At 48.6% G+C, this 66,784-nt stretch overlaps 3 protein-coding genes across 5 annotated transcripts; 1 reads left to right on the top strand and 2 right to left on the bottom strand.

Moving 5' to 3' along the window:
* The first annotated feature begins 14,352 nt into the window (after positions 1-14,352).
* Positions 14,353-42,744, top strand: MACROH2A2 (macroH2A.2 histone). 2 transcript variants are annotated; one of them, XM_068416547.1, is made up of 9 exons: positions 14,353-14,436; positions 21,596-21,828; positions 29,766-29,872; positions 31,252-31,449; positions 33,061-33,171; positions 34,932-35,031; positions 35,985-36,074; positions 38,124-38,298; positions 41,455-42,744. In XM_068416547.1, the coding sequence occupies exons 2-9, from the start codon at positions 21,657-21,659 to the stop codon at positions 41,618-41,620; spliced, it is 1,119 nt and encodes a 372-aa protein (XP_068272648.1). In that variant the 5' UTR covers positions 14,353-14,436; positions 21,596-21,656; the 3' UTR covers positions 41,621-42,744. The 2 variants fall into 2 exon arrangements, with proteins under 2 accessions (XP_068272648.1, XP_068272647.1); XM_068416546.1 differs by lacking the exon at positions 14,353-14,436 and adding an exon at positions 15,260-15,618 and having other exon boundaries at positions 41,455-42,743.
* AIFM2 (AIF family member 2) lies at positions 42,561-49,613 on the bottom strand. The gene is made up of 8 exons (XM_068416545.1): positions 48,970-49,613; positions 47,946-48,061; positions 46,433-46,552; positions 45,928-46,020; positions 45,511-45,619; positions 45,146-45,298; positions 43,882-44,082; positions 42,561-43,009 (listed from the first exon to the last, which is right to left on the bottom strand). Exons 1-8 carry the CDS (start codon positions 49,142-49,144, stop codon positions 42,855-42,857), a joined length of 1,122 nt encoding a protein of 373 aa, XP_068272646.1. The 5' UTR covers positions 49,145-49,613; the 3' UTR covers positions 42,561-42,854.
* Positions 49,614-56,260: 6,647 nt separating this feature from the next.
* Positions 56,261-64,023, bottom strand: CHST3 (carbohydrate sulfotransferase 3). 2 transcript variants are annotated; one of them, XM_068416692.1, is made up of 3 exons: positions 63,933-64,023; positions 57,644-57,858; positions 56,261-57,491 (listed from the first exon to the last, which is right to left on the bottom strand). In XM_068416692.1, the coding sequence occupies exons 2-3, from the start codon at positions 57,778-57,780 to the stop codon at positions 56,261-56,263; spliced, it is 1,368 nt and encodes a 455-aa protein (XP_068272793.1). In that variant the 5' UTR covers positions 57,781-57,858; positions 63,933-64,023. The 2 variants fall into 2 exon arrangements, with proteins under 2 accessions (XP_068272793.1, XP_068272794.1); XM_068416693.1 differs by lacking the exon at positions 63,933-64,023 and adding an exon at positions 61,202-61,276.
* Positions 64,024-66,784: the final 2,761 nt, after the last annotated feature.

Genomic DNA, 66,784 nt, shown 5'->3' with positions numbered 1-66,784 from the left:
CCCACCAGCTCCTCTGGAGGCTGCTCCTTGGCTGTGCAGGGACGGTAACGCCTTCCTTGGGAGCTGTGGGGTTAGTGGGTACAAAGAGAAACTCTTAGTCTCTTGCCTCTGGCTAAAGCAGAGCACCTCCCAGGAGCTGGGAATAATTATAAATAAAAATAATAATAAATAACAATAAAATAGAGCACCTCCCATAGGCTGGAATAACCCTCATGACAACGAGCCCTGGCCAGCAAGAAATTCTGACATCGTTCTAAACTGTAGGCCTCCAAGTAGCTTAATTAAAGCCTCATTTAAAATTAAGCATATGGCAGCATACCTCGATGATATCCTAATTAATGTTTATTAGATAAATCAATCCACATGGCTTTTTAAAATGTTAACCAAAGGTCTCATGCAGATTTGCAGAGTGTCATTATAATTTGCATATGTGCATCTTAATTATCCTTCTTGACCTACCTTTGTTAATGTTGCAAGTCTAAACTACCCATCAGGAAAAATTATAGTATCGGACTAAAGTGAACGTCACAATATGCTCTTCTTAGAAAATAAGTGAAGGAGGGGAAGCCTGAATCTGCTCCCTAAAACACCTCCACTGTCCTTCACGTAAGGGGGAAAGACAGTTTGGTACCCAGAGATTTTGGGGACAGAGAGATGCTGTCAGTAGTTATAGATCAGAGTAAAACCTCAGCGTTAAGGGATGCGCTTCTCTTGTACGCAGAGGCAAAGGCCTGCCCGGGACTGCCCGAGGAACAGAGCCCAGCCCCGGGCTGCTGCAATCCATTTGCCACCTCACCCTTTCAGAAATTTATTGAACTTCATCTAAAAAGCAGGGAGGTTTCTACCACCCGGTGTCCCCCGCCTCCCCGTCCCCCAGGCTGCTCCCCGCTCAGATTGCTCTCACAGTTAGGAAACTCCTCGCAACTTTCAGCCTAAACTAATTAATGATATTTACAACCATTTCTTCTCATGCCAACATTGTCCTTTGGATGAAACTTTTCCATGTGTGATGTTTTCATGAGCTGCTTGGGGTACTAGAGTTGAAATGGGACAGAAAGAAAATGAACTGCAGAGCAGTGAGGGATTCTCGGGTGTTTTCTCAGTAACAGACCTCACTCCTGTGGGACCCACCTCCCTGTTATAAGGCTTTGCAGCTGTGAAGCTCAGCTAATTGGAGCAGCACTTATTTAAAGGAATGCCACACCTCTGGTGTTTCAGTTACACACCTGTTAAACACAAAGCAGTTAGTAAAGGCCCACCCAGGTAGCCCGATGACAGCCTTGGGTTTGGAAGGTTATGGTAGTAGCAGCAGTGAATTTCTACTCTGGTTTTGCAGCACTCAGCTCACAAGGTAGGTAGTTTGGATGCTTCAGCCCCTTCTAAAAACGCTGGCTGTGTTTAATCCTCAAAAGCTCACGGATCCCTCGCAGCGCCCGCCGATGCCTCCTGCTCCCTTTGGTGTCTGTGGTGTATTGTTGGTTTGTAAGTGTTGTGGTTGTGCTGCATGGGGTTGTCTGTGTTGTATCTAAAAGCACACAAGGTGTACAGCTGTTGACGTGGCTACTGAGAGGTTCAGGAGTCTGGAGATGATACGGTATCTGCTTTATTTCTTGGGCTGTTTCTCGACTGATGTGTTTGTGAGAGGGAAAGCTTTTGCCTGAGGCACGGGGACCTTGAAATGCAATTGCCAGAGCTCTTGAAGTACCTGCCGTGTGTCAGCAAAGGGGTAGGGGAGGAGGGAAAGTCTGAGCAACAGAGGTTTGACTGTCTTTGCTCTAGCTTTGCCCCAGCATAGTTCCTCTGTTACCAGTGGCGATGCTCCTGACTTACACCATGTGAACTACAGGAGAATTTGGTGCCCCAGCTTCCATAGGACTCAGCTACTTTCTGTCAGCAGAACACAGACACACGTGCACACACGTATGTGGTGTCAGCACATGCTCTCATCCTTACTGCCTTTTTCTTCTTTATCTCAGATCATTCTGTTTGTAGCATTGGTTTGGCTTCAAATTAGCTGCTGGACTCTGAAGGTGCTTATTGTGGGCAGCAGAGCTTATGACCTTCGGAGACTTGTTTAATTCCTTTTGGGTCCCCTTAAAAAGCTGAACTTAATTCAGCATAAAGCATTTTAAAACCCTTTTAAAACTGATATTTTGGAGGAGAGTCTGCTGACTTGAAAGCTTGTTTAATTTCTACTTTCATTTGCAAACCAGCAGCTCCTTTTGCATCCTGGCAAAAGGGGATCAATAGACTTCTGCTGTGGATAAACCAGGGGTTGTGAATCTGTGAAATTCTACTGATTAGCCTCTCTTCCCAAACACGAGTGCCTGCATTTCAAGAAAAACCCACGCGGCAGCAGCTGGGTTTGCGCCGCTCTGAACCTGACAGTTTAGTTCCAGGGTCTGTCCCTACTAAAACTTGTAACTGTCTTGCTGTTGGTGGCTGCTAATTCTGCCCGGCCGTTTTCACGTGAAACCCTTTGTCTGCCACTTCAAGGGTCAAACTCCTTGGCTGATAGCTAAAAAGTGAGATGAGTCGGAGGGTGGAGAAGCTTGGGAAGTGACAGCGGAATGGAAGGAGGAGAAGGACCTTCCTGAAGATTTGCTGGAGATGTTTTGCAACGTTCCCTCCCTGGAGCTTGGGAAGAGTTCTTCAACTGCGCACCAGGAATCTGTGCCCAGATGCTGCCCGCTGGGGCTGCGGGAGCTCGGCGTGCCAACGCTTTCTGCTTTGCTTTCTGCCTTCTCCCGGAGGCCAGCGGCAGGGCTTGAAAATGGCACCGTTTATGTTCTTTTTCTTTGGTCGTTTTCACTTCATTCTATTATTGTGGTCAGACTCTTCAGATGAAGAATTAGGCTCATTTTTCCAGCAGCTGCTGTATAAATGAGTGCAAGACAGAGACGATATTTCTGTGGGGGGATCCTTTGATCCAAGACAGAAATCCTTCTTGGACAATTATCCTTAGGAAAAAAATCAATCAAACCCCACGTGTCCCGTTTAGAGTGCTGCTCAGAGAGGACATGATAAAACTGCTACCGTTTCTGGTTACCAGATGACAAACTTCCACTGATATCGTTGATGATTCCATCTTTAACCTTTTCATCAGAAACTTTCTTCCCCTGTTAAATTATAAAGAAATGACCTTTTCTTTGTTGTTGTTTTTTTGCTAAAAAGGGAAAACCATGCTGGATTTTGAAGGCATGAAATATCTTGTCGGAAAAGGAAAATGTGGAGTGTGGAAAAAAAAATCTGGTTTCACTGAATAATTCCTTTGCTTCCTGTACTTCTGCTTTGGCCTCCGCCACGCGCGCTGGATGTATTTGGTCTGGAGCCCTCCAGAAACGTGATTCTGCTGGCCCAGTAAGGCCCTTCCTGTGGGTACCTCTCAACAGATTTACTTCCAGATAGAAAATAAGGATCACGAGGGTCAAATTCCGCTGTTACACGTTTTAATACGTTTCACTGAAGGGAAATAAAGACTCGGCAAAGCGCGGAGGGGTGCAGAGGATGTTTCCCAGCTGCCTGAAGGGCAGAATGTACAACTCTGGATCCTTTGTACCAACCGCCATGCAAATTCGGCATCCCTTAGCTCCCACTGCTGAAGGTTAAATTCTCTTCACGTGGACTCTATAGTGTCTTTCTGCCACAGCTCTTGCAATTTATTAAAAAAAAACCCCAAAATTATTATGTACATATCTTATGAATGTGACTCATAACATTTCTACTTCATTGCGTGCATTGGGAATCCCATTTGCCCAAGCACTAAACCACATATTTAACTTTGAGCATGTGATTCCTATGGGACTAAATGATGCTATTTGCATATTTAAGTACTCTGGTGGATCAGGGCCGTTATTATTAGAGTTAATGAATGATATTATCTAAATCCTTAGGCAGAACTAGATGATAAGCAATCCACATTACAGTTCAGAGAGAAAGCGCTGATTTCAAGTGCAAAGTGATGTCTTTTAAATCAGAGCGAGTGCCAGAGAGGCAATAACCTTCCTTCAAACGCCCTTTGTCAACCCAGCTGGAATAACCTTGACCTGGACCCACCACCCATCTCCTCTCACCAGCACAGGGAAAGTCTACCCTTAAAATAATTCCAGGATTGCAAAGAGCAGGGGGAAAAGTTCTGCTTTCAGTTTCATCCGAAGAATTGGAGTATTTTTTTTTTCTCTTATGGCTTCGAACAGATTTATTCAGTCAATAGAGCAACAGGGGAAGAAATAGTTTCAGTTAGGAACCAGGCTGATGAAAGGGTTAACTTATTTTATTTGTATTTTTTATTTTTTTTTTGGGGGGGGGGAGGAGGGAGAACCTGACCAGAACTGCAGGCGGTAGGTGTGCTTTTTTTCCTTCTTTTTTAAAAGATAACAGTTATATATATACAGTTTGATAATGTTACTTTTACTTTGCTTTTTATTAATGATTTTTTGGGGGCAATTTGTTTGCTCTTTTCTGTTTTCTTGTGGTTTCTTTTAGGTATATTTTTAATGGGCTTTTGGAATAAGTTTGTAAAAGTTCCTCACCCAAAATGTCCTCGGGACATTCCTATCGTGTTTTTTCTCCCTAAGTTCAGTAGTAAAGCGGTGCTTTGCATAGGCAAACCAGTTTGGAGTGGGGATAAACGTATCCACACAGGCCACGCCAAGGGACCAGGTACCAGTGACCTCTCCCAGACAAAACGGTCTCACCAAAACTCTTCCTTCACATTTACAGAATTCAAAAGGGCTACGTGAGGGACCAGTTGATTGAAAATGGTCTCTTCTGATCTTAGGTGGTCTGTCGTAAACAAATCAGTCTGGCAAGAGTCGCTGTGTCCTCTTCAGTAGCATTCTACGGCCCGAAATCTTGGGCTTAGCTAGAAAGCTCTGAAATAGCAACTAAAAGAAACACGTTTTTTTGAAAACAGCGTGCTGTTGGTAGGTACCTACTAAAGTATTGTTGCCTCTTGCTATTGTCTGCCCTCCTCGAAATCCAGCAGCGCACTCGTGTTTGAGCTTATCTCCAGGCTCTGCTTCACTGGAATGAGTGTTTTGCTGGATGAGGGTCTCCCCTTCTTTTACGCTTTCTTGGGTTTGTCCCCCTTGCCCTGTGTTTGTCCCTGTTGCTTCCAGGTGGCTTTGTCCCAGACAAAATGGTTACCTTTTCTCCTGCGTTTTCAGAAAATCCCCATTGATCACATTTTGATCATTTTTCCACTCGCTTTTGTTAATCCATCCCTCCTGCTATGCTTCCTCCCTTCTTGTACCCCTTCTTTGTCATTTTGATCAGATGAAAACATCATGGCAGAACATGGATTAAGGTTGTAGGTGTTTGCTGATAGTTTTTGGAGTTGACTGTAAAGCTTTTACTGTTTAAAATGCCAGGCAGCCAGACCAGTTTAGCTTTATATCTGTCTTATGATTTTGTTTGCTTGTTGAAGTTATGGAATAAATTTGTTCTTTTTTAAGCAGACTCAGAATTAGTCAGAATATTGCAGACTCTTTTTAAAGAAAAACCTGCTAAACTTTTTTTTTTTCTGCAAAACATGACTTTGAACTGTTGTCACACAGAGTTTAGTAGGTTAGATGTGTTAGTGGTAGGTATGAGAGGACCGGTAGTGGAACTTGTATTCTCGCTTTCCATCGCACGCCGTTTGTCAGTCCATTGTCTCTGGCGGGGGTTTGCTGGAGTGTGAAATTCCATTTTGTGATAATTCCACTGTTTTCTCACAGTAATGTTTCAAAATATTGCTTCAGTAAATCTTCCCTTCTACTCTCCTGCAAAGATTTCCTTTTACCCTGATGTTGCACACCATCAGCAGTGCCCCAGACCAAGCCCCTTCACCCTTTGGCGAGTCTCCCAAAGGAAGTGTGCTATCTCCTTAAATCCTCCAAAGAGGATTACTCTGTTATTCCTTCTTCTCCCTCACCATTTTAAATCTAAAGATAGGGGAAACTGGGGTAGTATCTTTGATACTGGGACACTTTCTGTCAAAGATCTCATCAACCAACGCTAGTCAAACAATAATGACCTAATCCCTGCAGGAGAGTGATTTCTGAAGCAATTTGTTGTTACATATCTGGTTTCCTTGAATTTTACAAGAGAGATTTTACTTTTTTTTTTTTCCTTTGGTGGCATAGAATATACAATATTTAATATACCTGTAGTAAAGCAATGAGTTATGAGTAAGTCTTGACAGGGCATTGTTTTTGCATATCTCTTATAAACACTGATTGATTGAGACATTTAAATCTGAATACACTTTTTACATATTTTTTTTATATTGAGATTTTCAGCCTCTATATTAAATAGCCGATGTTATTTGGCATTCATACATGTAAGTGCTGTAATATACTTTTGTGTTACCAGTAATTATTACTGTCATTGCGCTGATTGTAAGACATTATTTCAATTCCTTTTGACGTAGTTTAGCTACATGGAATTTTTTGGCCTTCAAGAAAATTCCACACTAAATAATTGCTAGAATGAACAAAGGGCTGTGCTTTCCCACAGTCTTTTCAAACTCAGTAGGAGCTTCTTCAGCCAAAATGAGTATTTTCTTTCTCTTTTCCACTTTTTCCTTGGTAATATAAGAACGTTGATTTGTTTTGTCTTTTAATCCTGGAAATTCTGAACTCCGTGTTGACCATTTCCAGCAATATTTTAGAAAAGCAGACGTAGCTGTGCCATAAGGAGTTACTGATCATAACAGAATTGAAATATTGTAATTATTTTCTTTTATAAATATTTTTCCACTATTAAGTTTTTAAACCAATCTTTTCTCAGTGTGATAAAAATTGAAAAGACATTAAAGGATTAATATGTACGAGGAAAGGGATTCACTTAGAAGATTTCCATCCATATGAATGAAAAATAGCTCATGAATTTTTATGTCAGAACAAAAACAGTGCCTCAGTTACCTATTTCCTGCATCCATTCACTAATCCAGTGATTTCAACGAAACCACACCTGCCCTTGGAACTAGGGGTACGCGTAAAGAGCTCGCTGAGTCACTGCTCTGCAGTAAATAAAGTTTGGCTTTGTAAAAGTAAGCTGCTGCTTAATTATAGTGCCTTTAAAGCATTTCTACCTTCTGGCAAAAGATGGAAATTTTATCTATTTGGTCATCAAGTATCCATTTATTAGATAAAGGAAATAGTCCTTATCTTGTTCGGAGGTGCTGTTTTATAGATGATAAGTGCTATGCAAGAGCTGTCTGTTGCTATTTTAAATGCCTTCGCCTGTTCACGACATCATTATGAGTATAATGATGAGAGATTCCAGGAAGAAGTTAGTTTGGGGAATGGACTTCTGGAAAACCAAAAGAGTGCTGAAAAGCCAGGCAGGAGGTAATGAAATATGTCTTGGGCCGGATGGTGGTTGCAATGGTGAACGACACCATATTTAAAGTGTCACCCCATCGTTTTCCAAGAGGAGTCTGATGAATCCCCTGTGCCTTGTGTTGAGTTTTACTCCTTTGTGTCAATGTTTTAGCGAGGTTTCTATTTGAATTTGTGTGCCATACGTATTCCAGTACAATTTGCATTTGTTACGTGCGATGTACATACTTTCTTCTCCCTTTTATAAAAACACCTGTTTACTTACACGTAGTTTCTGTCTTTTGTAAATCACAGCTCACGCAAATAATAAACAGTAAATTCACTTACACATCGTCTTTCCATTTGGGGATGGTTTTTAGGTTAGTATCCTAAGGCAATCATGCCCTCTGCTGTTTGCCAGTCAGCCCCAGTAACTATGGAACTAGGTGGCAAATTTCAACCCGTTTGGCAGAGGGACAGAAGTCTCAAAGCTACTGTTACGACCATCTCTATGAAAATAGGTGGCTGGATAGAGGACAGAGACCTGCTTAGTGCCTGTGCTAAGGGAAAGGCAGCAACCTCAGCTGAGCTGTGTTGCTGGACACCGGGGAATCTGCATGGGAGAAAGACAGCCTGAACCTCCCACTGCCTGACCAGCCTTTCTGGAGCTCTTAAGACATGCAATTAATCAACCATAAAACACAAAGCTACATGGATTGTGGAACTGAGAGAGCGAGTGCAGACAGAGGGGACAGAGCCAAGCCCAGAGGAAAGTAGAGACTGAAATGATCATGGTTATCAGCTTTATGTATTGTCTTACTTTTCTCAGAATTAAGAGAATCAGTAACAAGGTGTAGATCTATCTCAAAATCCAAGAGTTGGCAGCTATTTGCTAAGGGACCCTCTCTAAAGGAAAATGTTTGCTCTGTTTCAAGGAATCCCTGCTAATCTGGAGGTGGCGGGGGGAACCACAACAAATCAGATGACTGAGCCTTTGGAAAGCAGAATCTGTCCTGCTGACTTGGTTTTGGCAAGGCATGGTGATAAGAGGGAAGGTGCCTTTGGCTTTGAATGCCATGACAGCTATTCGATGATTGCACTGTACCCCACAGCGATATGTTCCTCTCGCCTACCTTTAGATATCTGAAAATTAGACATCTACATCTGCAAGGTTTCCCTCGGCTCCTTTTGCAGCCTAAGGGGGGAAACAGGCAGCTCCAGGAACATCCATCTCTCCCTCCCCTCTCTGCTCAGAGACTGCTGTTTACTCCTTCTCTCCCATACACCTGGGTTTGTTTCTGTCTTAGCCCAAAGGGAATGTATGCACTGACACAGCGGTGATTCCTTGACACAAAAGTGATTTGCTGAAAAACCTTCAGCTCTTGAGTTCCCAGGCAGCAAAAGTAAGTGCCTCGCTCCTGACCTCCTCTGGGTAGAGAGATAATGAGCCTTGGATCACGAGGCAAAATCCTCAAGGATCTGCATGTTCAACAGTGACTGATGCATTAAGTTATATAGAAAAATGAACGTGTTTGGATGCTCCAACTTGGAAAGGAGAATGTGTTTGAAATGTACGACTTCTATAATTCCTTCAGGCTTTAAGGTCACTTTTGCTTTATAAAAATGATGGCTCCTGGATTTATATCGTTATACCTCAGGAGAGCAGTAACATTTTGCGCTTGTGCAATGAATAAATGGTTTGGGGGTTTGCTGCGTACTGTCTCAGACAAACATGAGACCCAAAGGCTTATTTCAATCCATCTTCTTTTATCTATAGGTCACAGTTTGAGTTATTTTTTGTCTCCCCCTCTGAGGGCTCTGTAGTTAGCAGGAAAAAACAGTCAGTTATTCTAATTATTTGACTGTTTTAAATCAAACTGAGGAACAATTATGAAAGCAGACAAACAAGCAGTGCTGTCCTGTCCTGTGAAGTTTCTCTGAAAAGAACTTGGAGCTTAATGGTCCCATCCAGGAAGACTTGTAAATGTCACCAGAAGTGAAAGGAAATGTGTATCGTCACAGCTGCAAACTATACCAAAGAGTGTAACTGCAAAGGGACAAACATCTTTACCAGCACAGGGCAAACTGATCAGACATAATGACAAAAAATCCCTTTGCAAAACTGTGAGAACTGGGAAACATGATCTAGTTTTATACACAAGATGCCAGTTTGCTAAGAAAGCATCCTGCAGTAGAGATCTGGAATGATCTGTACCTGAGTGACTTGCAAAATGTTTGCTTCAAGAAATTCACGTGCGTTACAGAGATGGAGGCTTTTCTTCCTCTTGGATTGGCAGTGCTTGTTTATCGTACCGATCTGTGGCCAAATGCAGCACTCACAAATTTCTCACTTTATCCATCCAGCTTTCCTTAAACTCAGAAACCAAAACAGTTTTTTACTGGTTAATATCAAAATTGCATTCCTTTGGAAGCACAGGGCAACAAGCTGAGAGAATCAGCTGTGTCCTTTCTCGTAGTGCCCCTGAGATTTCTTAGCGAGAAGTCCTAACCTGTTCAATTCTTCAGAGAAGCCGTTCCATACGTGTGATCACCACACTGCTTTCCCTATACCATACCTATTTCTGAGCTGTGGAGAGGAATCCTACAGCATATTCCTCAACTGAGCACAATGTTATTTTCTAGTTTTTGTTCCCTTATTCTTTTTTTCCCCTAATTCTGAAAGACATATTCTTAAATATTTGACAAAAAAAAAAAGATGATTGTGAATAACCATGACTATTCAAATATTAAATTAGTATTTTTACTTATATGACTAAGAAATAATTGAGCCAAGACAATGATCTCTGCAGTCTGCATTGACGTGTTTAAGGATAAGTAATAACGATTAAAACACTTCTTTTAAATAACATGGATGAAAACATTCTTAATTTTTTTTAAGCTAATAAGCAGCATTTAACTTTTATAATCAGTTGGTGCCTGGGCAGGAAAGACCTCTCTCCTCCTTGCTTATGTATTAGCTAATCTGTGACTTTTGAAGACATCCTAACCATTAGCCTACCTTAAACACCACGTCAAAATCTGACACAGACAAAAACGTTTAATTCTGAAGTATGTGGGATGATCTAATTTTAAAAATACTACTGTAGGAGACTTCTCCAAAAAGTTAGGATTTAGCTTTTCTCGTTGCTTTAAGAAGAAAAGCTCACAGCACACAACCTACTAGCATAATAACCCTGTAAGAAGGGCAGAGGAGGGGTTAAAAAATGGCTCAAAGAGGGGGAAAAAGTCACTACAGAAATAGCATATTTGCAGAACTTGGTTATCACATCTGTTATCTGCTGCCATAATATATACTCACATCAGCTTTGATCGTATTAGGTTATCCTAATGACATGACAACATTTACACTGATTTGATAAAATTCCTGGATTATGTATGCCCACAAGACAGAGCTTTCGGAGCACTTGACGTTCCTGTACTGCCAGGACGACCCTGGATGCCTGCCAGCCTAAGCGAGAGTAAAGCCATATCTCTTGGTTCTGAAGCTATGAAATATTCATTACAATGTTTGAGATATAACAGCTTCCACCCAAAAGTGAGAGTGCCATAAACAGGCTGTTTTTCCAGTAGCTGGAGAATTAGGCAGTCAGCAGGCTGTGAATGCTCTGTCAATGGATATGTTGTTCATTTTGACAAAGTAACAGATTGTATTTGCACTCGGAAGTCAACTGGCAGATGGTCTTTGCACAACCTAGTGAGGGCAGACTCTGTGCCTGCTGATTGGGGAAGGCTCTCTCTTAATCCAGCACTGCAAATTTTTGTCTTGAAGAATGCTAGTTAGCAACAACTCTTCCCTGAACAACTAGCTCTAAATGGCCAGAACGTACAGCTATTGTGATCAAAAAATCTCGGACTTTCAGTCATCTTCCACACTACAGAATTTGTGAAGATATCCACCCTGCCAATTCCTCACCACGTGGGTTAGGTGACCTACTGCTTATCGCTTTTCCGTTGCAGGCAGTTCCTAAAGTGCAGTTACTGCAGAACAATTCATACGTGGTTACTCTCTGTTCAAATGCTGCCTTGCTCTGATCTGTTTTACTCAAAAATTGTTTATTCTTGTGTTGCAAAGCAACTCAGAATCTTCCAGAAGTTCTTGAAGCAACATAAACCATACATATAATGGTGTTAACATTTAGGTTAAGGATAAGCTGTATCCACTGGAGAAAGAAAGAGGTGAAATTTACTTTATAGTGGGACAATTAAAAGCCACAAAGGCAGGAAAATTGGTATTAAAATTCAGACATCTATGACTGACTTGGGGAAAAAAAAAAATTAAAAACAGTGGCACATTATGAAGGCCTTTGACCTCCTCCTCTCTCACACTTCTCCAGCACTCCTGCTTCCTTCAGCCTCCCCCTGCAGGGAGGCTGTATTACGGTTTGTGGGCTGATGGCAATTCTTTGCCCTTTGCAAGGGTAGCTGAGCATCTGCGTTTTCTCCATGCTGGTGCTGCTTCCCCAAACACAAAAACTCCTCCCAGGCTGCAATACCCACAGGAATAACATAAGCAATAGTAGAAATCAGTGGCAAAATAGGAGATCCCTTCTCTCATACCTGCTCTACTGCCTGTAGCACAGTATGTTGCTCAGGGATGTGACTGCTTCTGGGATGTACTGTTCTTACTGATGATGTGAAACCTGACAGCAAGCTGGTGCGGGTGATAAAGAAGAAGTTGAGGGAGTTAGATTTTTATTTCAGGGAACACAAAAGCTGTATGAGGAGGCTGCAGCCCCACACTCGCTGAAAGTGGTAAGCCTCTTCTGAGACTGTGACACTTGATGACCACATCATGCTATGAAAGGCAGATGTGAAGAGGAGCCCCACCCGTACATCAGTTTATTTCATCATGGCACATACTTAGGTGGTGGATGTGACAAACACAAAGTTAAAGCTGCAAATATGCCTGAATGTAAGAATGTTGTTTACAGAAAAATGTTTTTGTAAACAGAATGAGTTGTCCTAACGTTGAAAGTTTGTCTTGCACAGAAGACATAATATTATTTTCTTTAAAGACCTCCTACGTGTTTGTGTTGTTATCACACAGCAACTATTGGATGTTAATCTGTAACAAACAGGGAATGTCTTCAAAAACTTGTGCTGCTTATTTTGTCTCATCTCAAATTATTTTTAATTACAAAGCTAGGTACCACATGCATCGTTGCTAGGATTATTGGCTGCAATTATTTGTATCTGGAAATAGAAAAATGTAAACATTTTTCCTCCTTTTTCACATGGGTTTTACATTGTCTTTCATTTTTATGCTTAGTACTTGAAAATCTTCTTCATATTCCTCCTACCCTCCCAATAGGGTTCAATACACTTAACAATTCTACAGGTATCTTTTTCCTTTGCTAAGTTCAAAGTCTCAACAGGGAAGATCGAAGTCAGACCTCCCCTTACATGTAAAATAATTCAAACAACTCATACACATGAGTTTTTCTTCTATGGTTTCAAAGAATTTTGACCTTGCTTTCAAAAAGAAATGGGAAAGAGAATAGACTCCAAAGCATTAACCCACAGAAATGTGTTAGAACTCTTACTCATTGAATGCCTTGCTTAAAAAGAGGAAAGGTATCTTTATTTCCATTTTAATGCCAGTCAAAATACAGCCGTTGCTAGTGAAACGCTTTACCGTGGGTCACAGAACAGCTGGGAAAACCCTGGGTTCTCAACTCATGCCCTCTTTCTTTGGGAGGTGGCGTGGTCCACAATTAATACAACCTGAAGGAATACTTCATCGCTTTTTCCCCTACCAGATGCAGTTCTCTACGGACACAAAGGTTTACTTTGGCAGCGCCAAAACCAAATGCTGGGAAGCCAGTGAATCTTTATGATTTTTTTTACAGCGACAAAGGGAAAGCTGAAAGCGTGGATGGATGCCTCTTTGTCACTCTGTTCTGTTGTTCTTATCCACCCTCCTGAAGTGATGTTGCACGTGAACTGGAGCAGCCTGGGTTAATACTGTATCTCCTACTGCATTAGAGTAGCCTCCAAACACCTTTCAAGTGAAATCAGTGCAATAATGCAAGATGTTTACACAGGAATGATAATACAAACCCAATTTTATGGAAAAATACCTTGAGAGGTGTAGCCCTGCACTCTTCTGTTTGCATCAGTCTGTGATCATGTATTTGGTGCTGCCAACATACTGTGAGGCTCGTAACACAATCACTTATTGCATATTTTAGAGCTCAAGCTCCTGAATCCGTGCAACTCCGGGGGTAAAAAAAAAAAACAAAACTGCCTCAGCTTTCATTTAGAAAGCAAGTTAAGTTTGCAGCCCTCCTGGCTGAGTTGAAGAGCTTGCAAATGCCTTAAACGCTCCAATGCAACAAGACACAAAGAGCTGCCAGTACTCTTTGTTAGGGCCGTTATGAGCCAGTTTGGGGATGCTGGAACATTTGGATTAGATGCACCGTACTAAGGCGCACAGGTCACCTTGCCTGAGGGATGTAGGGATGGGCGGCTCCCTTCCTAACAAAAACCGGGCAGGGTGGGCGGAGGACACCTCAAAACCTATCCTGGAGCATCCCCCAAGCTGGGACTGCCTCGAAACCTCTACGGCTCCACACTCCTTCATCCTGCGACCAGGGAAAGGATGTGAAGCCGGGCTTGCTTCCTTTATGCTCCCGACTAACGCAAGCCCAGCAGCTCGCAGGGACTGGGGCCAGGGGAGCCCTTTCTCTTCTGAGCGTGGGGGGAGTGATGGAAGAGGCGGGGAGGGGGCGCCTGCGGGAAGGCGGCAGCAGCAGCCCTGGGGCCCGGGCAAGGAGGAGCGGCGCGATGTCGGGGAGGGCGGCAGCGAGAGGGGGGCCGCTGCAGGCCCGGGCTGCAGTGACTCCTCCTAGAGGCGGTATGCGGAGCGGGAGGAAACCCCTGCCCCCCCCCCCCCTCACGAGGAGCCGCCGCCATCGCCATTGAAACATACAATACGGGAAGAGAGCCGGCGGCTGAGGCGGAGCGAGGGTGCGGGCGGGGGGTGGGGGAGCCGAAAGGGGAAGGGGGGGAGGAGAGGGGGGCAGGGAGAGGAGAGAAAGAAAGGGAGAAAAAAAAAGAAAAAAAGAGTAAGGGAAGAGAAGAAGGAGGCGGCGGCGGGCGCCGGCAGGTGAGGGGAGCGGCGGCGCGGGGGGCTCCGGGGCCGCGGCGAGGCCCGCTCCTCTCCTTCCCTCTCCCGGCCGCCCGACCCACCTCCTCCTCCTCCCGCCGCTGCTGCTGCTGCCGCCTTTCTCCGCAGCCGCCCGGGAGGGACCGGCCGTGGCCGGGGCGGGGGCAGCGGCCGGCCGCCGTGAGGGGAAGGGGGCGTGTGAGGGCGGGGGGGGGGGGGGCGGCGCGGCTGTGGGGAGGAACCGCCGCGGGCGACGGTTGGGGCGCGAGGCGGCGGCGCGCGCGGGGCCGGCCCCGGGGGGCGCAGGCGGGGGGGGGGGGGGGCGCGAGGCCTCCCTGGGGGCTGCCCGCGGCTCATCGGTCGCTGCCTCCCGCCCCCTTCGCCCCGCAGCGCTTCCCGTTCCGGGGGCGCGTTCGGCGGCCGCCGCCCCTCGCAGGCAGCGGGCGAAGCCTCCGTGGCGGCGGGAGCCCGCTGAGGGGAGGGGGGTGTGGGGGGGGGGGGGGGGGGGAAGCGTTTGCGCGGGAAAGCCGACGGCCACTCCGCCCCCCGCCGCCGCGCCTCAGGGCGCGTGCGCGGCCGGCGACGGGGCGCGCACGCGGCGCCGCCGCTCACCCTCCCCCTTCTATTCCCCGCCCCTTTCCCGTCGCTCACCGGCTCCCGGCCAATCAGCGCGCTCCCTCCTAGCCCGGGCTCCGCTGCGGCCGCCCCGCGCTCAGACTGGGGGGCCGGCGCGTTGGCCAATCAGCGGGCGGGGCGGGGCGGGGCGGTGCCCGCCGACCTCGGGCCGCGCTCCCGCTGCTCTCGAGGGGAGTGGGCGGAGCGGGGCCGCTGAGGGCCGGCGCTGGGCTGCCTGGCCCCGAGGTGGCTCCGGGGCCCTGGCGGTGGCCGGGTGGGCCCCCGCGAGCTCGGCAGCTCTCAGCAAGGTCAAAAGAAGACTGAGCCAATGCCGAGGCCTGTCCCCTCAGCCTGCGAGCCGTGCTGTGCCGCGGGGGTCAGCCGCTGCAGGCCGGGAGGGGAAGCTGTGTCTGCAGGGAGCCCCGGGTTTTTCTGGCTTCGGTGTGCCCGTGACCCTCCTTTCAGTAGGAATCCCAAACTCACACAGTTTGGAGCAGGTTGAGTCCAGGAGATGTACTGCTTGCCCACTGAATAGCGCTATGGTTGTTGCCTTACTGATTTATTCAGGTAACAAGCTTCTGCTTTATGTCTTCCGAGTTGTTTAACAAGTGGTGGTTGTTATTTTCACAGTGCGCCGTCTAATTTGACCCCTAGATAATGTCTTTAGATTGCTTCTCAACTCCTACCTGTTCAAATAGATCTTAAGCTGGAGACGAGGAAAGCGCAGGTGTGTTGATGATCCAAGCTGGAGACGAGGAAAGCGCAGGTGTGTTGGTGATCCCAGAGGTCTCTTCCAACCTAGCTGATTCTGTGGTTCTGTGTTGATAGTCCTGTGTGTCCTCTAGTTCAGTCTTTGCCTGCTGACTTCAAGTTTTCTCAATATTTGGAAGTCAAGACTAGACACCAAGCACGTGTGAACCATCTGGAAATGGTGTCCGAGGCGTGATCGGCGGATAAATTCGGTAGAAACCGGTACAGCACAATGCCTTGCTAAGGCTCGGGTGTTAGTTCTGTGAGCCAGGCCACAGAGGTCAGCATCCAGCTGTGCCCAGTGTAGTGTCCACTGCTGAACCTCCAGTTGTCTGAGGGAGGGCACTTGCCACGCTGTGCTAAATTTTAGTCTGCCACATGATGTAGCCACCTGTAAAATCCAGAATAATAAGATGCGATGCCAGCTGTTTTAATCTGACTGGGAATTTACCTAATCATTGCTCATATATTTAGTGATAACTAGTTGCTAGTGTGTGTTTTGTATTTGGTGTAGCTATCATCTCAGCTTGCCTCTGTCTTGTGTGTGTGAGCTGGCATGTGAAGAGGAACAGCCAGAATTTACTTTTCTCCACCAGTGTTGCAACAGTTTTGGTGCTGTGTTGTGCAGACTAAGCTTTCTTTTCTCTTACTATTTTCTGTGATTTTTTTCTTAGAGAAAAAATTAGATTTGATGTATCTTAGGCATTTTGTACCACACTGAACTTTCTGATGTGCATCCATGCTTTCTTGCCAGATCTTGACATGTTAATCTCTGAAGCTACTTTCTGGCTAGCTTTTCAAGCCCAGGCTGACACGGAGGTCGCAGTCTGTTTCTGTGTCTGCAGGTTGTTCTTACTTTTCTAAAAACTATATGTGTCCTTACAGCCTAAAGATGATTATGAGATTTTGTTCTTCTGAGCATCTGTGTGGGAAGGACTGGAAAGTGGTTTTAAGGTTGCTTTGGTAAACCTTGATCCATTGGGATGTGGTGTGGGATGCAAATTGCACAATGGTGAGAGGAATGTCCCAGGGCGGTGTGTTGTTTCAGTGTCCTTGCGCAGCAGTCATCACTCTCTGTGGATAACCGTGGTGGAAGAAAACAGGATGGTAGCATCTGCAGTGGAAGGACCTTCCTGAAAGTGTCAAGGAGGTAGAGCTCTTTTTCCAGCAGGCAGAAGGAAAATATTGGTGGCTGTTTTGGGCTCTGAAGGAGATGTAATTCGCAGAGGAAGGCCCAGCTGGCAAAAGTATACCCTATTTTCATCGTATTGTAGAGAGCTCTGGGAGATCTGGTAGCTACTAAATCCCCCATAGCAACACAGGGATGTTGGAGTCATGGCAGAGTAGGAGTGTGCCGTGACCAATTAAAGGATTGGAAACGTTAATTGCTTTAAATTGCCCAAGCCTCATGATGTCGTGGTAGCCAGATATAGATGCAATTCTTCTAACTCAGTGAGGACGGACTTCACGTAAGTGACACGGCTGTGGTTTTTTGTGGAGACTGTAGTTTATAAGGGCAAACGTAGAGACGATGAATCAGCTGGCAGTGAGGGAGCTAGTGTGGGTAGACTCAAGTCCTTTTCAACTGCTAAGCCCTGGATGCTTAGCTGTATCATCTGAAGAGACCGGTTAGGACAACAGTGCTCAACTTGTAGCTCTTCAGCTGTTTGCAGCTTTGGAGCAGTTCAGATGAGTGCATCACGGAACGGTGTTGGGGCTGAGCTGATGTGCCTCCTTCAAGGTAAACCAAGTCCCTGCCTGTGGGAGGAATGAGCCAGCAGGTCCTGAACCCCTGGGGCCTTGCTGCAGACCAGGTGTAGCTCTTCTGTGCGAGAGAGCTTCGAGATCCCAAGGACTGACAGTCCCCTGAGCCTGTGAACCATTCCCTTAGTGTCCCCCCTCCCAGGTGCCTAGCGTAGATAGTTGGCAACCCCAGCGTACCGCATTTCTCCGTCCAGGTCCACAGGAGGTGTAGTCTAGTAGATGTGACTATGCCATAGCTTGGCTTCCTACCAAAAATTGCCTCCCGAAGGATTCAAGATGAGACAAGAACATACTGTTGTATATGTCACTCCCCAGTATACCCTGGTCCGTGTCAGTTGCAAAGAAGAGAGAGAGAGAGACAGCGTTGGCAGAGTTTTGAAACCTCTTTTGTATTTAGGCTCTCACAAAATCCTGCAAACATACCTGATCTGTTACCTGCAGTGTATTTAGAAAGATGTTTTGGGATTCCAAAGGTCGCCTCGGCAGCAGGGGAAAAAATGACTGAGACTTGCTGTGAGATAGAAGGGAAAAATACAGGGGTAGAGACAGAGGTGGAAAGCTCAGTGAGGCAACAGAAGAATGAGCCAGAAGTGATTAATTAGACAGAAATTTATGTAATGCAACAGCATGCCCTAGAGCAGTGTGCTTAGTTATACAAATATGTTTTGATTTTCTATCAGAGAGATCAAGTGCAACCACGGTATCTTCTGTGGATGCAACCTCATGGTGTTTGCTTTTTTTTCATTGGTTTACACGCAGCTGGGATGTGCTACTACGGTAGGAAATACAGGAGAGATTAGCTTAATATGATTTTGATAGGCAGTTGTTTGTATCGCACTCCTCCAGCATGGCTCTCTGTAGGGATTTCAGTGCAGGACTGAGCTCTTGGGTGATGAAACTGTCGTGCCGGTATTGCAGGGATCAGATTGTAGCCTAGTGCATACATTTATTAAGTTCCACCTTAAAATGAGTTATTGTTGCTCATATTACTCATATGAGAAGGCTGTTCCAGAAGTTCACTCCTCTGATGGCTAGAAACCTAATTCCCAGCCTACGTCTCTTCATTAATTTGAATGTCAGTTATCACAAACTGAACTTTATAAAGGTTAATCGGTGGCATAATATGAAATTGAAAGTTTATAAAGGGTTTGTCACAAATTGGGGATTTCATCGAGCAAGAGGGCTGGAGGAAGGCACCTCGAGAGATCGCCTCATCCAGCCTCGTGTCCCAAGGCAGATCTAACACTGCCCGTGCCATTTCCGACATATATTCTCTAACCATTTTAAAGTTGTCCTGGTGGGAAGATTCTGCCACCTCCCCATCTGACCAAGTCCAGTCCTCCGCTCTCCTCCCTGCTACACAGCTTTCGTAAAGGTCCTGCTCTTTTCCTGTCACTTTTGTAGGGAACACTTACTCCCTTCGCCTTCAAAGCAGCCTTTTATGTCACTAAAGACTGTTATCATGTCTCCCTGCTTCTTCTCGCCATCCCTTTTAGTTTGTGTCAGACATCCGATCACTCGTACCACCCTCCTCTGGATTCTCATTGCTGCGCGTGCCTGAGGTGCGATATCTGCCGTTGGACACAGCTCCTCAGCTCAGCGCTGGCTGTCCGCTTGCTTACACACCTTGACTCAAGGTTTGCCTTTTCACAACAGCTCTTTCCTTTTCCCCCCACTGTAACCTGCTGGTCCTAGTCCCTGGAGCTGCTCCCTAGCGATTGTTCCCTGTCCTACAGGACTGGTTACTCCTGCATCAATGCAATTAATGGATTGCTTGAGGATGTTTTCCACTTGTATGTTTGAAGTGGTGTATGTTTTTGTATGTTTTAAGCTGGTGAAGGGTCTGGAGGGTCTGACCTATGAGGAACGGCTGAGGGAGCTGGGGGTGTTTAGCCTGGAGAAGAGGAGGCTCAGAGGTGACCTTATTGCAGTCTACAACTACCTCAAGGGAGGTTGTAGTGAAGTGGGAGTCGGCCTCTTCTCCTAGGCAACTAGCAATAGGACAAGAGGACACAGCCTCAAGCTTTGCCAGGGGAGGTTCAGGTTGGACATTAGGAAGCATTTCTTCTCAGCAAGGGTCATTAGCCATTGGAAGGGGCTGCCCAGGGAGGTGGTGGTGTCACCATCTCTGGAGGGGTTTAAGAAAAGCCTGGACATGGCACTTAGTGCCATGGTCTAGTTGACATGGTGGTGTCAGGGCAATGGTTGGACTCGATGATCCCAGAGGGCTCTTCCAACCTGACTGATTCTGTGATTCTGTGAAGTGGCTGTTGCCTTTGCAAGTGGCAGTTTATGAGCTCTTTTCCCACCACTCGTGGTTCCAGGCAGGCAGTTTGCAGGGAACTCGGAGTGGGATGATGAGCAGCATCACTTTTGAGGTGTCCGTGTCCAATAGGTTTCCTGGTTTAATTGTTCCCAACTTTTGTTACTGTGCCCACATAATAATATTGCATGCAGAAAGAAAAAATTATCTGGCTGATAGACAAGGACATGCCAGGGTTTTACAGATCCCTGCAAACCCCCGTGGTGATTTTATTTCCTTGATATCGTAAGTGAAACCAGTGTTCAAGTTAGGTTGTCGTAGAAACCCGCCCTTGAATTTGGCTGTTACAGATGAGCTGGTTTCTGTGAATGTCTGGCTTCGTATGGGACAGGTGACCCTCTTTGTGTACGCACTTGCTTTGGAATAAGCAGGGTAAGAATGAAATGCAGATTTCTGTGCCCTCCTTGGATGAATGTTGATTGTTCCCAAGGGCTTGCAGTGGTGTCAAACGATTTTTTTTTTTTTTGGAAGGCTATTTAAAATGCAGATTGTGATAAAATTTAACAGTATCACCTAAAGTCATCATAATATTTTTTCAAATTCCCTCCCTTCTTCTGTTTCCTTGTTTCATTGAGGTGAGTCAATACTGGGAATGAAGTAGCTGTGCCTTCATCGACAGAAATACCCTCCGTGGCAGACATGCTCTTTGTTTAGCTCAGAGGAGTGAATCTGGATCTGTTGTGTTGTAACCAGGATCACAGTTAGGCCGTCAGGGCAGTATCAAAATGGAGTTAAGAACAATTTTGGGGAATGGAGTTAAAACTGGCCCGTTATTAAGAGTGAGAACTAGGGGTGTAGCTACAACCACGTGCACACTTAGTGGAGTGGCTGACTCCAGGCTTTGTCTGTTCACCTGCAATCTCACTTTTGCCAGAGAAACAAGGAGAAAATGAGATTTGTTTTCTTTGCTCCTATGTATAGACTAGATGATGGGCTCTTAATGCAGGGAAAAAACACATCTTCAGGGAGCTTGATGGGCAGAAAACCCAGTCCTTTTAAGATGAGAGATTAAAGACCTCCCCTTAGCTCTGTGGAGGAAGGCATCTGGGGCTCCCAGGAGCTGCTGGGGTGGTGATCTGGGGAAAATGATGAAAGCGGTGAAGCCTGTGAGCTGGCCCCTGGGGCTCGGTTCCTGAGGCCAGAGCTGCGGGAGGGGAGGTGCTTGAAGCAAAGCTGCTTGCCTGCTGCTGCTCTTCAGCCATGCATGTGAAATTCCCTGTATAAAAGACCTGTGAAGGAGCAGTGTGTTTGTAGGTAGGTTTTATCTTCTGTGCGAGCAGTATGGCTTCCTCTACTTGTAGGTGGCACCAGTATCTGCTTTTCAGCTTGTTTAATGCTGTCCATTATGTCAGTTCTTCTCAGCTGTTTAGAACTTGCCAAACTTAACAATCAGCATGGAAGATTTCCATGCCTTGGTGTGATTTGTGGTTTGTTTTTGTTTTTTTTTTAAAGATACTTTTGATGTACATTTGATTTTTTTTTTTAATGTTCTCCAAACCACTTGTTCTGTGATATTGCTACACTGACAGTGCAGTAAAAAAAAAAAACTATAGCAAATGTTCCAGTTATCCAGTTTTTAATGGATAATGCCTCAGCTTTAACAGGTATTGAGAATGAGTTTGGATTTTTTTCTTCTGGAAGAACAAGGTAATGTATAAAGATGTTTCTCACGTGCTGAACACCAATCCCGTTTCTTTTCTCTTGCAGCTTTTGGATTGGAGGAAGGGGAAAAGAATCACCAGCAAATTGAAAAGCACAAAGCTGCAAGATGTCGGGCCGAAGTGGGAAGAAGAAAATGTCCAAGCTCTCACGCTCAAGCAGGGCGGGCGTTATTTTCCCTGTGGGGAGGATGATGCGCTACTTAAAGAAAGGAACGTACAAGTACCGGATAGGTGTTGGAGCACCAGTTTACATGGCAGCCGTCATCGAGTACCTAGCAGGTAAACCAAGAACCTGACCCGGGAAGTGCTGGTCACACACAGAAGCCAGGGATATCTGTGGGATGGGATATGAACGTGTTCAGCACTTCTGAAAATCAGGCTCTACAAGTGCAGGGTTTGTTGAAATTTGCTGAAAATGCTAAGGAGATTAATTTGCTTCCTCAGGAGGCTGAGGGTGGAAATTTTCTCCTTTAGAGGCACCATGCTTGGTCACTAGCTGGAAGGATTATTTTTTATTGCTTTGCAGAGTGAGAAGTCACATCTAGGTAGTTTCTGTCCAAGAGAAAACTGATATGAATTAGGCTTTTGATACACCTGGGTGTGAATAACAGGAGGAAAAAAAGCAAACCCACTTTGTACATCTGTTGTGCTTTTTAAGTGAACAAACTGTTTCGCTGGCTGCATTTCTTCTTGCAGAACAGAGTCAAGGTGTTAGGAAATACGTGCATTTGTGTTTTAAAGATCCTTTTGGCTTGCCTAAGTATATGAAGAAATTGTGTCAGGGTTTAAGTCTTCCCACATACCCTGAGTTTTCTTTTCCCTTCCTTTTTGAAACTGACCTCAGAGGAAGGGGCAGGTGTCACATGGTGATACAATATACAGTGATGTATTGTGATATTTCAAACTGTCCTACGATCGTATCAATTTCGGTTTCTTATTTAATTGTGGAAAATAGCACCTTAGCAAATTGTTACAGAGCCTGGTGGAGAGAGGATTCTGGTTCAGGTTACTTAAGTGTTACAGATCAAGACTGAGGTGCATTAGAGAATCTGTGAGGAGTCACAAGCCTGGATGGAATTAGTTGAGTGGGTTGTGTTTCAGGAGCCTAGTTTATTGCCAAAGTGGCATGGAGGAAGCTTGCGTGGAGCCTGGTTGTCCATGTAACAACATGCCAGTCTTTATGCAAACATTGCTCTCTTTTTTGCACATGAAAGCCTGTTCTCACTACCAGACAACAACAGCACTATTTCATTTCAAAGGTGTGGAGAAAATCTGGAATAATGATAATTTCGCTATTAATAAATGAAATTTCTAATGATGCCTAATAGCATGTTACAAAAACTTCCCCATTTGTGCTGATTAATTGCAGGATGAGAATTGATTTATTTTCTGAGTCTACTTCTGGAGTTGGAGTGCAAAAGTATTGCTTATGTGGAAAAAAATGCAAACAAAATGTTTAAGCTTGCATTTTTGTTCACCCCCAGCTCCTTCAAGAGATAAGTCCAGAAAAGGAGCTGGGTTTAAAATAAAACAAAACACCACTGAAAAGCAGAATCAAAATCCAAGATGGTGAGCATCTCTCCCACTTGTTTGATTTGATTTTATTTTTTTACTGTGTAAGAACAAACATGTTTGTGTTAAGATCATTTCATCATAGAGAAAGATCAGTTCTCTGAGTGATTTTTGGAGAAGATCTTTCACTTCATTAAGAACATACGTATACTCATATTTGCACAATCCAGCTTCGTACATTAAAAATGAAGTCTTGTAACTGGTCTTGTAACTGCAGAAATACCTCTCCCAGTGGAGCTGGTGCAGTTGTGCTGTACTGGGGGAGTGTGTGACTTGCAGAGCTTGTTTAGCTGTCTGCAGCACAGACTTTGCTTTTCTCTATAGCAAAGTGTGTTTGCTTTACTTTATCGTCGATTGTGAATCACTTAGAAGTCATATGCAGACTTCTGGATGTCTGGGTGTTGCAAGATGAAAACCATATTACATGGCTTTTGGAAATTGCACTAACTTTTATAACTGAATAACATCTTTTATAATGACTCTGCTGTCTTTCAGTCTGGGGAGGAATACTTTCTTTTTTGCTTTCCCACTCCACAGGGATCCATACCATTCAAAGTTGTTCCTAGGCTAAACATTTGGAGATGCTTGTTCTGAGCTGTGGCAATTATTACAAGGTGTAGTAATAAATTGTCAGCAGCACATCTGGTATGTGCAGCCCTTTGGTAGTGCAGACTGAGTTATGATCATCTTTTTATAACATACAACGCAGCACTGTTTACCTATGAGCTGAACTGGAACAGTGTATATGTTGGCTCTGCTTCTGGCTAGTAAGTGCAGTTTAATTTAAATCATTAATATGGTAAAGGCAGATTATGTGTGGGCCTACACTTTGTTCTAGAAAAAAAAGAACGTGAAGTCAACTGGGCAAGACAATTGCTAGATGTGTAGGCTGGGGGCCCACATAAATTGTAAGAGAATGTTATTTTAAGCTGCTTGGTTCAGCAGAGAGAGAGAACCCCCTCACGCCCCAACCCTGTATAGAACAGAGTAATGTTTCTGAGCAAACACCTATGGCTAGTGGATAGTGGTCTTTCCAACCCAAAGTTTCTGTGCCCTGTCCAGAGTTTTGTTTGAAAAGATTAGAAAGGTGGATAGTTCAATTGAAAAACAGTGTTGCAACATCTGACCCAGCTCATCTAGTTATTCCTAATGTATATGTGGGAATATAGTCTTTAGTTTTGGGAAGCCTTTAGAAATAAGATGTGGTTTTCCAAGGGTGTTGTCAGGGTATTATATATCAAACTGGTAACATTTCTTAACATTATCTGATACTTCGTATTACAAATTCCAGTTTTCTCTCATGGACTTGCAACTATGAAATGGTGGCTACTCAGGGTGAAAGCCTGCGTACAGGGGAACTGCTTCAGGCTAAATCTGGGAGGGTGGGAGTAAGGGACTATGGTTCTTAAACAGTTTCACAGAATTAAGTTGAACTGTGTTTTTTTGTTAAGTTAAAACATTCATGAGAACTTATCTAAACACCTGGGTGCTTCTCTGTGTTTGGACAGAGACTTGTTGATTTATGAAAGGAGAAGGGTGGTCTCTGCCATCTCGGAGAGATCTGCTCTGTTTGGCCAAGCTGTAACTTTGAAAAATCACAGGTTGCTCATGCTCAGCAGAGACTTCATTGATTTTAACAGCTAAAATCTCTGAAGACTTGGGCCTCACTGAGCATGTTCCAGCCTCTCTCAGCTCCCAGTGCTGCCCAGACTGCCTATGCATCATCCCCATGAGTGATGGAGCATGCCCCAGCCTCTCAGCTCTGACCTGGGACAGGACTGCGCACAGGCAACTCCACGCAGTGGCTGAGTACGCTTCAGCCCGTGGCTATAGGTTCTCAGAAGGACTTTCCCTCTCACTGCTGTCCCCTGCTGCTCCTGGTCACAGCACTGAGAGCAGGGAGTGGGCTTTCTGTGGTCTCAGCAGTACCAGGCAGCGCAGAGAGGAAGCTCTTATGTGAAGGCAGAACCAGCAAAAGCTGCACGAGGTGGGTGGCAAGAGGTCTGAGACTGAAGGCAGGAAGTACCTGAATAGGAGTTGAAGGAGGGGCTAATCCTACTTACTGTTGGTGAGGTGGGAAGGGCAGGCTGGAGTTAACTGGATGAGCAGTCTGGGAGACTGGGAACAGGTTCCACATTGGTTAGAGAAGGAGACTGGGAACAGATCATAACATTTTGGGGAGACGATGGTTATGGGAGAGTAACGTTGATGTTAGAGACAGAGCTAGGGATGCATCTGGCTAGTGGGGAGAGCTGAACTGGTGACCAGTGGGCAAATAAATGGGAAGGGGTGTCCAGAAAGTCTGCCAGGAAGCTGGAGAGTAAGTTGGAAAAACAGGGCATAAGCCAAGGATTGGATGGAGAGAGTGCTGCCAATGAAGAGCCTAGAAAGGAATATTGAGCCTGAGTGTTACTACAACTGGGAAGAGTAGATTGGGGAAACAGAGACTGTCCAGGAAAGGCAACTGAGATAGAAGTCTCAGATGTGGGTTGTGGAGGAAAGGAAAATGGGCCATTGAGCTGGGAAAGCTAGTCATGGCTGGGACAGGGGCAAGGTGGATGAGGCTGGAGAGGTCAAACGGGACCAGAGCTGTCTGATTGCATTCATCCAGGGCCTACATGGACCAGCGATTCTCCTGTGAGTGATCAGCTGTGCATGTGGTCTGTTGATGGCCTATATTTGTGTTGCCCTGGAGCACCGAGCCTCTTGACTAGCATCATCTGGACGGTGCATATACGTCCTGAGCATCCTTATTGCCAGTTGCCACGTGGTTCAGACTGCCTTTTGGCTTTGATATGTGTTCCATGTCACGAGCTACTAGGTCCCCATTTTTTCCCTTTGTATGCAAGACTGACTGTGGCTGCACCCCACAGCCATTATCAATGCCGAATCTGCGCTTTGGCTTATCATCAACCCCATTGCTAAAATGCCAGCAGTCACCGCAATCTATCTCAAGAAGAGGTACTTTTACCTCAACTGATTAGCTAATGTGAAGAAGATCTCATCAGTGTTCTAAGGCTTTTTTTTCATAATCTCTCTATGCTGTTTTGTGTCTTAGGCTTGACAATCATATTGCAAAACTGCAGCTTAATTCCTTTCCAGAAGGTTATGTTTACTGGAACAGTGCTGGGCTCCACTGGCTTCAGGGTTAAAACTCCATGAAAAATTGGCCTCGGTCCCATTGGATTTAGAGACTTTGCAACAAACGCGTGCCAGGCTATGCTCTGAGTGTGCACGGGGCTGACTACAGTCATCATCGTCTATATCAAACATCAACTGCACGTGTCCCATAATGCACCTTCCCAAAATGTAGGCTTAGGAAGCAGAAGACATGTGAATGGTGTGCGGGCCGGAGGAACTGACAGAAGATGTCAATGGAAAGCCATCTTTTCTAAATTAGGGCAGAACACACCACCAGCAAATACCTCCTCCTTCAAAGGACATCAGCTGGCATACTCCTCTCTGTTTCATTCATCTGCCATCAAGAGACAAATCGAGCAGATACTTTTCCACTTGCAAATGGAGGATCAAGGGCTCCATCATCTGATACGTCTTTTCAGAGCAAAGGTATTATTGGGTAGACTTGTACATGGTAGTGTAACAGCAACTGTCAAAACTTATCCTAAAGGGGAAGTGGAAAACAAGATAACCTGTCTGAAATCTTTCCGATTCTGCTATACGTAGCTCTCGTGTATCTTTCTTATCAGTTCAGCTGAGCACTTCACAAAAGCAGGCTGAGCTCAGCTGAACAAATAGCTTTGGCCTGGCTATGATGCTTTTAGTTCCCAGACACTCCAAATCTGTTGATCCATCAGCTAAAGAAACCTCTTTTTCTTGTATGTCACAGGATGAGAAGATGTAATCCCGTTCAGGTCATAGCTTGGCTGCCACTTGTGTCAGCTGGAAGACAGTTATGTTCTTCCCTGGTCCCGAGTGCTTATCAAACAGGACAAAAGGCTCTGTTAATAAGACTGGGTGTTGTGCAGAGTCAGTGGACAGATCTAAGCATTACTCTGTTGACATACGTTCGATGTCTATCTGAGGCTAAGGTGAACTGTGGAGTGCATAAATGAGCTTTTAGCCACCTTGTGCTGAAGATGTCCGAATTTGAAGTTACGCTTCCAGCGTTGGAGGCATGTTGTGTGGATTTTGAATCTTGAGGGAAGCAAGATTATTGCAGATTTCACTTTAATTCTTAACGTCTGCTGCTGAGAGGACATAAAGTAAAACCAACTTATGTTTGAGAATATCAAGATGCCTGGTTTCAAGAGAGCTTGTTATAGTGTAGGACTTCATTACAGGACCTATATTCTCAGACTAGTCTCCTGAGAGTTTAGGTAACCTCAGCTGTCGAGATGTTTCTACTTGAAATGTAAAGCAGTTTCTTTAGGGGTCTGTTCTTACCAGCAGAGGATGTGATAACTGACGCCTCCAGATTTGATGTTGCATTTTGCAAGTGCCATTTTAAATTCTTAAGACTGAGTCCTTGCCTCCAGCATTAGAAAAATATGCATATAGACAGTCGTTAGAAGGAGGTAAGGCAATTATTTACCTATGCAAATAATTGGTGTCCTTTGGTAAGTTATATGCATAGTCCACAGTCTGCCACACATCATCTCTGCCTTGGATTCCCTTCTTCCCGGTGTCCTGTGGTAGAGGGCTGGCATTTGAGTGTTCTGCATTTTTTGCTCTTAACATTAGGCAGAGGACATTTGAGGGCACCATCAGGATGCTGCTGGCCAAAGGACCCAGAACCTTGGGGAGTGGGGTGAGCACACAGGTAGCAGGATGTGCCTGTTGTTGGCGCATCTGAAAGAACTTCGGTTACCATGCAGGTAAGTATATGTTGCTTTTTTTTTTTCCCCTGATGCAATCTTCCTCTGCTATCAGCACCAATCTGCAAAACCCACTGGAGAAGTCTGAGTTTCTTTTCTTGCTTTATGCTGGTCTGCACAATGGGTGGCGATCTGTTCCTGCTGTCTGCTGCTGCATTAGCTCCACTGGCAGAGGTCTGGGGGTTGGGTCTGAGACTTCCAGCCCTGCAGCCCCCATTGGGGTGACTATCACTGGATTATGCAGGATCTCTTTTCCGTCTCCTTCCTTAGGGTCCAAACACTCCCAAGTTTGGAAATGCCAGAGCCGAGGTTGCTGCCCTAGCTTTTAATGTAGGTCCAGTGTGTATTTGTGGTGTGATGCTGTTTCTGATTGTTGGATCGCACGCTGCTTTTTCCTCATGGCAGTGGCCTAGTTATCACAACCACGGTTCTAATATTTCCTCAAATTTAAGTGCTTGTCTTTGCAACTTTGATAACGGTTCTTGAAAATTTTGCATGAATAATTGTGAAAATTTTCAACAAGACATTGGCTGTTTCTTAAACAATTCACTGTGAATATGCACATAATCCTAAACAATGGCTTTTACATCTGCAATGTTCAGTTAAGTTTGTATGCTGTATAGTAGTGAAAACTGGATGACAAGTAGGCACTTTTGTTATTCTGAGTGAAATTGAAAGCTTGTATTTTTCCCACGAACTCAGAGCTAAACCTCTTGTTGAAATCCTTTGGATTTTGGCCAGAGGGTATTATGTAGATTTCCACTAGATTTTTCATGAAAGTTCTTTTTATAATCGTTACAGTTCTTGATTGAGGTGATAAAAAGGAGTAAGATATCATTAACAGGACACTGATGGGCTGTAACTTTCTTACCCCTAGTACTGACAGATGTAAATGCAAAAACAAAAACCAGAAGGCAGGGACACTGGATACTTTTAAAATTGAACAAGGTGTGAATATGATTTTTACGATTATTTGGAGCAAAACATTCCCTTCTCCTTCCTTCTCAGTGTTTCAGTAGAGTACTTACATGAGGAGTAACTTGTGAGTGGAGGCTGAACTGTGTAAGTCAATGAGTTATACTGATTGCTACAGTTTATGTAAACCCAAAGACGTGTCTGTGTTTCCTCTATAACTATTAGAAAAAGCTCAGTGACTTTAGTCACAGTATAAATGTTATTGCAAATTTAGAATCACAGAATCACAGAATCACAGAAAACCTACTTTTGGAGTGACCTCCTGTTCCCGGAGATGTAGAAGGAATTTTCTACCCATAGCTCATGCGTTGAAGCTCTTACGTTGTCTCTGCTTGCCTCTAAGTCAAACCTGTCATATCTTATTCTGAAATGAAGCTTCTCACAGATTTTCAATGCCCTTTAATGCAGAATTGCAGCATCGCCTGGCTAGTTTGTTGGCTTTCAAAGTGTTTCTTCAAATGCACCTCAGTCTTTGTCTTACCTGGTCCTGAGAATCCTTGCTGTTGTGTCAGAACTGTCGGTGCTAGGTTTGGGATTTCATTGCATGCTTTACTGTTTTGTTGTTACAGGGTTACTGCTGTACTTTGAACTGCTGATATATGTTTTTGTAGGGTGTTTCTTGGTTTTTTGAAAGAGAATTCTGACTTGGGACTTGTAAAAGAAGTTGTGTGAACGGAGCTTAGCATATTTTCTGCTAACTATCCTTTAGGGAATTAGGAAGGACAAATTATTTTACGTAAATTTACAAATACATTGAGTGTTGTTCGGTTTCTGCCTTTCTGTAGCCTTTCTGTAGCCTTTCTGTTACTCATGTTTATCTCAATGTGTTTACAGCTGAAATTCTAGAATTAGCGGGAAATGCAGCACGAGACAACAAGAAAGGAAGAATTGCCCCCAGACACATCCTGCTGGCAGTTGCAAATGATGAGGAACTGAATCAGGTACCCGTGTGCATTTCAGTGTGAGAGTTACATGCTGTGGCATGAATGGAGCTGCTACCACAGAAGGTTAGAAACAGTTTAGTCTGACACATGAATGAGAACACAATTATTAGAGCAGAAGAAGACAAGATTGTGCCCACTTGAATGAAAGCAAATAAAAAAGAAGTTTCTGAGATATCTCATCTTAAATTAGCTGGATATAAATTTTGCTTCTTTCGTAGCCTGAGAGTCCTGTTGAAGTGGGTAAACTTGATGCTTAATTTTTTCCTCAGGGACATCTAATACTTAAAGAAAATGTGCCATATGGAAGACCTTTTCCCAAAAGCTGTAGAAATGTGTGTTTTCTATTAAACTGTCTATGAGGCCCATCTTGAGTAGGGTTCTGGCTCACACTCTGCTATTGCTGCCTCTAGGACTGCCTTTCCCCTCCATATGCCCAGGTCCCATTAGCATCCAGACTGTGGTTTGCAGTTCTCTGACTCTAAGGATCGCTTGCGGGATCACTTCTGCTAAACTTGTTGAGTGAGAAGAGAGATCACGGTATGCACTGTGAATTGCAGCATTCAGGGGTGCTGGAAAGGTTCAGTCAGCATCAGAGGATCTCTTGGTTGGCCCCACGTGAAGATGGATGACATCATTCACACTTTGAAAGATTCCTGCACTTAATTTGGCTGCTTTCAATGGTGAAAATGTGGTGCCCATGACATCATCTAGCTCTGTTTCCAGTCAAGGGGACTGGAAAGTCAAAACAGGCCAGGAGAGAGGGAAAAGCATGCGAACACTACCAGCCCATTCCCTGCTCTGTGGCACTGGTCACTGACCTGTGAACTGGGGACTAGATCTACTGTTGTCCATTAGGAATTAGCCAGGTTTTGTCCTCCATCTAATATCACAGCCCATTCCTGTTGTTCACGTCCGCAAAGCAGGTTCTTGGGGCTCACGATTGCTTTCACTGAATCTCTTTCCCTGCCAAAGGGATCTACAACCAGTCTGTCTGCGAGCAGGCCTGTGGTGCAATCATTTTTTTAAGTAGCCTGCAGGCACTTGTCTCCTCTTCCCCTCACTTGCTGCTCGTGAGTCACCAAGGACAGGTATGCAGGAAGACCAGCACTGGAAGAGAGACGTGACTGACCTGTACAGTAACAGGGTTCTTCAGACTGTGCTGGCTGACCTTGCTGTGACCTGCCAGGTTTCTTCTTATTGTGGATTTTTCTCCCTCATAGTTTTTGGTTTGTTTTTTTTTCATGATAAAGCACGAGATGCAATGCTTTGGGAAGTGTGGACTGTACTTGCATATGTGTGATATAGTCACCAAAAATAGCTTGAGTGCAGACTATGAGAATCTGTAATGTGCTTCTTTACACTGCTTCTCCTTGCAGTTGCTAAAAGGTGTGACTATTGCAAGTGGAGGTGTCCTGCCCAGAATTCAGCCAGAGCTTCTAGCCAAGAAACGGGGTGCCAAAGGCAAATCAGACACCATCCTTTCACCTACTCCTGAGAAGAAGGGAAGGAAATCCATGGTGAACAAAAAGAGTGGGAAGAAGGCAAAGTCTACCAAGGCCCGGACACCCAAAAAGGTAAGTGTGAGGCAGCTACGGGATTCCAGAGGTGTGGGAGAGGATCAAAACCAACTAAGTTTATTAGTGCTTCTGCGTTGTTTGTTTGTAACAACTGGAAATGGGAGGTAGGAGTTGATGATAGACACACCGGGATTTTGTTTTTCTCTAAACTTCACAAATAAAGGCAAACGCAGTATTTTTTTAAATGAGTTTTCGTAACAAAAACCTTTAAAGCTTTGAAGGAAACTTTTCAGATTTCCATGTCACCCTTGGCAATACTTTCTTGGTAACTGTGTAGAATCTCTTTATCTCCACATTAACTGTGTGGCAGTGAACTCTAGCTTTTAAAATAAAGGAAGCTGTATTTTAAAACATTTTATACTTGAGATGTCACGCCTTCAGTCTTGTACAGTTACTGGGTTGCTGTTAAAGATTTTTCACTGTCCAGAGAACTTGTCCTGACATGGTATATAAATGTCATCTTGACAAGCTCTTTGTTTCATGTGTTCTTAGGTGTGCTGTTGTTAATGGTTTTTAAAAGAGTTGCGAGAAGAATAAAGGAATCGGAACTTGACCACTGCACCTTCCCTTACGGTTGCCCATCCTCTGTTACCATCCAAAATGGTTTAATTTGGTAAAACAGTAACCCAGATCAGTGCTCTTGGTTTGTCGTTCCAGAGCATGCATCTTAAAACACTGCTAAATTTTTGATTGGGTAGGATTAAACGATATTAAGCTTTGACCTAAGCTTTCTAAACTTGTGTTAAGCACACCTTTCTGGAGACCTCTAAGCTTTAATACGTTTCCATAGCTGAGGATATGTAGAAACAATGTTTAAAAGAAAACAGAGTTGCTTAATGGGATGCTTAATAGGATGCCTCTGTGTATTGATCTCACCTACCACCTTACTTTGAATTGTGCACATGCAGAGCCTGGGACTTGTTTGGAAGAGTTAGCTTCTTGACATACCTTAAAACAAATATTGAGAGATGTGAGGAGGTGCTCCTGCAGCCCTGGTAGGAACAGGTTTGCTGCTGCTGGTGCCAGGCTGCATGAAGGAGTATGTCCCACAAAGGGGATTTTGCAGTCAAACTTCAGCTATTAGTTATTTCATTTTGTCAAGCTGACTGCTTGTAGGGAGGTGTGGTGGCTCACTCCTGTCAATATGGATTCAGACTTATGATTTATTAGCTGAGACAATTTTTTTTCAGATCATAAACTTGTTTTTTGCTTCAGATTGGAGCATTTGACTGGGTTACTAGGTTACTTAGTTTGATTTAGTATGAGCTCTGCTCTGTTAGCAGCAAAAATAAGCTAGCACACAGCCACCCATAAATACAACCTTAATTGTTAGTAAAACTACAGATGGGTGTGGGTGCCCCGACTCTTAATGTGACTGCAAACGTATGTAATGCCTCAGATGAACCAGTGATGTTTTCACATTATATAAACAGTGAAAACTTCTGTTGTTACATAATCTTTGGGGATTAAAAAGCTGTGAGTAATATATTGATCCAAGAAGATGAGATTTGCAGTAACTGATTAAATCCATCCATTACCATGGATAATGGTAAATGTTGGTTTTTTTTTTCCTCTGAGAGTTCTTGCTTTTTTTCTCCCCCCAAATAGAACAAGCAAAAGGACAATGAAAAAGAAGGAGCTTCAAATTCAACATCTGAAGATGGACCTGGGGATGGTTTCACTATCTTGTCCTCCAAGAGCCTTGTGCCAGGACAAAAGGTAGTACAAAGCTGTAACAGATTGGGATCACAGCACTGGAGCCTAGCGTAAACGCAAGGATGCTTTTGATCTAACACCAGTACAAAGTCTTCTCTATGTTCTCCCTCAGTGGTCCCAAATTTAAGGCCAAAACTCACTCAAGTCATGGGCGTGGTAGAGGGTCTCAAAAAATATGTCTGTACATAGATTTCCAAGAACAGTGCTGGCCAGCCTCTCTTCTCTACAGAGAACCATACTGATTCATTTCTTGGCCTAAGCTGTGTTAGAGTTTTATTCAGTTTGGACTTGGCTGCGTTGTGCCTGGCATACTGCCAAACCAGGTTTAACCTCCTAGGCTATTTATTATTTATAAAAGAGTATTTCTGGGCCAGGTCCCAGAATCACCCAGAACTTCCACATGTTGGTTTATGCCAGAAGCCTGGGTGCTCCATCTGAAAGCAGGCTGTGGGGCGCTGCTCTCTCACCGTTCAAATTGAGGACCTCACCACAGCTGCAGGGCATGCCTGCATCTTCATCTCAGCACAGACTGTGAAACCTCACCTGACCAGAAGTGCAAAACTGGCCCAACAAAATACCCATGTGTCCTTGGTGTCCCTCCAACTGTCTGTCCCATTGTTATTTTTTTTTTTTATCCCTGTACTCACTAAGAGGGAGAGATTTTTGCCTTCCGTAATTTTTGGACCCTCTGAATGAAACTGGAGTTTTTATTACAGATTTAACTACAGAGATATAGTCAAGATTTATTTTTATTATTATTTCCAATAGTAAGGTCATCTGGAAAAAAGTGTTCTTCCTGAAACTGCTTCTCTAAGCCCCCTGTACTGATGGTATACCCTGTTGTATGAAGCAGCGCTTGAGAGTTCAGTCCTGATCCCATCTCTTGCTAAAGCAGTGATCTAGAATGGGCCAGACACATACTAGATTGAAAAGATTGCTAAAAGCAGTACTCTGGCGAGGTAAATGAAATTGGGATCTCCTTCATTAGCACTCAGTCCTGTCCTGTTCCTCCAGAATCTGCACAGCTTCTCACTTTCTTGTCTAAAATAGGCAGTGCTTATTGTTCTGGTTAGGACACAAATACTACAGTGTATCTTGGAAGAAATGAGGTGTGCTGGGTACATGGTCAGCAACGCTAAAGTCTTTTTAATGGTTTTTAGGGTTTCTGTCCTCTGTTGTTGCTCAAAGTGATGAGGCTGTGAAATCTGGGGAGCAGCCTTTTTTGAGCACCTTAAGACATCAAGTTTTGGCCTTTTCCTGTGTCCAGATGCATGGGTGGGTAAAGCATTCCTTGTTTTATTTATGCCAGGAAGTCAAAGGGAAATTGATTACTTGGGTGGGGAAGCCTTTATAGATCAGGGTAGTGTTCAGCCCTTCTTCTCAGTCCCTACAGTAGTTTACTGGGGGCACGTGTTTTCTACAGGAGAAAAGCTTTTTAATTTTAGTACTTTTCTCTTTAACAAAAAAGCATTTCCAAAGTCAGCCTTTTCTCTTCAAAGTGTGATGCTAGAACATGAATGTTCTAGCAGTAACATCTGGAGCAAGCGCCCAGGATGTGGGCATATCACAAAACAATCTGAGCGGTGTACAAATTAATTAATTAAAGGCTAAGAATCAGAATCCCACATGTTCAACACAATAGAACTATGAATCTCTGAAAGAATGAATCCAGCCTTCTTTCATTTTAGTTTTTTGGTATGAAAATGATTTTGCACTTGGATTACTGCTTTATTTTTTTCTACTCTGTCATTATTATTTTACAGCTTTCTCTGACACAGAGTGACATCAGCCATATTGGCTCCATGAAAGTAGAAGGCATCGTTCACCCTACAACTGCTGAAATAGACCTCAAGGAGGAAATAGGTGAGGCTCTGCTACACGCAGAAAAAACAGATCTAGAGTTGGAACAGTAGCTGGTCTACTAGCTGCCTGCTGAGATCCCGTCCTGTTTCATCTGAATCTTCCCCAGGCCATAAAATATCACTTCTGAAAATCAGGCTGGATCTGACTAGGTATAACAGGCTAATCACTAATTTATCCTTTTTTAATGATGGCTTACCACAATCAAAACACAGATAATTTGTTGAATCACATGAGCAGCAAAGGTGTAAATTATCATGATTATGGGTTTTATTGGATTATTTTTACATTTGCCTCTGAAAATTATGTGAAGAAAATGATACATTAATAACTCTTCTAATTATGCTTTTCAATGTAGGATTTTACATACTTTAGAAATACTCATGTACAAAGCCTTATACTGCTCATGTGAAATAAGGAAATATTATTACTGCTGGTGTACAAATACAGAAATAGAAGCAAGAAGGAGGTAAAAAAAAGAGAGATGTAGTCAGTCACATATTGAGGCACAGAATCCAGTAGCAGGCTTTTGGATCATTGTTTTATACATTCAGTCATCAAGACCCTCACTGGCATCCCAGCGGTGTTTATTTCAGAAAGTGATAGGGTTTGGATGTTGAGTTGGTTTTGGAGGCTGAAAATCTGAGTCCTGAAAATCCCCCTCTTCACTGTTTTAGCCATAAGCCAGTGTAACATAGCATTCTTACAGATAATTATATTAATTTCCAGTAATAACATACAGGGATTTTCAAAACCAATAAAAAGTAAACTTTATCTGTGGCTAGATAGTGGTAAACATAAACTTCAGCTGCTGCTGATAGAAGGAAACAGGATAATATGTGTACACTGTCTTGAAACAGGATAATATGTGTACCATGTTCTTTTAAATAACGTAGAGTTGTGGTTTTTTATGCTGATACTTTGAAGCCAAGGCCTTTTGCTCTGTGTCCTTGCAGGCAAGGCGTTGGAAAAAGCTGGAGGGAAAGAGTTTTTAGAAACAGTGAAAGAGCTTCGCAAATCTCAAGGACCTTTGGAAGTTGCTGAAGGTAAAAAGGATACTATGCACCCTTTTGGAAACAGCTCATTCCATGTGTTCTTTTCTTTGGACATCCTGATCTGTTCTTGATTATATACATGCCTCTGCTTATGTGATGTAAATGTTTCTGTTTCTTGTTCGAAGCTGTTGCTGATGTGGACAGCCTGCTTAGGGGGAAAAAAAGGAAGAATAGGATACCTGTGTGCTGTGCACATCCAGTCTTTGAGCTTCTAGGTGCCACCATAAGTTACAGAAAGCTGATTAATTTACCTTAGGTAATTTCTGTCTGAGAGAGTCCAAAAATTAAGGAAAACTTGTGCTGTCACCTTTGTGCCATCTTTCCTGTCCTGCTTTTGTACCACATTCCTTAGCGAGGACCCGAAACACCTCTCAATCTAACATAAGAGGTATAAGAACAGTGGTAGTTTATAAATTATCCTGCTTTATGCATATTTGGTGAACAGTATAATCCAAACAATTGCCTTACTTTGAACACAAATAAAGACGTGATATGATCTTTAGAACTGGCATGCTTTTTGGAACAGCAATTGCTGCTCTTCTTCCAGGCACTACAGCTGCATTATAGAAATACAAATTAGAGAAGAGCTCCCTTCAAACGTTTAACGCCTCTGTAGCAGTGAATAGTTTGAGGTTTGAGATTATGTCTTCCTTTGTCAACAAATTAAACTAATTCACAGGGGTTGAAGGTGGCTGGAGGGCAGATGGAGAGAAGTTTCGCTGTATCTTCCACTGCCTTATTTGGCTTAGTATCTCAGTACCCAAGAGACTAAATGCTTTAAATAGCCTTGGCTTTAAAATTTCCTGAAAGAATAGCCTAGTTTTATAATCTCAAATGACAGGGAAAATTTTGTACAAGATACTTTGCTTCACTTTTGCATTGAATCAGAAATATATGCCATGACCTCAAAGTAAACTACTTTGCTCTGTCAACATCACTACCTAACTAGAAAATAGACTCCTTTTATGCTATTAAGCCAGTCCCAGGAAAGAAGATAATCTTAGTTTAATAGATAGGAAAATATATGCTCCCAAGCATTGTGTTGTGTTGCTATGTTTGAAATTGCCCCTTCTACTGGTTTTGAGGCAAGCGATAATAAATGGTTGTTAGTCGCTGGAGGTCTGCTGCAAACACTCGAGCCTCAGCCTAATGGGCTTGAATTTAAGTGCTGCTCACAGGATATCTGTGTTGTTTTCATTCAGTTTATTCCCTATGGTTAAAGGCCTGACATTTCTCTTCTGGTTGAAATTTAAGTGGCACAGTGAAGCATTAGGCAGAATTCCTCTGTGCCTGCAGCAGAATTCCTCTGTGATGGTGGGCAGATGAATAAATCCAAGTTTTCTGTCCTTGGGCATTAATTGCACAGCTAATTTCAGGATGTTTAACCTGAGATTCCCAAGACCCAGATTTTCAGAAGTGCTAATGGTCACGACTGCAACAAAAGCAAACCGATGCCATGCTGTGGTCTCTGCAGGTCCTGCAGAAATATTACGCTTTGTGAAAAATTAATCTGAGATTCCTAATTGGACATAACTGGTGGAGATTTTCAACAAACATCTTTGATTTTCATGTCATTGTCTGAAATTACCCAGCTGTGAAGTGGGTCTAAATATTACTCCTTAACACTCTGGAGCTGTAATAATGATGCAGGATATTTGTGCAAAGCATTCGGACAAGGCTGACAGCACTGCAGAAATGTCTGTTGGGGCGTTAATGATATTGTGTTCAGTGCAAAGTTTTGATACATTGCATAAAACAAATCCAGAGGCCATGCTGAATGAGAAAGTATAAAATATTATTGAATAACTGTGCATTAAACAAATGAGCCCTGGGTTCTTTGGTCTCCGAAGAAATAATAACTGATCACAAAAGTCATGACAAGACAGTCAGATTATGATTGCAAGTAAGCCATTGTGGCATATTTTAATCCCTAATGTATGTCTTTGGAGAGGTAATGTAATTAGGAAGTACTTTGGATTGAGAGGTCATTGCAGGGTGGTTTCTATTCAAAACTAAATGTTATATTTTCGTTTGTGTTAGCTGCACTTACTCAGTCTAGCGGCCTAGCAGCAAAGTTTGTCATCCACTGTCACATCCCACAGTGGGGCTCGGACAAGTGTGAAGAGCAGCTTGAAGAGACTATAAAGAACTGCTTAACAGCGGCAGAAGACAAGAAGTTGAGGTCCGTGGCTTTCCCCCCGTTTCCCAGTGGCAGGTATGACTCTTTCTGCACAGGAGGGTTCTGTATCGGGTAGCAGTCACACAACCTGAGCTTGGTAAATGTGGGGTGTTCGCTTAAGTCATCCCGAGAATATATATTAAACAGACCAGTCACACAAAATGTTTTCTTTCAAAAGGAAATCAACGTTTCTCAAGTATAGTTCTGCTTTAAAAAGGGAACTATGAAACCAACTGTGAAACTACACATTTCTTTCTCAATAACTAGCAAATAAAATGTGCTTGACTAAGAAATCCAAAGTATTTTTCTTTTTTTTTTTTTTTCTTTTTAACCCAACAGTTGGTTAATCTTGCTTGGTTTCTGATCACAAGAAGCCTTACACAAGCCCTGCTAACTGCAGAAGTTGTTCTTTTGTGTTGGACCTTGCACACTTATGCTAATTTGAAACGTAGCTACTGATTTTGTTAGTAATGCCCAAAGAGTAGGGTACGTAGTACAGTCCAGTTGTGTTGGCACAGTAGTGAATGAAATGAAAGTAAAACTGCATTTTGAGCAGTGAAATCGCCACACATCACTGAATACACAGGAGGTAAAAATGCCATTTTTACACAGGCACTTTTCAAGACAAAACAATATTTTAATGGATCAGGACAAAAGAATAGAGGGGCAGTGCAATTTTTGATGATTTTTCTTCCTTTATACACAGATCTTTTTGTTTATATTGTTCAGTCGAAGCAAAATGTGATAGATTGTTTTACCACTCTTTAACAATAAAGTTCAGCTTTCAAAAATGAACTGTAGCTTTTAATGCCAGTAGAAATAGTCTCTATAGGCCTCATGTCTCCTATGAGTGTTATCTAAGAATAATCCAGTCTTGGAGCATTAGTCTTTGTGCAGATCGTTCTGCTGCTTGGTTCCATTTCACTCTCTGTTGCTCTTACAATTACTCCTGCTAACAGAAAATAGAGTAAGTCTTACCAGGTGCTGCTGGTTTACGCTGTATTTATCAAAAGACCTCAAATTTGTCTGAAAAAAGGCACAGTTTTTCAAATAAGACTTAATGGTTTTGCTGTCATTTTATTCCCCCTACATGTCTGCACAAGAAATGCTGGTTGTGTTGGGTATATCAGGAATTACGCTGTATCAGTTCTGTGAATTTTCATCTTTCCTCTGTCTCATCTTAGGGGCTGTTTACAGTAACTGATATAATACAGCAGTAGATGGGATATCTCAGTTGTGCCAGGGCTTCACACGTCTATGATCTTGTCATTAAAAAGTAGAGAAATGCATTTCAGATTAAATTCCTTGTGTTGTGAAGCAGATATAAATTAACTGAAAAACGTTTTCAACAAGTCCTTATCAATAGCTGGCCTCCAGAAAGGTGTATTAGCTGAGTTGCTGCAGATGCTGTCCAGGGACTAAAAGCAGGAATATCTGTTTGCTAGTAATCATCTGGATTACAGTGAATATGGATAACTAGTTTCCAAGCTCTTTTTTGGACGGTTTTTAATATAAATATGATAAGTAGTCTGAAATCACTAACGTGAAATTGAGTAAGGAGAAGTAAGCAGTACTGAACTTAGAAAGGGAAATAAAAACAAATGCGCATCACAGTGATATCAGAGAGGGGGGGAAAAAAAAAAGCACTGCAAAGGCAGCTCTGGATGCTATTAAAAGAAATACCATAATTTTTCAAGTGTAAGTGTTGTTAGGTGCTGGGATGGCTTATCTCTTTGTTCTGATGTAGCCCCATCACTGAAGATATTTAAGTATAGGTTAGACAAACTTTTTTCGGAAGCAGAAAAGTTATATGTAATCCTGCCTCAGGGGAAGGACATGGGCTAGGTTGTGCTGGCCAATTTTTTTGGCATGGGTCGAACTTCCTCTGGAGCATTATCATGCAGTAGAATCTAAATAGGAGGCATTAACTCAAGAGCAGGCAGCAGAGTTATTCCCAAAGACCCATCTGAAATCTCAGGTGGGTCTTAACTCACCATCAAACAATTCAGTATGTCCCAGTAAAGTCTCATCCAAACTCTCCAAGGTACGTGGCTTCCTCCATGCACATGTAGCAAGCACTGCATCAACGCTCTTCAGTGTTGTGAAAAATCAGCAGAACTATTACAAGCATCGTCAGGCAGCGGAGAAACTCCACCAGGGAATGCAGGAGAGTGTCCTTCCCTCCAGATGTCGGTGGCAGACACACATGTATCGCTTCAGGAAGGGATGCTTTCTAGGTCAAGGAATCTGTTTAGCGTTGGACAAGTAGAACAATGTGGAGACCTTCCTAAGCATGAGCGTACGGCAAGGCAGAGTGTTTCATTAGAAAAGCATCAAGTTCAAACTGTAGAACAGGTCTTGAAATTATGTCCAGTGTTATAGCAGTTGTATTTTTATATAAACAGAGATGCAAAGCAGCTGACCTTCATAGGAACTGTGCTCTTTGTGGTGTGCTCTCAGCCAGTTCCCTTGTAGCACAGAGATGAGGCCGAAGGAACTGTGTTGCAGCTGAATGGTTTTGGGAGTTGAAAAAGCAGTATAAGAATGATTAAGAAGGAAAAAATACTGCTGCCAAGAAACTTGAATCTCAAGGATGTGAGCCAGGTGCCCCAAGAGATGTCAACACTGTTGAAAACTCCACTTACTGTAAAGACTTTTTAGCTTTTCAGGTTGTAGGTTAGAGAATATTACCATCAAAATGAATGAATGAATGCATCTTGGCCCTCATTTGGCTTGGGGTTATAATCTCAATTATTTTCACTGAAGCCTCAAGCAAAGTATTTTTAATGACAGAGTGAGGAAGTCAGCTAAGTAGTTGATGGGGTTTTTTTTTCCAGTTTTCAACTAAAAAAATAATCATCACTTGAACTTTTTAGCCTGCCCAGCATGGCATGGAAAAGTTTAATTCTAAGGGAGAGCATTAAAAAACTTTGTGTGGTTATAAAAAGCAGAAGCAAATTAAACCAGTAACTGTGCCAGCAACGCAACTAATACAGCAGCAGATGAACATTGCTATCAAAACCTTGGGGTTTGCTTCTGGGATTTACACATTGCAGCTCTGCAGCTGGCTCTATCTTACCAGCAGCCTGCAGTTGGTACAGCTATGGCTTGTTCTTCTCAGCATCACGTGTGCATGATGCTTGCACAGATGGCTGACACTCACGTGCTCTGTTTTCTTCCTCTACCTCGCAGAAACTGCTTCCCCAAACAGACGGCAGCCCAGGTGACTCTAAGAGCTATTTCCACCCATTTTGACGGCACCAGCTCTTCCTCCTTGAAGAACATTTACTTTCTGCTCTTCGACAGTGAAAGTATCGGCATCTACGTGCAAGAAATGGCCAAGCTAGACACTAAGTAGCAACGGCAGCCAAATGAAACTTTATTTTTCAACAAACTTGAGTAGCATTAAAAGCATTAGAGGTGGGTTTTATTTTTTCAATGTGATGAGGAGGGGGAGTGGTAGTAGTGTGATGTGTTGTGACTTGATGAAGAGCTGTGACTAGAGATGAGAGGGGTTTAGTCCGATTTCTTCATGCTGTCAGCATCCTCTAGCCATTTATATCACCTGAAGCAATTGAGTTACCATCTCTTTTCAAGAGTTTTAGTGTCCCTTGTTCCTTTAGTTTAGAAGTTTTTAAAGAGTAACCTCATTTTAGATTTGTAGTGATGAATTTTTCACACACACACACTTTAAAGAAAGCTCTTTAAAATGTCCTGCTCCTTTTTCCCCTCCCTTGAGGGCAGATGGTAAACTTCTGCCTCCAGCCCACAGAAAGGGGAAAAGGATTTTAGAAGTGATGCATGAGGAGCTTCTGTTTTGCTTTTAACTCACAATAATCTCTGTAATTACTGGGAGTATTTCATGGTGATTTTGTTCGTTTTATAAGAAAAAATGAAAAAGATGTGTCAAGTCTGGTTATTGTTACAAATCTTACTTTTGCTCTGGAAATTTCTCAGCTTAAAAAAAAGGGGCAGGGAGCGGGGAAAGCAGCAGCATCTGTAAGTAAGTACTTGCTGTATCACACTTAGCATACAACTAACCAGCTCTTCTGGCTGAAATACAGTGCTAAAAGTGACATAATTAAGCTGCTGTGGAGATTTTGACACAAAGCTGCATTATATTCTGTTGAGTTCCAGGATTACCGTAGCCTTAGGCAGGCTTTCCCCAGGCAGTGCTGTGAGCCATTCTTCCTGTATGCTGCAGAGCAGATTCCAGATCTGTAAGAGGCAGGTACTTTTTAGAAGGGCAAGAGTAAGGAAAGCCAGGGAAAAACCCCATAATAAACAAACCACAGAGATTTTGAAACCCACAGTGTTTATTGTTACAAATCAAGGTAAACCAAGTTTGTTGCTCAGAGCTATCTCAACCAGGAAGTAAAAGAAACTGTTTTTTATCATGAGAACTTCTGTGCACTTAATTTGGAAAGTGCTTCCTTCCCCTTTACAGCAAGGCAGGGCACCCCTTTAATGCAGCACGCTGACGGGTGGCTTTAGGAGGTGCTGCAGGAGACAGTATCAGTCTGTCCAAGCAATAAAAGTGCACCCTCACTTCTAGTCGCTGTATTCCTTGCTGGTTTGTTACCGATCCCCTCTTAAGAGGGCATTGTCTGTCCCATCGTCTTCCAGCTCTTGGAGACAAACAGGTCCCGGCTCTTAGCAATGGTCACCAAGAGACGTCCCACATAGTAACCATTGACCTGGCCTACGCCATCATTCCTGCCCATTGAAAGCAGGAATGTTAGTGACCCTGGAAAGAAGAGGTAGAGGTTTAAGTTAAGCAGTTTCAAAGCTAAGTATCATACCTTACTCCATGTAGGTGTTGCATGTCCTTTCCCACCCCCACTGCCCCTCATACCCACATGTACTGCTAAGCACAGGACCCGTGTGCTGCATGACAAGGAAAGAAGCAGGCCCAAGGAGAACTACTCACAACTCTCTACCATCTGCTCTACCTCTTTCATTAATGGGATTGCTGAAGGATTGGGCTGTCGGTGTGCGTGGTGTAGAATGATGCTGTCCTCCCAAGAGGGAGTCCAAGAGGTAGACAACAAAATTTAAGTAGAAAGAAATGTAAATAGACTGGGCAGCCTTTAAAAACCAAACTGCTGTCCAGATATCCTCCATCCACGTGGAGCAGCTTTCAACATTAGTTATGGTAAGTATTTACATCAGTTGCTTATTAATGAGACTCATCACCTAGCTAGATTTTTGAGACTAGATTCTTCAGTTTGTGTTTGTTGTATAGGTTAAGGGGAGAAAGGAGGAGAAAGTCAAGTCATGTCCTTGTTCCTAGGATTCAGCTGGGCAGTAAGCAATGTAAAGAAAAAGGAAACAAGTTTGATGAATAGCAGACAAGCACCAGTAGATTTATCAGGAGGACATCAGTGAAGAAAGGACACATTGCATCTGTAGACTGACACAGGTAATTAACGTCTACAGTGTCCTTGGCAAGAACTAAGACAAAGCTAGAGCTATAAGCTTATGTAGTCAACCCCAGTTATGAGTTCCTTTACCTCTAATCAGTGTCCCATGCAAGTTCTGATATGTACGTGTTAAACAGTGGTTCACTGCAGAAAAGCAGCCCAACAGCTTGGGCCAGGTGCTAGGAGATTACCTTACCTGGTTCGTAGGTTTTAAGAGGCTTATGTGTCAGGCTGTTGATGATATTCGTCACCACGATGTTGGCATGGAGCCCGGCATGGTAGGCCATCTTCGGCTCTTTCACATCTGCACAGTCCCCAATGGCATAGATGTTCTCATAGCCTTCCAGCTGGAGGTGCTTGTTAACTTTCAAAGCACTGTTACTTGCCATTTTGTCCCCTGTTTTGCCAAACAGTAAGTTTTCAGGAGCTTTGTGTTAATCGTTGTGGCCCCAGACCCCAAAATGCTGATGATGTTATCAGACATGTCATTGACATAAAGCGAGGAGTTGGTTTTTCACCCTCTTTTCTACATATCAGGGAAGAGATGCTTTTTGCCTTGCTGTAGTTAATTATTGCAATCTCATGCACAGCATCATCTTTAATATTTCAGTAGAACAACTAATTGGCCGAACGCCCTGTGACACCGGTAGTTCAGCAAGAACGCTGAATGTGCTGAGCCTGTTTTAGCTCAGAACTCAGCCAGCTTATATCTAGGATGAAATCCTGGCCTTGACAGCAGGAGTTACCATCAACTTCTAGGTGTCATCAGAGGGTGGAGCACCTCTCCTATGGAGACAGGCTGAGAGAGTTGGGGCTGTTCAGCCTGGAGAAGAGAAGGCTCTGGGGAGACCTTCTAGCAGCCTTCCAGTATCTGAAGGGGACCTACAGGAAATCGGGAGAGGGGCTTTTTACAAGGGCAAGTAGTGACAGGACGAGGGGGAACAGTTTTAAACTGACAGAGGGGAGATTTAGATTAGTTATTAGGAAGAAATTCTTTCCTGTGAGGGTGGTGAGACACTGGCCCAGGTTGCCCAGAGAAGCTGTGGCTGCCCCCTCCCTGGCAGTGTTCAAGGCCAGGCTGGATGGGGCTTGGAGCAACCTGGTCTAGTGGAAGGTGTCCCTGCCTGTGGCAGGGGGTTGGAACTAGATGATCTTTAAGGTCCCTTCCAACTCAAACCAGTCTGTGATTCTATCTGCCTCATGCTGAACTAGGACACTAAGGTTCCTTGCAGGTATTAGCGGAAGGAGCTGGAGAAAACTGTTGGCCACCGGATCTCTGGTCTGTAAGTTTCCCAAGGTCACATTTCACAGTTAAATATTTAATGTGATGTTAGAGCATTTGCTGTATCATGGAATAACCACTGCAGGTTGTATAAGGTTGATTCCTAACCTCACAGTACTCAAGTACAAGACATTGAAGAACTGTGTTGCTTCTCCCCACCCGGTGGTTTTTCACTTACCAAATGCAGCGGCGTATGCTGAAGAGTTAATCTTTATCCCTGTGCACAGGACCACCATGTCAGCAACCACCTCCGTGCCCTTTTCTGTCCTTACTACCATGTCCTTCTGGAACCGGTTTGGCGTGAGGTCTTCCACATTGCTGACCCTTTCACCTGTTGTGACAGAGAGCCCTGGGTCACTAACCTTTACTAGGCTGCCATTTTCAGCTAGCCCAGGTATATCTAGAGAAGCAGGAATTCAAGGGAGCCATGCTTAGTCAAAAAAAGTCAGAAAGAGGATGTCATAGAGAGATGCTTTGGCTAAAGGGAGAGTAGCTTATAGAGCTTCAGAAGCCAGATCTTCAGAGGCAGCGTTAAGTACGTACTTAATAGGAGGCGCACTCCTTTTCTGAGGAGAATCTCTTTCACCTCCTGACGGACGCTATCTAGCAGCTCCGCATCAGCTAGTGCAATTTTTGAGTGAATGAGGGTGACCTGTTGGGGACAAAACAGCAAACGGGGACACAGGAATGGGACAGGACTCGCCACATGCCGGGCAGAAGAAGCTATAGCTAGCTTCCTTCCACCCTGCTTAATGCCCAAGGAAAGCGAGCCAGCGAAAGGCACCTAGTGCCAACAATTGCTGGTGACAGGCTACAGGGCACACTCAGAAGAGCAGGCAGTAGGAGCAAAGGCTGCCATTGCATGGGAACTCCTCATTTGCAGTAATCTCGGATACCTCCAGCAGGACCATCACAGAACAGTCTCAGAAACAAGAATGAAGTTAATTAATACGCTACTACCTCTTTGGCTGGATACTCTGTTTTGATCTCTGCAGCCATCTCGACTCCAGCAGCACCACCTCCCACTACCAGGATGCGCTCAGATTTCTCAATCTTGAAGTAAAGAGGAAACCCATGTTACAAGAGAAGTGTTAAGTGCAGGAAGTCAGGTACCTTCAGCCTCTCCATGAACAGACCTTTCTGAGATACAGCACTGGCCCAACAGCAATAAACCACCTAGTTTGTTAAGAGGAAACAAAAAAACGAGAACCCCATGCACTCTTCCTAGGTATACTATAACACTGTTGAACATTTCAGGTTTCCCCTTGCGCAGATGTCTGATCTTCCCCTAGGAAGCAGAATGCTAGACAAGCTAGCACGTGCTCCTTGTCCTGGCCTGTCCCTGCAGGCATTGTGGTCTCTTGTTCTTGGACACAGATGGCTCCAGAAACCCATAGTGCTGTCTGGGACAGGGAAGCTGAACAAAGGCAGGCAACGCTTCCTAGGAAATAAGTTGATTCCTCACCTCCTTAACCATGTCTTCGTAGGTCTGGATGGCACTTTCCATGTCAATGACTTTGTTGAACTTCCCAGGGAACGGTCCATCACTGCCCGTTGCAAGAATGAGATGGGAGTAGTGAAGCTCCTGAGAGTGCGGAAGGTGGAATAGGATGTTAGACCTCTTAAAAACAGAGCCTAGAACACAGTTGTTGCCTCCTAGGTGCTGTTCACTCATTCTCCCTCCTCCAGCCCCTGCTGATAACTAGGAAAGTACTTGCCACTGTCAGAAAGTTACTTTAGGAAGAGACCTGGTCTGGGTGACACCAAGTAACTGCCTTCCTCAGGGTCTGAGAGAAGCACCATTCTTCAGGTGAGTTGAGAGCTTTGAAGAAATTGCCATAAGTTTACAGGAAATAACCTGATCTTTATGCCAGACGCTGAAGCTACCATCACAGCTGTCTCCAGAGACTGACTTCGCTCCTTCAGCCTCCTCTCAGCAGAGATAAGATGCTCTGGCTGCAAAGAGTTATCAGAGCTGCTGCCCTTGTTTCTTCCTCCAGTTAGATAAGGATCTGAGCTCCAGAGTTAATTGTTGAGCTTTAAATCCAACACTGAGGATAAAAGCTCATCTGAGCACTAGATGGGGGTGTGGTGTTTACTGCACACCCATGTTCCAACACAGCCAGTTAGCTTGGCCAGGAGGGATGGTGCCATTCAGTGCATGCAGGGAAATACTGTGTCTGTTAGCAAGCTCTTGGGGATGATTAAATGCTACAGTCTTTCCCCACATTGCCTCTTGGTTTTAGAGGAGACACCTGGGGGCCTGCTTCTCTCCAGGGCAGCCCTCCATAGATGTAGGTCATTGGTTTCATTCCTCTCTAACTGCTAGAGTTACAGGGCCAGTATTAAGCATGAGCACTTGTATATCTGCCCACAGAGGGCAGAAGCCATGGGGAAAGCAGTCAGTGCCTTCCCAGAGGGCCTGGGTTATGGCCGGCGTTTCAGCCAAGCTGAGGGTCGCATCCGAACAGGAACCCTGTTGTGCCTGTGAGCTGGAGGGTATTGGATCGGTCAGGGTTCACGTGCTCAGCTGACCTGCGCTGTAGGAGATGCAGGGGTGTTTCTAACAGCTGAACAGCATTCCCAGTCTCATCAAGGGGCAAGGTCTAGTTTGGTTTTCCCAGAGCACAATTCTGTTCTGCACCCCCCCCACCTCCTCTGGCAGAGGAGAACTGTGCTCCCCTTCCCGCTCAGAGGCATGTTTTCTGTGTCCAGCTGCCTTGTGGTCCTGCTCATCTTGTTCTTTCCCCTCCGAGGACTCCAAGCACGGACAGCAGTTTGAAACCTAAATGCCAAGTCACTTCTCCAACCAGACATCACCAATCAAAGCCAACATAGCCTAGATCCGGAGTCCTGCATTCTCGCAGCCACAATGTGGCTGAAGAAAACCCCTGAGGAGGAAAGATTCACCACACACCATTAGCAGGTGATCCCATAAGGCAGCCAAGTTACTTACTGCTAGTTATTGCATCACCCACCTCACCATCACTGAGCAGGACTTGTTGCCTCCCAGGGTCTATGCCAATCACCTTCCCTTGTCGGAAGCTGTCCCCAAAGGTGACAGAGTAGGAGATGAAGGTCTTCTTGGCAAATCCTGCAGTAACAGGAGACAACAGGGAAGACATCTCCCTCTGTGGAGGCTAACAAACCCCTCTTCCCTTCTCCCCTCACGCCATCCTTGCTCAGACAACAGCATTGTATGCGCCTGGGACCACAGGCTGTTATCTCTGCCCAGCAATGAGCTTTGGGACCTTTGCCTCAGATTTGGTGACAAGATCAGCTCCTCGGAGGCCAGGTGACATCTTCGGCTAGATTGCTTTGTCTCTGCTCCCCATACAGAATCTTCTGTACCAGTTTGTTGGTAAGTGCCCCACTGTGGTCCAGGGCATTTCAGGCAGGACGTCAGAGGCTTTTTGTCATGTTACCTGCCTTTCAGACCAAGCTGTTGATATCTTTTTGATGCTTGTTCCCAGCCTCGAACATGAGATTTCCCTGCTAAGTCCCCAGTGGCTGGAGTAATGGGGTTAGCCCAGTTTCCCAAGTGAGATCCTAGACAAGCCTGAGCAGCTCTCCAACGGAATTTTATCATCCAGGGCCTCACTGCTGAGCTGCTTGACATTTCAAGTGCCAGATACAGGAAGACATTCATTCATCCCTTCCAGCTGCTGCTGGTTTTAGCTTAGTCACCTTCTAAACTCTTGAAATAAAAAAAAAAAAAGGACTATCCAAGTAGTTTTTGCTCCATTTTCCCAGCAGACATGCAATTAGCTTAACGTAGGCGGCCTGTGGGTCCTCCCAGAGCCAAGTATTTGTTTTCCAGATGGAAAACATCAGGTCTTTCACCATCACTGGGGCGGAGGAGGTACTTTCAGTACCCAGTTCCTCCTTACTCCCCGAGTACTTCCGACCTGCTGCGGTCACTGGTGGGGAGGGGGGGGTAAGAGATCTCACCTCCCAGGACCCACGCGGGGGGAAGGCGATGGAAAGCAGTTGAGCCCTTACCACTCTCCACGGCGGCGCGGAGGGCAGCGACGTTGTGATGGAAAGCGTCTCTCACGTCCACCAGCACGAAGGGGATGGCCCAGGACTTGAGCAGGCTGGCGGCCGCCGTGCCTCCGAAGCCGCCCCCCACCACCACCACCCGCACGGAGTCGTCCACGGACACGCGGGATCCCATGGCCCAGCCTCCCCGCTGCAGTGGGCGCCGCGTTCCTGCCCACGCTCGCCTCCCACTCGCTCGCCGCCTCTCCCTGCCGCCGCCGCCGTCACAATTGCTGGCTGGTAAAGCTGCTGCAGCCGTAAAGCTGCGGGGAGGAGCTGAGTTTATCAAGGTCTGAGCTCAGCCTCCAGACCTTGGCTCTCCCAGGCAGGGAGGGCAGAGGGCAATGCTTCCTGCCGGGGTGCAGTGTCCGCCCAGGGCAGCACCAGAGTCCCAAGTACGGAGTATTTCCACTTTCGCTTTCCTTACGTTCCCCCTACATACATCCTCCGCGGGAGAAGCGATCTTACGAACCAAGGGCTGTGTTTTAAGGGTGATGGGCAAACACCCAGAGACCACAGGGAGCTGCCCCAGGTCAGCCTGCTGGCTCGGGGACGGCAGCTGCAGCCTGGCAGCAGGTAAGGATGCTGGTGAGGACGCTGGGCGAGACGAGAGGCTCTGCTAATGCTGAGGGTGTGCGATCAGTCCTGCCAGACCTCAGCATTAACGAGCCATGAGCTCATCTTTAAAAAATAAACCCAAACAAAAAAGGAGATGGTTTGGTTTGGTTTTGTTTCGGAAAGTTCACGAACATGGGGCTTTGTCTGTCCACCTTGGCTTGTCCTTTGTCAGCTAGGAATGTCGGTTAAACACACGTGGGTTCAATGCCCCCTCTCGGGGGGCAGCGGGGGGCTGGCAGCACAGGGGTGCCCTGCTCCTGCCCTTGCTGGGACAGTTCATGTTTTGTAGCCCTCGGCGGCTGTGGCTTGGAGGGGCTCGCTGGGAAACCCACAAACGAGCCGAGACTGCAGGCTGGGTGAGCCAGAGGATGGCCGCTCCCTTCCCCAGGAGAAACAGCTCCCTTGGAGAGAGAAATGAAGACGTACCTGCTCCGAGTGGCAGCGGGAAAAGGAGCCCGGAGAGGGCTGTGCAAGAGGGATGGAGGGAAGATGAGCCCAACGTCACCCTGGTGAAGACAGTGGGATGTAAGGAGGAGCGGGGAAGGGCTGAGAAGGTAAGCGAAGGCCCCCGGGGAAGGGGAGCGGGGAGCAGAGAAGGAGGGTTACAGTAAAAAGGACATCCAGATTGTGCCCTTCCGCAGCACGGAAATTACCCCGGAGGCTGTCGGCTCCTGTGGCATTCCAGATAAATATAGCTGCTGGCCATGGGGATAAATATAGCTGCTGTGCACACTGCGGTGTGAGCTGGCAGCGCTGCCCCCCTGCCCCTGCTGTGTGAAGGCTCCTCTGCTCCTCATCCTCCTTCGGCGAACGTGGGCAGGTGCGGGGGGTCCTGAGCAAAACTCCCCCCGACCTCCTGGGTGGGAGATGGACGAAGGGATTCACATCTTTTCCAAGGGCCTGGGCTCAGGGTTGCCAGCAGAGGGGGCAGCCGGCTCGGCCGTGGGGACAGGGGACACGTGTGGCCAAGTCCAGCGTGCGGCACCAGACACCCTCCCCTCCATCACCGGAGGGGCTCGGGGAGCAGGGGAGAAGGGTGACAAAGGGGTTGAAATCACTGGGGATGTTTGTGCTCTGCACAGCCTGGAAGAGAGCTGAGAGAGAGGAGGGATGGAAGGGCCGACAGCAAAGCCGGGAGCGGAGGAAGGTCCTTGGTGGGAAAGCCCATGGCCTCAGCTGAAACAGCCAGGGGCAGGTTTGTGCTTGGTGTTACACAGGGCTTGGCTGGAGGATGCTAAAACTTCCAGTGGGCGGAAAATAATTTTGATTAATGTGGGGAAGTTAAATCCTCCAGAGACACCCGTTCTGGCCAAGAAATCCAGGAGCTATGAATGGCCAGAGGCTGGGAAGTATCCCCAGGGTAACAGCACTCCAGGTCTGCTCCCTGTCCTCTCTCCTGGTACCTGCCTGGGCACCGATGTGTGAGGGGCTCCTGGAATAGCCTGGTGATGGCCGGCGTTGGGAAAGGATAATTCAATGCAGAAATTGTAAAAAACCAAGCCTGCCTCCATTTCTAAAGGGACAGACTCAGCAATCCAAACCTGATTTAAACTCTTCCCTCAAATTACACGGACAGGCGTGCTTCGCACCCGGTGTGTGTGTGAACCCATCCCCTTCCCGGCAGGGTGGTCCTTACCCGCGTAGCTCCCCTGGCATTTCATCCCGCTGGAGCACAGCTGGAGCAAAGACCCAATCCCAGAAGATGGGGAGGCTGAGGATGAATCTTCCCATGTGCCACTGCCCTCTCCACCTTCCCCTGAACCTTTGTGCCCAGCTCTACCTTTTACAGAGGCAGTTTTCAGCTTCTCATACCAGGTGTTTGCATATATTTTACAGCACGTACCCACTGCTGGCAGAAATCGATGACTCCAAGAGTACTCCCCTGTTTTCCCCTATCACATGGAGTTTTCCCCCTTCAGATATATTTGCACCAGCCCTGCCACAAAGAAAAAGATCCTGTTCCTGCCCTAAGACTGCTCACGAGGCAAATATCTTCATCCTGCCTCGAAGACAAAGGCACAGCGTTCCCAGGCATTGCCAGCGGCGCGTTTGGCTGTCCCCTGCTTGCCTTCAACTCCAGACAAAGGCCCTGGTGAGGCCAGCCCTCCGCAGACAATGAGGGCTGTCAGCGGGTGAATCTGGTTGTACACCAGAAGATCAAGGTCACCTTTCAAAAGAAAAAGGGTAAAAAACCTTCTTGGCCGGTGAGTTGGAGATGCCCAAACAAGCAAGGCAAGGTCAGTGGCAAAAAGAAGGCCCAAAGCAAACAGGGCAGGTAAAAGGAGCCTTTGTGAAAACCTCACCCCCAACTCCAGGCCAACAGGAAGAAACCCCGAATGCTCGAAACTGTGGTCGGAAGGAGCTTTCTGCCTGCAGGTGCGTGCCCAGCGTTGGCCAATATGTTGTTTGGATGATATTTCTCCAGCCAGCTGTGAGCAGAGGGCTGCAGTAAGAGCTGGTCAGCTTCAGAGAGGGTTTTGTCTTTTGCTGGTGTCCTGTATGGCAGAGGGACATGGGGAGGCTGGGGGCAGCAATGGCCCTGCCCTGGCTTCCTCCGGGCTCCCTGGCCGTGTCATCGCGCCTGCCCCATGGACCGTGGGCTCCCTGCGGGGTGGCAGGGAGGAGGCGTAGGGAAGGGGCTCTGCGGGATGCTCCTGCCCCACCTCTGTGGCTCCGAGACGCCATGCAGGTGGCATGGCTATATACCCATCTCTGCGGCCTCCCCACAGGGGGTTTAATCCGACACCAGCCAGAGCTAACAGACACCCCTCTGAGCGTGATTAATCAAAGGATGGGTGCAAGGGTGCTGCCTGAGAACACCTTCGGATGCCCCAAGAGCCCAGCCTGGAGGCCCCCATCCCTCCCGGCCAAGCTTGAGCTGCCAGAGGGGTCCTGTCTGTCACCCCACTGACAATGTCTCTGCTGTAAAACCAAAGGAGACTTGTCCCCCAATTCAGACCAGTTCCTGGCTGCTTTTAAACACCAACACTGGCTATTTTATACCTTATAAATAAAATTTACTTTTAGCAAAAATCAACAAAGTCCCATTTTGTTTATTCTCTTCCCCAACAAACCTCTTTTTTCATTTCCAGTTTTTCAGTGACATCAGCTTGAGAAGACGAGCCGCTGGCCACTTCCAGTAAGCCACAGCACCAAAGTCACCTTGTTTTGGCGAGGCTGGACCAGCCAGTTACGTGTATTTATAGGCAGCACCTCGGTACGTGCCAGGCCATAAATCGGTGGCAGATGCCACCCAGAAAAAAAGAGATGCAGGAAAATCCCAATGCAGGTTTGGGGGAACCGAAGAGAGAGAAAGAAGAGCGTTGACCCCCAAATTGTGGGGAGTTCCCCCCCTTTCCCCCTAGATTTCATTACAGTGAAAGCACAGAGTATAATAAAACGGTGTCCTTAAAAAAATCAGTCTCACAGACAGGCAGCCTTTGTCCGAAGGTGTAATTACAGGATAAACATGGGATGCAGACCAAGAAATGCGGTCTGGGTCAGGCACACAGTCTCTTAAAAAAACACAACAGAAAACAAGGCTGTCATTTAACGCTGAAATGTCCACGTGTGCTGCAGCCCCCGGGTCCCCTGCGAAGCCGTAGCCGTGCGGGGCTGGGCGAGGGCAGGCGATTGCTCGGGCGATGGGTTTCCCTCCAGCCCCAGTGCAGAAATCCCATCTGACAGCGCTGCGAGGGGACACGGGGGGATTAGCTCGTCCGATCCCATTAAATGGAGCTGGAGCAAGCGAGGAGAAGGGGATGGGGGGGGGTCAGGGCAGCCGGCGGAGCAGCCACGACTTCTGGCGTTTGGGACAAACCTCGTGCCAAGGTGGAAAAAGGCCTTTTTATGCATTTCAGCACGGCCCCAGCGAGCCCCGAGTGTCCCCGAAACAGCAGGACGTCCCTGCCGTCCAAAGTCAAGTCTGGATTCGGCTGGCGGAGGGAAGCGTTAACCAAGAGGAGCCCACAGAGAGGGGAACAGCGCGGGCACAACTCGCTAAAGCTCTCACTGGTGCTACATCGTCTCGTGCCACCTGTGATAACCCCGAGGAGATGCAGCCTTTGGCTGGTGGCCCTGTCCTGCGGGACACGTGTCCCCTCGCTGCTCTGGGCTACTTGCAGAAAATGTCTCTCAGGTGACAACAAGCATCACCACACGGTGTCCAAATTTCCCCCAAATTACAGCTGTGGTGGGGTGAGCCAGCTGCAGGCACTGATTGCCCAGGGTTATTGGAGGGGCGGGGGCACCCTTGGGCTGGGAGGGGTTGTTTGTTTGCTTGTTTTAAGGCAAGCCTGAGCCTTTTGGGGGCTGTTTTGTTTCTGAAAGCTTGAATCCCTTGAAAAGAGGATGGGTTTTTTTGGCATCGGTGTGGATGGAGGAAGAGGGGAGCTGTATCTGCTGTGGCCCCTGCTGCTGGCTTCCAGCGTGGCCTATCTGAGCACAGGTATGTCCTTGCTCTGAGGCGTTGCCTCTTGCTGTGGCTTTCCCAGTATGTGCTTTTTCTCCCAAATCCACGCCTTTCCTCCTCTAGAAAAGCACCAGGACAGGGCCTGGCAGTGGCCAGAGCAGGAGGTGCAGGGGGACAAGCCTCCCCTGGTCAGTGCAGGGTGAATTTGGCTGTTTTGGTCTCAAAAGAATCCCTTGTGGCTTCCCAATGCGTCTGGCACTGCGTGGGAGTCATGTCTGTGTGGGTTTAATGGGAGCAATTAGGCTCTGTGGAAATCTGCATGGGTCGGGGGCGCGTTTCCTTTCTGTCCTGTGACGTTTTTGATGGGAAGCTGGAGGGTGGCCAGGAAGAAATGCTCGTGCTTAGCTCGACATGATAAGCTGGAGCCAGCCGGGGCTGAGGCTGCGCAAGTGACAACGGGGGGCTCTCGCCGTCCCCCTTGGCCTTAGCTCAGCCCAGTCCCCCCTTTCCTCGCTGCTTGCTTTGTATTCCCCTTTATCTGTCCCTCCTTGCCCCCTAAACTCTCGCTATTTACCCCTCGTGCTGTTTTGCAAAGCAACAACGAATTTAAACTTGATTTGCTTTGCAAAAGCTAACCTAATGGGTACTTTTGCAGCAGCGCAGGAGAGGCATTTGCCCATCACCGTTGCCCCGGGTCTGTCCCTCTTTTGCACCCTCTCCCCAGCCGCCTGGCATCAAGCACCCCAAATTCACACCCTGAGGCCAGATGCGAGGCGGCCCTGCTCGGAAAACCTCCCCAGGTAGCCTGGGCGGGCGCCCAGGGCTCCGGCGTGGCTGCTCCCTGCCGGCCGGCCCCGCGCTCCTCAATGCCGCCTCTGTTCTCCTCCTTGGGGCAAAAACGTGGCTTTTGTGAGCTCGGCCGGACCCCTGGCGCGTTCCTCCCCTCCGCCCGCACAAACGCAGCCCAGCTGTGGCCAGATGCCGCCTGAGTTTACCGACTTATTTTTGCTCTTGGCCAACAGCTCGGGCTGGGGAGAGGTGACGTGGACCCGGCTGGCTTCTCCCTCGGGTGACCGCCGTAACCCAAAATACGTGGGGGATAAAAGGACGTGTTGAAAACGGGCGTTTTAATAGATTAAAGGTGGCTCAGCGCCAGGGTATTGCTGGGTGAATGTGAGCACGTGGCAAACACCCCAAACCCCCCTGTGCCTCTCCCAGGCATCGGTCGCCCACCGCTGCTGCTGGCAAGTGATTCTGGGGCGCTCTGGCAAGTGTTTCTGGGGACACACAGGAATACCAAGGAGGCAGGAGATGCTTTGGACTCTGTGCTGGTGTATTTTTGTGTTTAATTAAGTCCCGACCGTCTCCCGGCGGGTGCCGAGGTTCGCGGTCGCTCCCGCGTGGGGTGGGTGCAGCCCCGGCACCGGCCGCCTTCTGCTGGGGGTCTGGGGGGGGTCATAGCCCGTTGGTCCCCGGGGGGCTCCCGGGATCTTGCGTGGTGGGCTCCGGCCGAAACCTGCCCTCCGCCATCTCGGCTCGGTGTGTCTCTGTTTCTTCACGGTGCGTTGTGCTGCTCTGAATTTTTGGGCTCAGCTCCTTGACCCGCCTCCCCCTCTTTTTCATATAATAAATAAATAAATTTGACCCTGGTATGCAAATACACAGGAAAAAAGAGAAAAAAAAAAACAAAACAAACCCCCCAAACCAACTCTGAAGAGCACCAAACCACAAAGTCACTTCATTTCATTGCAGCCCAAGTGTGGCCAGGGCTCTGCAGGCAACTCCTGCCCCGGCACACCTCTGGGGCAGCTCCCAGTCTGTGCTGGTGTGTGAAGGCACTAAACCAGTAAGGCCTCTGGGGTCTGGGTGCTTGATGGCACCACGGGGGTCTTGTCCTAGCCAGGGAAGGTGGCAAAGCGGAGGTGCTTGGTCCTGTCGCCCTCTGCTCGCCCTCACCCTCCTCTTCCTCGGTGTGGCCCCAGTGCCGAACCTACCACCTCTCACCCTTGTGATTTCCCTGTTCCTGGGGAAATGGTGTAATTCGGGCTCTGCAGGACCCCGGGGTCGGCTCTGCCAGGACGCTCCGGTTCCTGGGGCTGCCGATTTCCACCCAGCAGCAGCGAGGAGCATCTCCAGGAGCAGGGACCCCCGGGTCTCCTCCGGGCCGGCCGGGAGCGCAGCCACAGCCCCTCGTTCCCCCCCCGCTGCCATCCCCCCGTGCCGTTACGTGACCCAGGAGGGCTGTGCCTCCTCGAGCAGGCTGAAGGAGCGGTTAGCCAGCGCGGCGGGGCTGCCGGCCAGCTTGTAGCCGAAGAGGCGCATGGCCGGGGCGCAGGCGTCCTGCACCACCTGCGCCAGCTTGAAGGGGATGCTGAACCGCCACTTCTCGAACTGCTCCGAGGAGTTTTTGCGGGTGGAGTAGACGCCGCTGCCGTCGCGGGACGCCTGCGTGTTCTTGTCGATCCATTCCTCCACCTGAGGGGTGAGGGGGAGCCCGGCGAAGCGGTACATCTCCTCGGCCTTCTGCAAGGGAGCCCGCGCCACGTCCTCGTAGCGTACCAGCATGTAACGGCCCCGCAGCCAGCCCGGCCGCCGCAGCCCCAGCTCGGCCGACAGACGGATGCTCTCGCAGTTCCCCCGCAGCCGTTGCACCTCTTCCTCGTGGAGGGGAGCCTCCCCTTCGGACGCCCACTTCTTCCAGGTCTCGTACTTGCCGGAGAAGGCCACCATGCGCGAGGCCAGGACAGCTCGGGGGTCTCGTACCAGCTGGATGATGCGCACGTCCAGCCGAGGGTCCTCCACCAGCGGCTGCAGGAACTCCAGCTGCCGGATGCGCACCGTCTTCAGGGCCACGTGCTGCTTGCGGCGGCACGCCTCGGCGGCCAGGGTGATGTTGAGGGGGCCGCAGCGGCGGTTCTTGCAGTGGTACTTCTCGAAGACCTTCTTGGCGTTGGGCGTGCAGACCGGCTCCTCGCAGAGCGAGCGGCTCGAGCCCCGCCGGAACATGAAGGGCGTCAGGTGGCCCTCGGGAGCCGGCGAGATGAAGCTCTCCAAGATGTAGAGGTCACAAAGGAGAAGCTGCTTGAGGACATCCCGGTAGACCAGGGCCGAGCCCACCGCATTGGCTCCCCCCGGCTCGAAGGTCACCGTTCTCTCGATGTGCCAGAGGGGCTCGAAGAGGTAGAAGATGCTGCCTTGCTGGTTGAAGAACTCCCCCACAAAGGAGGAGCCGGTGCGGGTGGTGGCCATCAGCAGGACGTGCCGCCGTGGCCCGGGGTCCCCGTCACCCACCAGCTGCAGGGTGATGTTGCGCAGGTGGGATCTCAGCTGGGAGAAGGCGGCATCCAGCTCTCGCAGTGAGGCCAGCGAGCCGTTCTCGGCCGGCGCCGGGCTGGCCTCCGTGCCGTTGGCCTCTGCCAGTGCCTGTGGGGACTGCTTCAGCTTGTCCGACACCCTGCGGGGAGACCCAGCCCAGCCTGGAGGAGAGCGGGACCACCCCTGCGTCCCGGCGGGGTGTTTTGGGGGGCTCCCGCTGCACAGGAGCTCGCGACGTGGGGGAGAGGAAGGGTTAAACGCGTGGGGTGGCCTTAGGTACCTGCTCCCTACCTGGAGATGAAGTTGTTCTCCTTCTCGATGATGACGAGGCCGATGATGAAGACCAGCAGGACGGCATACTTGCTCCTCATCTTCAGGCAGTGCAGCAGCTCACAGAAATCCTGGGGCAAAGCGCGTCGGATCTCCATGGAGGGGGGGCACGCACGTGTCCCCCCCGCCTGCCGGGGAGGGCTCCTGGGCTAGCCGCCTGGCATCCTCTGCCCTGCCTGCGGGGAGAAGGAGGGTCAGCACAGCGGTGGCCGTGGGCAGCTGACCCTTCCCACGAGGTACCACCAACAAGATCTCGACAAGAGCAGTAAAAAGAGGGGGGGCTCCTCCATCCTGCTCCCATCCTGCCCATGAGGAGCAGCTGCCCGAAGCCCCCGTGGGCTCTTCCCCCTCCTTCCCAAAATACATCTGCCCGCCAGGACCCCTTCCCGCGCCCCTGCCAGCCCCGAAACCCAATCCCCGCCGCCCCGACAGCTGCCTGCTCCCCGCTGGCCAAAAACCTGCTGCCGGCAGCGAGGGGACCCCCGGGCGCGAGAGCAGCTCCTCATCCCCATCCCCCGGGCATCGTGGCTCCTGGCTGTGGGAAAGGGCTGCTTTTGGGGAGGGCTGTAGGGCCCCGGCGTGGGGCTGCGTGGCTTCCGCCTTCCCGGCACGGCAGCGGTGGCTGCTCGGCCACAGAAACGAAACCAAGAGGGTTTCTAGGTACGATGGCGGGCCGGAAAATGCTGCTGCTGTTGCCAGTCCGACTCGGGGTGTAAAATGCTCCTTGGGGCTTTTTCAAGAAAGAAAAAAAAAAAAAAAAAAAACAAAAGAGGAAAAAACCCAAATAATGGTGTGGCCGCTCGATGCAGGATGCAAAACCCGCTGGGAGACTCAGCATCCCCCCACAGCCGCCCTCCTCCTCCTCCCAGCGCCAGGGCGATGGCAGGAGCCCCTGTGAGTTGCACCAAACCCACGTTCCCAATGGTTACGTGGTGGAGATTTTGGGGGACCGAAGCAGGTTCGGGACCCCAGGGCAGGTCCCCAGCACGTGCCACGGGTGCAAACGGACACGCGTCGGGCTCGCCGGTGCCTGCTACCTGGTTCGTGTCCCCGCCGGCCGGCCGCGTGGGTGACGCTGATTGCTCGCCCCGCTTTCTTGGCCAGACTCGCGGTGACTCAGGGAAAGTCTATTTAGCTTTGGTTTGGCTCCTGCCGGCGTGACCCTGGCAGCCCGTCCCACCTCTGCTTTCAGGGGTGAAGCCTGGCAGACCCCTGTCCTTTGGGGGACCCCTGGGGTTTGCCGGTGGGGAGATGCCCCGGCCGAGCTGGGGTGCCCGCAGCCCTCGGCGGGGTGGGGAGCGGGGAAGCCCTGCCAGGCGTTGCGTCACGCTCAAACCTCCTTGGTGCCCTCTGGGGCCAAAACGTGCATTTTTTGGTGCATTTTTTGGTGTTGCTCGCTGTGTGCCCCTCCCGCTGGGAAGGGGGGACAGCCTTGGGAGCGGGGGGCTGTGCCCCATGGTCCACCCTCTCTGTGCGTGGACCAGGAGTTTCCCAGCTTGAGTAAACCACTCTGCTCTAGGGGCTTGGCTTTGAGCCATCCTCTTCCCAGCAAAGGCTGCTAAAAAGAGACACCCGCTCCCACGCACCCGGGAAACTGGAGCTTCAGTGGGACGCGGGGACCCCAGAGAGCCCTGGCGGCTCCCGAGTCCCCCTGGCTCCCCCCCCCCCCGCAGCGAGCAGCACCGACGTCCCCCCGCACGTGTACGTGTGTGTGTTTAACACCCCTGTTAGTTCAGTTTGTCAGCGCGCCGCTCCTCGGGGACAGGCCAGCAGCCCGGGCAGGTGCCTTTCGCCACCCCGAGTCCCCCCTCCTCGGTCCCGCTCGGTGCCCCCGCGATGACAGGACTTGTCGGAGTATTTGAGCAACCGAGAGAAGAAATAACATACACAAAGCCCTCGGCGCGTGGCCTCGTCTCCCAGCGGAGCCGCTGGCTTTGCTGCTGCAAAGGACTTTAGGGTTTGTGGCATCCCGGGGAGCGGCGGCGGCGGTGGTCTGCAGCCCTGCCCTTGCCTCCCCGCTGCAGGGGACCGTCCCCTCGCTGCCCAGAGCATGTACCCCTGGGAAAGCCAGCCTGGAGTTTTCCCCCCTCTAATGTCCCCAGACCACAAAGGATGCAGGAATTATTCGCAGGGATGACACAGAGAGCGCTGGCGAAAACCCTGATTCACAGGCCCGGGGCAGACATAATTCGTTAATAAACACCCGGCTGCAAATGGGCCTGGGGCCCTTGTAGGGCTGAGCTGTGGGGCTGGGGGACGCACACGGGGTGACCCGGCGAGGTTGGCTGGGGCTGCTCGGCATCCTCAAGCTCTTCCTCTCTGGGGCCCGTGAGGCGCAGCCCGGCCGGGGCTGTGAGCGAGCCACAAGCGTCCCTTTGTGCGTGGGAACAGAGGGGCTCTGTGCTCCCCTCCGGCCGCCCGCGGGGGCTCGGGAGGCACAGGAGGGCACGGGGAGAGACAACGGGATGCTGCTGCCACCAGCGCCTGCTCCCAGGGGATGCCAGTGCGAGCAGGCAGACGGACAGACAGACGTCATCTCCACCCGTGGCAGGCAGCGGCCGGCCAACGCTCTCTTACAGTGGAGTAATTTCCACCAGCACTAAACTGAGACACCCCGGAAGGCGGCACACACAGCTCGGGGGAACTCCCCTGGAGCTGCTCCCTGCCTTTTCCCATCCCTCAGGATGGAAATGCTCTGGGATGGCTTCAATTCCCATTGTCGAGATGATAAAGAGCTTTGGGGTTTTCCCAGCTGAGGCAAAGGGGCTTTTTCTTTTGAGTGGTGGTGGGTTTTGTTCCCATGCAAAGCGAGTTAACCCTGCCACAGCAAGAAGGACGGATGGAGGGAAGGATCTGGAGGTGCCAAATTATCCAAGTCTGCTGTAGCGCTGGCTGGTCGGAGGGATGCTCGCACAGTGATGGAGGTGGGATGAGAAGAGAAGCTCAGTGGAGAGAGGGAAGGGATGCCCTCGCCACCCTTCCGCAGGGCGTTTCGCCTGCCCCAGGAGAGAGGAGCTGGGGGGTTTCGGCCTCCGCAGGCAGAGAGCGGGGAAAGGAGGGTCTCACATGAAGCCTTGGGGCTTTCGGCTGCCCCAAACACCTACCGGGTGGGATCCAGGAACGGAAAGACGCCTGCGGGCTGGCAGGGGAAGCCAGCTGGAGGTGCGACTGGATGAAGTCACATTTTCCTCCGGTGACTCAACAGGCAAGGACTGAGCTCCCTGATGAGGAACAGCGGCGAAGCACCTATTGGAAGCTCCCTCCCTGCCTGAGATCCCTCTCTCCATCCAGCCCCTGTGTGTCCCTGCCCGGCTCCTGGGAGAGAGGAGCCCACTGGAGACCTGAGCTCGCTGCCCCTGGACTAATTCCCTCCACGACGCTTTGCTTCATCAGATTAACAGCGGCAACGCAAGCCAGCAAAACACAGAGGTGGAACAACAAAGAGATAAGGCGCCTGGGCTTATCTGCTCTCCCCGCTGCCCTTTGTCTGCAACCTGGGGGGGAAAAAATAAAACCCACCCTGAGCTCCCTCCGTATTTACTCCATCAACTGTTTCCGCTCCCGCCTTCCTCCCAAGGCCGGCCTTGGGAAATGCGCCGCCGACGCTTCCCCCTCTGCTCTCGTCTCCCAGCGATTTCCAGCCTGCCCCTGGCTCTTCTCCAAGGCATGGCACAAGCGCGGCACCGCTTCGGTTTGCTCCCCTGGCGCAGCTAAGGAGGCTGCCCGGGCAGGTATTTTTTTGCTTAAAAACATGTGTATTCAAGCTAAAAAAAGGGGGAAAAAAAAACCAGTCACCTCCTACGATGTTTATAAAGTTGCTTAGAATAGCCCCAGGCCTCGTCAAATTGAAGCCTGGAAGCTGCCCAGTGGAGGAGAAAGTTGGGAAGGCGAAGTCCTGGCTCAGGCAGGGACAGAGTGCCAGTGTCTGGGGCAGCCCCAGCCTGTCCCGCCACCACACAGAGAAACCCCGGCGTGAGGACGGGAAGGGCCGAGGCACTGCCACCCTGCTCGGGCAACCCCCTGGGGACACAGACAGGGGTTTGCTCCTCCATGTGTTCTATCCCTCAAGTTAAGGCGAGAGCCAAGCTTGCTTCTCCTCCCCTCGTTCCCTTCCCGGCTCTGCCTCTCGGTCCTTCAACCAGCCTCTGCTCTCCTCTTAACTGGCCCCGGGAGCTGAAGCGTGCAGGTGAGGGTGGAGATGGGGGGTTATGCTCAGGAACAGCAGCAGCGGGTGTTGGTACAAACAAGCACTGCTTAAATGACTTGTTTTTCATCGCACGTGCTCGCAAACTCCAGGTGCACGAGGTCGTCTTCTGCCCGCGATTTATTATCCCTGTGGGGAGGCACGCTGAGCTCTGGGATGACCCAGATGAGCTGTCCTTGCTCCTCGTGTCCCAAAAAGCGCTGCCCAGAAGGGATTTAGAGGCTGGCGTCGGGCACAGTAATGCTGGTGACAGGACCAGCCCAGGCTTCGTGGCCAGGACAGAGCGGTCTTTGCTCTCCCTCACCTTGGGTGGTGTCCAAAGAGAGGTGTTTTCTCCTGACCCAGGAGAGCGGAGAGCTGCTGGTGCCACCTGAGTGAATGCGGTGGGACTTTCAGAGACATCAGTGCTGGGCATGGCAGGTAAAATCATGCGTCTGCAGGTGTGCCAGGCTGCCTTACCCTGGTTTGATCCAGACCAGGAGCCAGTGGGGACCAGCTAAGGTGGCTAACAAGCCTATAACCTCGAAGCCAACTTGCTGGCAACCACAGATGCTGGTGGGGTGGGTTTTGCAGCATCATCTGCAGCAAAGGTGTGCGACCAAACGCGCCAACCTCGGGCAGCGAGGGGGTCTGGAGAGCAGACCACCAAGATGGGTGAGAGGACAGGCTGGCTCCGCTTGCTCAGCACCAGCGGCACGACGCTGGCCGCTGCGTGTGCCATCGCCCCTCGGCCATACTGGGAACCGCAAATGCCCGTCCCTGCTTCAATGAGCCCTTTCTCTGGGGCGCAGGGCCCGCGGTCCCTCCCACCGCCCCGTGCTCCTTCTCCCCGCCACTCCATGCTAGCCTGGAAGCTCCTCCACCAAACCCACCCCAAAAATCAGGGACACCACTCGCTCTTTGCCCTGCTCTGCTCCCCTTTCACCCCGAGACAAGCGTCTGTAGCCCTCTGGGGACCTCGGGGAGGGATTGGTGGTGAGAGATGTTCACTGGGGGAACAGTGAATCCCTGCTGCCCCTGGGACCATGCAGACCGCGCCCAGGTCCTGGCAGCACAGGGAGACCAGGGGTGTGAAAACGAGTCCTGTGCTGCAGCAGCTCTGTAGATGGGGGAAAATCACCCTGTCCTGGTGTGGTGTTGTGAATTGTTGATGGTGGAAAAAGAGACGCTTTCCCCTGGGGACCGAAGCCAGGCTCGGGTCCCGCGGTGCAGAGGCAGCTGGGTGCAGGCAGATCCCCCAAACGTGGTGCTGGGTGGGGACGGTGCCCGGGGTGGCCCTTTCCCCCCAAGGTAACCCCATGCCAGCCAGGTCCCGTCTGGGTGCCCGGGGCCATTAGGGTGCTGGTGCCCCAGCTCCAGCAGAAAAGCCGCTGGCTGGGCAGGAGCCGGCCGAGGGCCTGGGTGCCCCAGCAGCCCCGGGGCAGGAGGGGAAAGGGTGAGGACAACTTTTCCCTGGTAGGGGCTGACAGGCCGGATGATGCAACTCCGGGATGGTTGTGAGAAAGTCTCCTTTTCCCGACCCAGCCGCGCTCCGCTCCGGACGGAAGCTCCGCGTTGCAGCTGCAGAGCTCGCCCTTACTTCAAATATTATTTTTTTTCCTCTATTTCTTTTTTTTTTTCTCCCGTGAAAGAAAGCGACGGGCACTCGTGTGCCGAGAGGAGCTTCCCTCCGCCCAGGCAGGGCGCTGGGATGGGCAGGCACCGCTGCGGGAGCGGGCGGGCCGGGGGGTCCCCGCACCGAGACAAAGGAGCGGCCGAGGCCGGAGGGAGCACAAAGGCGCCGGCGGAGCCCGGGGCCGCCCCCGCGGGGGGATGCGGCCGCGGAGCCCCCGGGCCCGGCCCCGCTCCCCCTGCCCCGGAGGAGGGGAGGCGGGGGGGGGGGGGGGTCGGGGCGGTGGCCCCTCCTCGCACGCCCAACTTCCCGCAACTCCCCTCGGCGCCGGGAGGGAAAGGCCCGACCCCCGCCGCCAGCCACCCCCCCTCGCCCCGGGGCTGCCGCTGCCCACCGCCCCCGGCCCCACCGCCCCCGGCCCCCGCCGCACCTACCTCCGCGGGGCGAGCTCGGCCGGTCCTGCCGTGCGGGAGGAGGGAGGGCAGCGGGTCCCCTGCTTTTCTTCACGGCGCTGTCATCCTCCCTCCCTCCCCTCTTCCCTCCCTCCCTCCTTCCTTCCTTCCTTCCTCCCTCCCGGGGCGGTGGTGGCGGGGGGAGCGGTCCCGGCGCCTGGACGCGGGTCCCGGGGCGGAGCCGGGCAGGGTCCCCGGGCCAGCCTCCCCGCTGCCTGGCCCGACGTGCCGGGGCTGGAAACCGGGCGTCGCCGGCCCCAGCCCTGCGATCGCCCCGGGCTGGAAGGGGCCGCCTGGGCGCTGGCTGGGAGAAATGGGGGGCCGGGAGCCCCGGGAGTGCACAGACACCCCGGGGAAGTGTCCCAGCAGTGTCATCTCCCGGGCATCCTGGGGTGATTCAGGCTGCAGGCTCTTGACCAGCCTCCTGCCCAAAGTGGGGTCACACCGGGGTGGTCAAGGGCTTCATCCTGCAAACCTCCGAGGATGGAGCCAGCACAACCTCTCCAGGCAGCCTGTTCTCATGGGGACAACGTTTCTCCTTATATCTGCTCTGAACCTCTCCTGTCCCAGCTTTCGCCCTCCCACCACCTGAGGAACCTGGCTCCATCTTCTCCGTGACCACCACTCAGGTGTGGGAAGGCTCCTTCTCCTTATCCCCACCCAAAACTGGCTCCAGGCTCAGCACCTTTCTCCCCAGAGTACCGAACTCCATGTTCTCCCCGTACAGGAGCTGTGGATGGGTTTGCCCCATGCAATGGCCATACTATGCCGGTGAGCACGCACCTGTGTGCCCCAGGAGGGCAGGGAGTCAGAGCATCTTATTGGGAGTGGTCCAGGAGCTTTGGGGGACACTGGCTGTCAGCATCCCCGCAGGGTGGGATTAGGGGCTGGAGCATCGAATCGTATAGAAACAGCTATTGTGGCTTGTGTGCAGAAATTCATACAGCTGCCTCAGAGCTCTGTAACGTTAGACGCGAGGAGCTGAAAGACATCTGGCTTTGGAGGCAGAGAGAGATCCAAAAAGAGTCCCCATAAAAAGTTTCAGCCCTCTACTCGCATTCCTGGCATAGTTTTTCTGCTACGCATGTGGCATCGCCAAAAAACGCAGGTTTTCTTGGCGTTCGTGTGCGATGACCTGCGCAGCTCGTTAGCGGCTTCCTATTAGCGAAGGTAACGTGTTCGGGTTTACGCGCGGAGTGCCAGCACCGTGGGTGTGTGCAAACCTATGCACGTGTGTACTCACATACGTGCAGAGGCGTGTATTGATGTGGGGGTGTCGCGGACCTGCCCGGCGTTGCTCGGAGGCGCGTGGGGCTGGTGGCACAGTTCGTAAGCAAACGTCAGCGCAGGAAAGGCTGGGGGTGATGTTTATGGTGTAGCCTCCATCCATCCATCCATCCTTCTGCTCTTTCTGGTTGTAACGGGCATCCCACAGCCGGTAACTCTGCGGTACGGGCACGGTAACCCCGGTACAGCCCTGCCACAGCTCTGGCTCCCGCAGTGTCGCCGACGGAGCCGGGGCGAAGGGCAGCGTCTCACAAACTCTGCCTAAATGAGGCGAAAGCAGGGCTTGTGGGATCAGGCCTGGGTAGGCTGTCAGGTTAATCACGTCAAAAAGAGTGGGTAAGTCTGGCAGGCAAAACAGCGCAGGAGTTTTGTGGGGTTTTGAAATGTGGAGAAGCATTTTGAAGCTCCTCGCTCGTTATTTCAATTGAAACGGGGAATTCTGCCTTGGATTTGGTGGGCAGAGGAGATCTCGGTGAAAATACATCCCTAATATGTTAATAATTGTGAGATGAGGGCAGAGAGAGGCTGGTGGGGAGTAGGACATCCGTGCTAGCGGGGTGTCGTTGCCTTTGTAGGATGATTTTTGTGGTGGTCTCAGGGGGGTGGCAGCCTGCCTGCCCGAGCCCCGGGGCGCGCTCCCTGCCCGCTCTGCACGCGCAGGCAATCGCCTTCCCACTTCATTAATTAGTAAAGCTGGCACAGGGAGGGACAAAGCGCCTTCTCCTCCCCGCAAACTGCTGGGAGAGGCAACAGGAGAGGCAGAGTTGTGTTTCCTCTGCCCGTCGCTAGCTGCGGGATCACATTCCCTTCATCACCCACTCCTCTTCTGACGCTCATTTTCCACCCGCGGTCCAAGCGGATGATGTGGTGGTGACCAGGTAGGACTCTGATTTAAAAAAGGCTCCACTGGTCTTTACTCTGTTAGAGCCGGGGCAGCGTCTGCCTAGAAATCTGCCTGCAGATGAGGTGTTGCCAAATTCTGTACCCACTTCCCTTCAAGCACCGTCCGGTGGCATCTGGCAGCAGCACATGGTGACGGGGCACCTGGAAATGGTCTGGAAGCTGTGGTGCAAAGGAAACCCAGTTCTCCTCTGCTTTGCTGCTTCCCCCAGGGGCACTTCATGGTTTTATTTCCCAGGAGGTTGTGACGTGGCTTGGAAACGAGAGAAAGTGGAAGGACGCCTGTTGTCGGAGGTTATGAGATGGAGAAGGTGCCCTGGCTTCATTTCAAGGCTGAATCCGCAGGGACTCATTACGGATTTATTTCTTGCTCCCCAGAAAGTTGGAAACCTGTTGGTAGCCTTCCTTCTGCTTTTCGTGGCCAAGCGCCCGCACCGCGGCGAGCTGCTTTTCGGCATGTTCCTTGGAGAGGTGATGGCGCATGGCAGGGGGACGAGCTGACAGCTGCAAGATGAGAGTCGCAGACACCCCGATATCCTTTCGCGTGAGGGCCTTTTGCAAACACAGCCCGGGAAACAATATTCTCCAGCGGCCAAAGGGACTTGGGTGCAGTGGTTTCAGGGGACAGGACTACACATGCACCCATA

The sequence above is a fragment of the Nyctibius grandis genome, chromosome 20, assembly GCF_013368605.1.
Source record: "Nyctibius grandis isolate bNycGra1 chromosome 20, bNycGra1.pri, whole genome shotgun sequence".
NCBI classification, from domain to species: domain Eukaryota; kingdom Metazoa; phylum Chordata; class Aves; order Nyctibiiformes; family Nyctibiidae; genus Nyctibius; species Nyctibius grandis.
This window is presented reverse-complemented; position numbering and strand designations above follow the sequence as displayed.

Bases quoted from the DNA above. Each gene is read 5' to 3' on its own strand.
- MACROH2A2 (XM_068416547.1), top strand. From the start codon at position 21,657: ATGTCGGGCCGAAGTGGGAAGAAGAAAATGTCCAAGCTCTCACGCTCA. The intron at 35,032-35,984 runs GTGAGGCTCTGC...GTGTCCTTGCAG, and splicing joins AGACCTCAAGGAGGAAATAG to GCAAGGCGTTGGAAAAAGCT. The intron at 36,075-38,123 runs GTAAAAAGGATA...CGTTTGTGTTAG, and splicing joins ACCTTTGGAAGTTGCTGAAG to CTGCACTTACTCAGTCTAGC.
- AIFM2 (XM_068416545.1), bottom strand. From the start codon at position 49,144: ATGGGATCCCGCGTGTCCGTGGACGACTCCGTGCGGGTGGTGGTGGTG. The intron at 48,062-48,969 runs GTAAGGGCTCAA...CTGTTACTGCAG, and splicing joins CCGCGCCGCCGTGGAGAGTG to GATTTGCCAAGAAGACCTTC. The intron at 44,083-45,145 runs GTAAGTGAAAAA...TTGGCAAAACAG, and splicing joins AGCATACGCCGCTGCATTTG to GGGACAAAATGGCAAGTAAC.
- CHST3 (XM_068416692.1), bottom strand. From the start codon at position 57,780: ATGGAGATCCGACGCGCTTTGCCCCAGGATTTCTGTGAGCTGCTGCAC. The intron at 57,492-57,643 runs GTAGGGAGCAGG...GTCTCCCCGCAG, and splicing joins GAGAACAACTTCATCTCCAG to GGTGTCGGACAAGCTGAAGC.